This window comes from Triticum aestivum, chromosome 2A, assembly GCF_018294505.1.
Source record: "Triticum aestivum cultivar Chinese Spring chromosome 2A, IWGSC CS RefSeq v2.1, whole genome shotgun sequence".
In the NCBI taxonomy this organism is placed as follows: Eukaryota; Viridiplantae; Streptophyta; class Magnoliopsida; order Poales; family Poaceae; genus Triticum; species Triticum aestivum.
This window is the reverse complement of record NC_057797.1, coordinates 170,386,227-170,458,315: the sequence shown is the minus strand read 5'-3', so window position 1 is coordinate 170,458,315 and position 72,089 is coordinate 170,386,227. Positions and strand designations below refer to the sequence as shown.

At 46.8% G+C, this 72,089-nt stretch overlaps 1 protein-coding gene across 1 annotated transcript; it reads left to right on the top strand.

Annotated features, from left to right (window-relative positions):
• Window positions 1-67,942: 67,942 nt before the first annotated feature.
• LOC123188177 (probable serine/threonine-protein kinase WNK1) lies at window positions 67,943-71,239 on the top strand. The gene is made up of 7 exons (XM_044600217.1): window positions 67,943-68,269; window positions 68,389-68,426; window positions 68,540-68,767; window positions 68,934-69,154; window positions 69,268-69,425; window positions 69,534-69,957; window positions 70,057-71,239. Exons 1-7 carry the CDS (start codon window positions 68,183-68,185, stop codon window positions 71,004-71,006), a joined length of 2,106 nt encoding a protein of 701 aa, XP_044456152.1. The 5' UTR covers window positions 67,943-68,182; the 3' UTR covers window positions 71,007-71,239.
• Window positions 71,240-72,089: the final 850 nt, after the last annotated feature.

Sequence of the window (72,089 nt, the reverse complement as noted above, 5' to 3'; positions counted from 1 at the left end):
TAGGCCTCTGTTATATTCATTTGAAAAAAATATATTTTTTTGATAAGTGAACATTTTATTGAAAATTACAGAATGTTATTTGAAAATGTGAGCATTTTTTTGGAATATAGAATCTACGAGAAAAGGACAAAACTATCAGGTTGCGACAAGTGGTGCACATGTGCACCAGTTGTCACCACCAAAGAGGGTGCGAGTGACCTTTGTAAAGGGTACCGCTAACAAGTGATTTCAGTGAGCAATTTTACGCAAAGCGCATCATTATACGATCCTATTTGATGCTCTTCATTGCAAGATAGCTCTATTTCGCACAGGGGCGTCCCCGGTTGGGACGGCCCATTCGCGAGATACCATAGAGGTCCAATTTTTACCTAATATTTATTTTAGGCCTCTGTTATATTCATTTGAATTTATTTTTTTGATAAGTGAACATTTGTTTTGAAACTTACAGAATGTTATTTGAAAATGTGAGCATTTTTTTTGGAAAACCTGAAGATTGTTTTAGAAGTTTTACTAACATAAAAAATTTTGTGAACACTTTTTTAAACTTTTGAATAATTTTTGAAAAAAATTGAACATTTTTCTAAAAGCATAGTTAGTTTCCAAAAATCCTTTTTTAATGTTCAAACATTTTGTAAAAATATGAACCTATTTTTGAAATGGACATTATTTTAAAGAATTGAAAATAGGGAAAAAGTAAAGGCCTAGCAAGAGAAAAAACAGAAAAATGAATAGAAACCTTCTGAAAGGTTCCCAAAACAGGCAAACACCCGACAAGAAAAGTTTCGCAAAATCCTTATACTCACTACACTAGCTAAATGTGCCGGTCCACCCCGACCATTCTCTTCACTCCTCCGTGCAAAAGGTCATCTATTTGAGGCAGAATATATCAAATAGGCTTTGCCCCTTCTCACCCGCAAATGATATAATATTGCTTATAGCAATAAATATTCATTGTGATCACACAGTAGCGTAGGAACTTGGCCGATCCATTAGGAACTGAAGTGCTCATAAGCCTCAGCCATTTAAATTCATGAATATTTTCCTAATATATGATCATTTTTAACTTCAATGAATTCACAACATTTTTTTCCAATTTGTGAATATTTCCTGAATTGGTGAAAGATTTCACAAATTCAGATCGCGAATACTATTTCAATTTTGCTCACATTTTCAAGTCGGAAACATTTTCCAAATTCACAAACATCTTTTATATTAGAAAAATATAATAATTTCCAAATATTCTTAGAATTCGTGATCATTTTTCAATTTCTCGAAACTATTTTGAATCAAGAACATTTTTATTCAAATTCATGTTTATTTTTATCAAATTCACGAAATGTTTTTAATGTTGGACATTTTTGAATCCACCAACATTTTCTAAAAAAATTAGAAAACCGCAAGCAATATTTTGAATCCATGAAAGGTTTTCAAATCTAGGTTTTGTATGACTCAATGAAAAATTCAAATTGAGTTTCATTTTACAAATTTGACGATCTTACTTTGTTGATAGTTACTAAATCCGGAACAGGTTCTCGATTCATGATTTTTTTAATTGATGAATATATTTATAAAGTTCACAAACAATTCGAAAATTCATGAACTTGTTTGTATAATTAAATAAAATGTATATTGAAATATCAAAAAAAGAAAAACGACAAACCCACATATGTATATACTGTAGCGCTAGCTAGAGTGGTAGGTCTGCTCCTTGGGGCATTTCCAACAGGGTCACCAATTCTTTATATGCTCGGACAGGACGATCTGGACACTTGTGGACGACCAGGCTAGAAGGACGTGGTAGCGGTGTCCAGGCGTGTCCGGGCCTCTCCATAGTGGGGCGGATATGAGGAATGTTGATCAGTCCGAGCATCTGGGTTGGGTCTGGAGAGCCCGGTAGGATGGCCAAATTTTGTTCGGGCAGTTCTCCAAACGGTTTGGAGAGGCTTGGGGACTCCGTTTTGGCTGATCGTTTTCTTTTTGTGCCGATGATTCCCGGGGAATCCCTATACGACGCAGGTTGCGTTAAATTGCTGGGGAATCGCACAGGAGCGAGCAAAGTGGGCCGGCCCACTGAACGCTAGCACAGTTTTCATGTTTATAGGACCGTTCACTAAGATTTTTCTTCGGTTTTTTAATCCGACTTTTTCCTGTTCTGTTTCCTTACCACTTGTTCTGATTTTCTTACTGGTTTTGTTTCCATCTTCTTTTTCCGTTTTTCTGCTTATTTTATCATGTTCTTTTTCGTTTTTTCAGAAAATTTCACAGTTTCTAAAAATGTGCGTAGTTTCATAAAAAATTAAAAAAATTAAAAAGTTCTCATTTTAATATTTTTTCCGATTTTGAAAAAATAATCTCGTTTCAAGTATTGTTCATGGATTTAAAAAATATTCGCATTTCCAATTTTTTGTTCGGAGTTTCAAAAATGTTCCTTTATCAAAAAATTGTTCACATATTGAAAAATGTTCGTGGTTTACATAAAATGTTTCCTTTATCAAAAATTGTTCACATAGTTTTTTTTCTTCTCAAATTTGTAAAGTATTCGCTTTTAAAAAAATCAATTTCGAAATAATGTTCGCGTTTGGAAATTGATGAAATGTCTGGATCTAACATTACCTTTGGCTTTGTGCGCCATATTAAACCAACAAAGCTCATTTGTCCCGTTGGCTAGCCGCGCGCGTAAGTAATAAGAGGTTGCTGTTCGATCCCTCACTGGATCTCTCTTTTTTGGGATTTTTCACTGTGTTGCGCTAATGGAACGGCCCAGTTGGAGTCGCCTGTGCGTCCGCTCGGCAATTCGCCGCAGCGAGCGGCACATAAGAGTTCCCGATTCGCGGGGTGGCAGTGGCACGCTCGCGCGCTGGGCCTAGCACGGACCATACAACTAACAAGGTGACGACTGTAGTACGGGTTACATCTTGACAATTTCCATGTTGTTTAGTATCGACGTGCCACCCCATGTCCTCGTATTTTATTTTCTCAAAAAAAAAACATGTCCTCATGATCCTGGCGACTGATCTCAAGCATGTGTTTTTGTTGGTGAATCCGCTTAGCAGCGTATGTATCATTTCATTGATAGGTAAGAAAGAGAATACGTTGCTAAGTGTATTCATCAAAAATCCCATTTCCTACATGTGGCATCCTCACAAACGTACACGATCAGGCGTCTAGGAGGATGCAATAACGAGCAGGGGAAGGAGGATGCTCAGCCTCGTTACAAAAGATCATGTTACAGGTATGATGGTAGCTAAACCCTTGGCACCCGCCTTCGCCTAGAGGCGAGCATCTTCCTTGATGGTTAGAACCAAATCTTCGGTGGAAGGTTGGAAGCCGTTGAAGATGGCCGCGTTGCGATGCTTCCAGATGCCCCAGGCAGTCAATGCGATGATGGAGTTGAGTCCTTTATGCAGGAAACCCGGGGAGGTTCCGGCCGCTAGAGACCATCAGGCGAGGAAGGTTGTCGCGCCGTCCATGAGAGTGGCGGTGAGCCGGCACCATGAGAGAATCTCGTGACAGGTGATCTGGAAGAATACCCAACCGGAGAGTAGGTGGTCTATGGACTCTGTCTCTGGGAACAGGTGGGGTCTTGGGTGAGGCCATGGCGCGCGCGGCACTCCGCCGTCCAGCATCGGTTGAGGGACGCAAGCCAGAGGAAAATCTTGTTGTTGAGAGGGGCCCAACTCTTCCAGAGAAGCTTCTAGCATGGCGGAGTGGTAGACCCATGAAAAGAGCATGGTAGCAAGACTTGGCCGGGTAGGTGCCGTTTGCCGTCCACCTCCAGGTGATGCGATCAGGCGTGGAGGTGACGGTTACGCCATGGAGTTTGCGCCAAAGGCTGACGTACTCTAGGACCACGGAGTTTGCGCCAAAGGCTGACGTACTCTAGGACCTCCTGAGACCTTAGTGTGACGCCCGAGTCCGATACGCCAGGTGTCTTCCAGTTATTCGTCATCATTGCCATGCCATTTGCTTGCGTGTTGCATTTTTGCCATGTTATCATGTGCATTGCATCCTCATGTATTCAAAACTTGCATCCGTCTGGGTCCCCCAGTTCTCTTCGTTGTCCGTTCTGAGCCCAGACACACTTGCACGCGCCCGCGCACCTCCGAAATATTTAACTGGCCAGAAAATGTTCTCGAAATGGGACGAAAGTTTGTGTGCGGTCTTATTATAGTGTAGATAGACCGCCTGTCAAGTTTCGTCGCATTCAGAGCTCGTTTGATAGCCCAACCATTAAACATATAGCGGCATTATAGCCGGTCTATCGTTGGACGTTTCCGGTCTCCAGAAACGGTTGCCGGGTTGCATTCCTCCTCTCTCTTCTCAGCCCAACCCACTCTCTACCACCCACTAGGCCTAACCTACCCCTCCTCGCGTCCGGAGCCGTCCGATGGCGATCGCATGGTCCAAAAACCCTCCTAACCCTAATCCTAACCCCCCATTTCTATTTAAACCTCTCCCCTTGCCATTTTGGGCAGCAACCATCCTCCTCCTCATTTTTCACGCCGCCCAATCATCGGCGCCGCCGCCCACCTCCATTTCCGCGCTCGGCCAGCCGCCCGCTGCCACTTGGCGCTCAGCCATCCGGCGCGCCACAGTAGCCGACGCCGCCCCAGCCAACGGGGAAGCGCCACGTTGCCCCCAACCGGCTCCCACCGTCGCGGCCCACGAAGCCCACGGGAGGCTCACCCCAAGCCGCCCTGGGCCCGAACGCCCCACGCCTCTCGCTTCCTCGCTTCCGATTTAGTTCGAGGGGAGGAGCCCCTCGATCCAGAGCCCCGCCGCCTCGTGACCTCGGTCGCCGCCGTCTCGACTTGCCTCGCATCGCCAACCACCGAAGACGCCGCCGACGACTTCACAAGGCCGGACCCCACCCCGCACCCTGATCCTTCCTCCCTCCTCTCTTTCTCCCTGTCTCAGTCTTTCTGTTCCTTGTAGCGCCGCCACCCGTCGGAGTTCATCGCCGGAGCCCCGATCCGCTCTCCTTCGACCGAATCCGGGGAATCTACGCCCAGACCCATCCTCTGTTCCCTCCCCCGCATCCATTCCCGACCTCCACGTTTGCCGTCGTCGCCGGAGAGGCCACCCTGCTGCCACCGGTCTTCTTCCTCCCCATCCCCGGGATGCAGACGAGTGCAACGCCCGCTGGCGTTGATAGCGTCGCCGCCGCACGTGTCCCCATGAGGCCCGGCCCAGCTCCACTCCAGCCTGCAACCCAGCAGCTCCGTAGATCCAACGCCTAGCCGGCCCAGCTGCAGCGTTCCAAGCCCACCTCCACTTTTGGCCCGAAGGCCCAAAGTGAGCACTTCCATCTATCCCTCGCTTGGTGCTATAGTTTTGCTATTGTGCGCCCATGCTCTGTTCTAGATTCGGCCTGTGGCTTGTTTTTTTTTCGTGCTGCGTTTTTATCATTAAATCCTGGACATGCTTATTACAGAAATGCCCTTGTTTTAAACTACTAATAACTATTTAACCATGCATCCAAATAAAACATGTCATATATCAGAAATGCTTAGAATTTTGTCTAGTTTCATAATTTCCAACTTTCATCCATGTTTAAAATCTTGTTTTATTTTAATTTGCTAAATAGCATGTTAAAATGATTTATTTCATAACTAATTAACCGTAGCTCCAAATTAAATAAACTTTATATGTAAATGGGGTAGAAAAATGCATAGTTTAACATGGCGGCATTACTTTGCATGTTTAACAATGCTAAAATATGGTTTAGGGCAGAACAGAACCAAATTCATAATATGCATATGGGGATTTTTTCGGAATTGTTGTTTATTATTTCCAGCCTCATTTAAACTTTCCTAAATAGTTAGTTCACTTATGCCGTACCTTTTGCCATGTTAACCAACATTTAATATTGTTGAGTAACTAAATGGGAGAGAACTAAATAAATGAATGTGGTGATTTTTCAATATGCATCTCGTTGCATATTGAGCTCCACTTAACTTGTAGTTTTGTTTGTGCACTTTGCCATGCCATGAATCATTAAAGCGGACATGCGTCATACTTGTTTGTGCATCATGCCATGTTTATGTGATGGTTGTATACCATGTTGTTTGATTCTTTCCGGTTACGCTTCCCCTTGATAATTTCAGTAACGTTGCGTTTGTGAGGATCCGTTCGACTACGTCCGTTTGTCTTCTTCTTGGACTCGTTCTTCTTCCTTGCGGGATCTCAGGCAAGATGACCATTACCCTCGATATCACTTCTATCTTTGCTTGCTAGTTGTTCGTTCTATCGCTATGTCGCGCTTCCTACCACTTGTTTATCATGCCTCCCATATTGCCATGTCAAGCCTCTAACCCACCTTCCTAGCAAACCGTTGTTTGGCTATGTTACTGCTTTTGCTCAGCCCCTCTTATAGCGTTGTTAGTTGCATGTAAAGTTGAAGTTTGTTCCATGTTGGAACATGGATATGTTGGGATATCACAATATCTCTTATTTTAATTAATTCATCTATATACTTGGTTAAGGGTGGAAGACTCGGCCTTATGCCTGGTGTTTTGTTCCACTCTTGTCGCCCTAGTTTTCGTCATACCGGTGTTATATTCCTTGATTTTGCGTTCCTTACGCGGTTGGGGTTATGGGACCCCCTTGATAGTTCGCTTTGAATAAAACTCCTCCAGCCAGGCCCAACCTTGGTTTTACATTTGCTTAACAACCTAAGCCTTTTCCCTTGGGTTCCGTGGACCCGAGGGTCATCTTTATTTTAAAACCCCCGGGCCAGTGCTCCTTTGAGTGTTGGTCCAACCTGGGCGATGTCCGGTGCCCCCTGGGCAACCAGGGTTTATGCCAACCTGACGTCTGGCCCATCCGGTGTGCCCTGAGAACGAGATATGTGCAGTTTCTATCAGGATTTGTCGACACATTCGGGCGGTCTTGCTGTTCTTGTTTTACCGTTGTTGAAATGTCTTGTAACTGAGATTCCGAGACTGATCGGGCCTTTCCGGGAGAAGGAATATCCTTCGTTGATTGTGAGAGCTTGTGATGGGCTAAGTTAGGACACCCCTGTGGGGTATAAACTTTTGAGAGGTGTGCCCGCGGTTATGTGGCAGATGGGAATTTGTTAATATCCGCTTGTAGAGAACTTGACATTTGACTTAATTAAGTTGCATCAACCGTGTGCGTAGCCGTGATGGTCTCTTTTCGGCGGAGTCCGGGAAGTGAACACGGTTTTGGGTTTTGTTTGAACGTAAGTAGTTTCAGGATCACTTCTTGATCATTTCTAGCTTCACGACCGTTGCGTAGCTTCTCATCTTACTCTTATTTGCGTATGTTAGCCACCATATTTGCTTAGCGCTTGCTGCTACTCCACCTCATTACCTTGTCCTACCCATAAGCTTAAATAGTCTTGATCTCGTGGGTGTGAGATTGCTGAGTCCTCGTGACTCACAGATACTTTCAAAACAGTTGCAGGTGCCGATGCCACCAGTGCAGGTGATGCTATCGAACTCAAGTGGGAGTTCGACGAGGACCTTGGTCATTACTTTGTTTCGTTTCCTGATGATCAGTAGTGGAGCCCAGTTGGGACAATCGGGGATCTAGCATTTGGGGTTGTCTTATTTTATTTTGGTTCCGTAGTCGGACCTTGATTGTACTCTGGATGATGTATGTTTAACTTTTTATTTGTGTGAAGTGGCGATTGTAAGCCAACTCTTTATCCCTTTCTTATTCAGTACATGGGATTGTGTGAAGATTACCCCTCTTGCGACCAAACCACCATGCGGTTATGCCTCTAAGTCGTGCCTCGACACGTGGGAGATATATCCGCATCGTGGGTGTTACAAGTTGGTATCAGAGCCATCCCCGACTTAGGAGCCCCCTGCTTGATCGAATCGCTGATGTCGTCGAGTCTAGAACAAAATGTTTTGAGTCTTAGGATTATATATATCGGAGAGTAGGATTCTTTTTACTCCTCAGTCCCTTTGTCACTCTCGTGAGGCTTCCTGACGTAGAAGTTTTGACTTTCCTCTCCTCAAATTTCACGATTTTTTTAAGGATCACGCGGGTATCTTGGGATTGTTCCGATATTTTTCTGACGAGAACATTGTTCTTGGCGCCTCCTGACATTTAGGGTTTGTGGCAGTGTCCCGAGGAGTTTAGCTCCGAGGTGTTGTCGTCACAGTTTTATCGTTGCAGTTCTGGAATACCTGGGTTCGTCGACATCGAAAATATCTTTTATGTAGTTGTTGGTGTGATAACCTCAACGCCACCCAGTACTGGGGCGAGAGTTCAGGAGTATTGCCATAACTCGTATAACATATGCTTTTCAAAGGTTGAGGTACACAATTTCCGGAGTTCTCTTGGTTATGTGTTGACGGATGGATATAGTTGGAGCGTACGGCTTGTTAGTTGTGTGATATATATTACGCCTCCCTATATCCCCAACACCAAATTGCATAACCAGAAAGTTTCAAGAGTTAATAGGTGGGAATTCAAGTAGCTCCTAGAATATCTTCCCGATAGATGCATGATATGGGATTGGGTAAATCTCTATCATATGTATTTGTTCCGGCTTATTTCCCAATCCAATCCTTTGTTTTTGTTTTGGTTTGTGGTATTCGAGTTGCTTCAGTGTCAAATGTGGATTCCATACCTTTTCTAAACGGTGTTCTCATATCTCTATGGGAGTGTTAATCCTTCTTGATCGTTGAGATTGTCTTGTAAATCCTTTTCAACCGGTGTTTTCATCTTCAAGTTATTACATCCACTTCATCCTTGTAAGATCAACTCTCATGTTCTCAACGTTGTCGTTTTCCCATCCCCATTTATTTTTCTTTCCTGCCCGCCCGCCCTTTTGTTCACGGAGTCTGAAGTCGCTAATCGAGTATCCTTTTATTCATGCCTAATGGTCATGCCAGTTCTTTTCCATCCGAAGTGCTCCTCTTCAAGTGGATCCAATCATTTTCAACATCCGCAAGATCTACTCTAAGTTTTTCTCAACAGTGTTTGTTTCATCCGTCCCAAGTTGTCTTTGTTTTCCCCACCCTCCCACCCTTTTTCTTCAAGGACTCACATTTCTTAATCAAGTATCCTTTTATTGATGGGAAGTATCTCCATTTTTTTCCGTCAATGTTCTTATCCGGTGATTCTCAGGAAGATACTAAGGAAGCTTCAACTTCATCATTCTTCATTCTTTTTCTTCTCCGGTGGATTCAATTCAAGCTTCTGTCTTAATCGTATCCCTTTCTTTTGTTTCACATGTTTTATCATGTTGCAATATCTTAACCAAGTCTCTCTTATTTATTCACCTATATCTATTCATATCCGGAGTGCTGAAGATATCTCGGAAGATTCATGATTCAATTCTTAATCCGTTCAACCTATTTCGAGATTGTTATCTCATTCAAGCCATTTAATTCAACCGGTGCAATCTCTCTTTTAAATTGTTCAACGGTGTATCTTTGAGTGGGCCCTAACCCACAAGTCTTTTCCCGGGATCTTACCCAACTCTTCTAATTTATCTAGAGCAATTCCCAAATTCTTTTCAAAAGTGTGACGTAAGAATGAATTGTCATCAGTCAGATGCCTTCTCCAAGATTGCTTCAAATTCTTTTCATCTTTGGCTCGATATTTATATTCTTCATTGTTCCGGAGTGTCTCAATAATTTTGGTGGTGTTTCTCATTGTCATTCTCGGATTTTGAAGACCAAAGAAGAGTTTCTCTTAAATCCTTACCCGTTTTTCCAAAGATGTGTAGTTCATGCTTGATGCCATCCTCTCATAATTGTTTCGATTGTGAGGATTCTTTTCACCCATCTGGAGCAATTCAGGAGTCTTTTCAGTTTGATTTTCAGGAGCCATCATCTCAGAATTATTCATTCCAACTTTCAGCTCTCGTTCTCCAAATCTTACCGGGACATCATTCAAGAATTCTTAAATCAGCTTGGGATCTCTTCGTTCACTTGTATCTAAATTCTCTCAAGTATCTTCGTTCATTTTCTAATTCTTCCTGGTGTTTCTTTACCTTTTCTTTGTTCATTTTCAATTCTTATGGTGGTTTGTTCAAGAGTTCTCTTCCTTGGTTATCATATCAAATCATTCGTTGTTCCAATCCTACCGGTGGATCATTGAAGACTTTTCTCAAGTTTACGCTATATCTCTCTTAATCCTTTCTACGAGAATAAGTAGTATGCCAAATCCGTTGCTTGTCATCAACCTAAATTTGTGAAGGATACACATAACGTAATTCTTATTATTGTTTCATCCAAGTGATCTAGTTTCTTCTTTCCAGAGTTGTTCATCATGTCACATTTCTCGTTTTGCTATGCTTCATCATTTCTTTTTTGGAGTTCCAAGTTTTCCGCATGATCTCGTTGCGAAGCTCCACCTTAATCATCGCAAGGCTTCGCTTTGTGTTTTCAACTTCTCTTTCTTTTTTATCATCCCTTTGTTTACCGGAGTTCTTCATGGAGGCTCTACATGGTGGTTCGTCAATGATTCCTTTCATTCTCGATTTGCTCTTCAAGATTTCTCTCGAAGTTAAGATCTGCCAAGCTTTACTCTAAAATAAACATGGTGTTCGACACATGTCTTGTTTCGAGGAGTTCAAGTGTTCTTCATCTTGCATTGCGAAGTGCAATTCTTTCTCTCTTATCTTTTGAGGTGGTGTTATGTCACTCTTGACAATTTCCCTTCGTGTTTCATGATTCACAAGTTGTCCAGAATGACATATTTTAAACCCATCATTTTCAATTAGTTCATGGGATCCTTTGCAACCCATCAATCTCTTCATTGGAGTCATCTTGGGTTATATTTCACCTAAAGCTTTCCCTAAGGATTGTTTCTATTTATGGTGCTTATAAATGACCCAAGTTCTTCATTTATCCTCCTGGTGAAATAAGTTTCTCGTCTCCTTGTTGATATCAATCAATCATTGTTTTCGTTAGTGGCAGAATTTCACCTCAAGTTTTGAGATATTTTCATAAGCCCACAACAACCTTATTCTTTTGTTGTTTAATTTTCAACAACTCCATTCAATCCTTCTTTAAGGATGCCTTCAAATTCATTGGTGGTAGAAGTTATCATTTTCTTCTACTTTCTTTCTTCCTAACGATCTAGCTTCTATTCGTTCGTTCCGGAAGCATTGTGATGTTGCACTCTTCGACCCATCATCCCATTTTTGTCAAAGATCATGTTCTTTCCTTTGCTTATCCATTCGACCGGAGTGTCGTGTCCTCCATTCAAGTTCTCTCATCTTATCAAGTTTTGCCTCCCTTCTCAACCGGAGTGCTGTCTGAAACCTTTCTTACCCCTTGTGCCATTCTTTCAATAGTTCCAGAGGCAGTGTGTTGTTGATTTCATTAAGTATACTCTCATATTGTCAAGTTCATGTTCAATTCCTTCCATTTACAGTCGGAGTGCCGTCCAAATTATATCATTCTTATTCCTTCTCTATCGTGTTTTAGCCGAAGTGTTGTGTCTATCATTCCTCTTCTAACCGGAGTCTCATCCAAGTGCTTTCATTTTGACAAGTTCATATTATTGCCTTCCATTTCCAACCGGAGTGTTGTCATAATTGATCTTTATCGTTCCTTGTACACCTCGTTTCAACCGGAGTGCTTGCATGTACTTCTTGTCCATGGCAACCCTTTTCTTATGTCTTTCAACCTACAAGGTTCTACTAATGTTCCTTGTTCCTCTTTTCTAACGGAGTGTTTTCAACTTCGTTCATCTTCGTTGTATTCTTTCTTTCAATTTGTTCAACCTCGCAAGGTTCTTTGGTTTCACTTGTTTGTCAAAGAAGCAACTTAGTTTTACCTCTTCTCTTCCTCTTCCGTTTCTCTCCGGTGCCATCCCAGATCTCGGGGCGAGATCTCTTGTAAGTGGAGGAGTGTTGTGACGCCCTAAGTCCGATGCGCCAGGTGTCTTCCAGTTATTCGCCATCATTGCCATGTCATTTGCTTGCGTGTTGAATTTTTGCCATGTCATCATGTGCATTGCATCCTCATGTATTCAAAACTTGCATCCGTCTGGGTCCCCCAGTTCTCTCCGTTGTCCGTTCTAAGCCTAGACACACTTGCACGCGCCCGCGGCACCTCCAAAATATTATTTTATAAGTGGCCTGAAAATGTTCTTGGAATGGGATGAAAATTTGCGTGCGGTCTTATTATAGTGTAGATAGACCGCCTGTCAAGTTTCGTCGCATTCAGAGCTTGTTTGATAGCCCAACCGTTATACATATAGCGGCATTATAGTCAATCTATCGTCGGACGTTTCCGGTCTCCGAAAACGGTTGCCGGGTTGCATTCCTCCTCTCTCTTCTCAGCCCAACCCACTCTCTACCACCCACTAAGCCCAACCTACCCCTCCTCGCGTCCGGAGCCGTCCGATAGCGATCGCATGGTCCAAAAACCCCTCCTAACCCTAATCCTAACCCCCATTCCTATTTAAACCTATCCCCTTCCCATTTTGGGCAGCAGCCATCCTCCTCCTCATTTTTCGTGCCGCCCAATCATCAGCGCCGCCGCCCACCTCCATTTCTGCGCCCGGCCAGCCGCCCGCTGCCACTTGGCGCTCAGCCATCCAGCGCGCCACCGTAGCCGACGCTGCCCCAGCCAACGGGGAAGCGCCACGTCGCCCCCAACCGGCTCCCTCCGTCGCGGCCCGCGAAGCCCATAGGAGGCCCTCCCCAGGCCGCCCTAGGCCCGATCGCCCCACGCCTCCCGCTTCCTCGCTTCCGATCTAGTTTGAGGGGAGGACCCCTCGATCCAGAGCCCCGGTGCCTCGTGAGCTCGGTCGCCACCGTCTCGACATGCCTCGCATCGCCGGCCACCGGAGACACCGCCGATGACTTCACAAGGCCGGACCCCACCCCGCACCCTCCTCCTTCCTCCCTCGTCTCTTTCTCCCTGTCTCACTCTCTCTGTTCCTTGCAGCATCGCCACCCGCCGGAGCCCCGATCGGCTCTCCTCCGACCGGATCCGAGGAAGCTACGCCCATATCCGTCCTTTGTTCCCTCCCCCGCATCCATTCCTGACCTCCGCGTTCGCCGCCGTTGCCAGAGAGTCCACCATGCTACCACCGATCTTCTTCCTCCCCAGGATGCAGACGAGCGCAATGCCCGCTGGCGTTGACCGCGCCATCGCCGCACGCGTCCCCGTGAGGCCTGGCCCAGCTCCACTCCAGCCCGCAACCCAGCAGCTCCGCAGATCCAACGCCTAGTCGGCCCAGCTGCAGCGTTCCAAGCCCGCCTCCACTTTTGGCCTGAAGGCCCAAAGTGAGAACTTCCATCTATCCCTAGCATGGTGCTACAACTTTGCTATTGTGTGCCCATGCTCTGTTCCAGATTCGGCATGTGGCTTGTTTTTTTTTCTATGCTGCATTTTTGTCATTAAATCCTGGACATGCTTATTACAGAAATGCATCCAAGTAAAACATGTGATATATGAAAAATGCTTAGAATTTTGTCTAGTTTCAGAATTTCCAACTTTCATCCATGTTTAAAATGTTGTTTTCTTTTAATTTGCTAAATAGCATGTTAAAATGGTTTATTTCATAACTAATTAACCGTAGCTCCGAATTAAATAAACTTTATATGTAAATGGGATAGAAAAATGCATAGTTTCACATGGTGGCATTACTTTGCATGTTTAACAACGCTAAAATATGGTTTAGGGCAGAACAGAACCAAATTCATAATATGCATATGGGGATTTTTCCAAAATTGTTGTTTATTATTTCCGGCCTAATTTAAACTTGCCTAAATAGTTAGTTCACTTATGCCTCACCTTTTGACATGTTAACCAACATTTAATATTGTTGAGTACCTAAATGGGAGAGAACTAAATAAATGAATGTGATGCTTTGTCAATATGCATCTCGTTGCATATTGAGCTCCACTTAACTTGTAGTTTTGTTTGTGCACTTTGCCATGCCATGAATCATTAAACCGGGCATGCATCATACTTGTTTGTGCATCATGCCATGTTTATGTGATGGTTGTTTACCATGTTGTTTGCTTCTTTCCGGTTGCGCTTCCCCTTGATAGTTCCGGTAACGTTGCGTTTGTGAGGGTCCGTTCGACTATGTCTGTTTGTCTTCTTCTTGGACTCGTTCTTCTTCCTTGTGGGATCTCAGGCAAGATGACCATTACCCTCGATATCACTTCTATCTTTGCTTGCTAGTTGTTCATTCTATCGCTATGTCGCGCTTCCTACCACTTGTTTATCATGCCTCCCATATTGCTATGTCAAGCCTCTAACCCACCTTCCTAGCAAACCGTTGTTTGGCTATGTTACCGCTTTTGCTCAGCCTCTCTTATAGTGTTGTTAGTTGCAGGTGAAGTTGAAGTTTGTTCCATGTTGGAACATGGATATGTTGGGATATCACAATATCTCTTATTTTAATTAATTCATCTATATACTTGGTTAAGGGTGGAAAGCTCGACTTTATGCCTGGTGTTTTGTTCCACTCTTGCCGCCCTAGTGTCGGTGTCAAAACCGGTGGATCTCGGGTAGGAGCTCCCGAACTGTGCGTCTAAGGTCGATGGTAACAGGAGATAGGGGACACAATGTTTTACCCAGGTTCGGACCCTCTCTATGGAGGTAATACCCTATGTTCTGCTTGTTTGATCTTGATGAATATGAGTATTACAAGAGTTGATCTACCACGAGATTGTAATGGCTAAAACCTAGAAGTATAGCTTGTATGGTTATGATCATGTATGTCCTCGGGACTAAGTACTCCGGTTTATATAGACACCGGGAGGATTTAGGGTTACACAAGGTCGGTTACAAAGAAAGGAATCTACATATTTAGTCGCCAAGCTTCCCTTCCACGCCAAGGAGAGTCCCATCCAGACACGGGTGTAGTCTTCGGTCTTCGTATCTTCACAACCCATCAGTCCGGCCCATGGCTAACAGGCCGGACGCCCGAAGACCCCCTTAGTCCAGGACTCCCTCAGTAGCCCCTGAACCTGGCTTCAATGACAAGGTATCCGGCGTGTAGGCCTATCTTCGGCATTGCAAGGCGGGTTCCTCCTTCCGAACTCCAAAATAGTCTTCGGACGTCCGACGTGTCCGGACCTATAACACACACCACACACAGCCGTAGAGAGAATATAATTTTACACGAGTCTAATCTGGTGACAAATTTTCGTAACATGACATCACATCTGTCCGGTCATAATTTTGAACCATTTTTCATCCGCCGCTCCATGTTTTGAGACGCGGTTGCCATTGGCACATCTTGTCAAAGCAGAGATCGTGTCCCCTTATTACGGGATTCTCATCAATACGGGCGTGGGTAACCCAACCGTGCCGTTTACACAACCCTTGGGAGTAGGCAAATTTTAAGGCGAGTGCGGAGGCGTCCAATATTTACTGCCTTTAGAAGCATATAAGAATCCCTTTTCTGCACCCACGCCTTCTCTCTTCCTCTGCCCTTCCATTCTTGAGCTCCAGCGCCCAAGTTCTCATCTTCTCCGTCTCGAGCAAGCACTCAACCATGTCTGGATCCGGAGGTCAAGGCAAGTGGATGGCCTCCTCCGTCCAGGAGGAGGACATCACTGAGCTTCGGGCGGCCGGGTACCTGGCGAAGGGAATCACCCACCGCCTTCCAGCCCAGGGACAAATCGTTCCCACTCCGAAGCCCAACGAGAGGGTAGTATTCATCCCTCATTTCCTCCACGGTTTAAGGTTTCCACTCAACCCCTTCATCCGCGGGTTGATGTTCTACTACGGGATAGACTTCCATGATCTATCCCCAAACTCTCTCCTCAACATCTCGGCGTTCATCGTCGTGTGTGAGGCCTTCCTCCGCATCCAGCCCCACTTCGGGCTGTGGCTCAAGGTCTTCAATGTGAAGCCGAAGGTGGTGGATGGCTAGCACGCGGAGTGCGGAGGCGCCATGGTGACCAAGCTGGCCAATGTGTCCTGGCCGAAAGGCACTTTCGTGGAGACTGTAAAAGAATGGCAGAAACATTGGTTCTATATCACAGAACCCCGCAACACCACCTGGGCCGCAACTGTCGAATTCAACTCTGGCGCTCCCATGCGACTCACCTTCTGGGTCGAGAAGGGCCCTAACTGGTGTTCGCCAGACAAGCTGACAGCGCTGCAAACGCGCATTCAAAGCATGGTGGATAAAGATATCAAACTCGTCGATATAATGCAGGTGATGCTAGTTCGCCGGATTCTCCCATGCCAAAGCCGAAGCTGCCCTCTATGGGAGTTCAATCCGAATAAGCACCATACCCTGAAGAGGCTCTTCAAAACCACTCACGAAGATGTCTGGAGGTTGCTTTTTAAGGGCAACGAAACACCACCGGCCACAGATTCGGACCGCGGTCATGACATTAACCACCTCGCCAACGAGGTATGTTATTCTTACTACATCCCTTACTTGCCTGTTTCAAGGATGATGACTAATCTTTTATTGTCATTGTTTCTTCAGGACTGGATGGAGAGGGCGAAGCGGATCCAATGTCCGGCTTCGCTGCCTGAAGAACCAGTCATCCCGCGTTTAGCAAAGATGTTGGTGCTGGCGCCCTACAAGGCACCGGAGAAGAAGGCCAGAGGGAAGGCCAAGGGGGTCCGGAGTGGCCCCTGCCGCAAGGGTGCTTCGGACGCAACGTCCGAAGACAAGACTCAATCCTCCGCCGCCGAAGACGACGAGGAGGAGGAGGAAAACAACCCTCCTCTTGATGAGGGGAAGAAAAAGAGGGCGGCCTCCACCATTCTGGAGGCGGAGGCGCCAAGAAGGGGAAAGGCCCACTTGTGGGCAGCTCCGCATGCGATGTTGAAAGCAGTCCGGACGCCCCCGAACTAAGCCGCGGGCCGCATCGTAAGTGCTAAGACTTATATCCACCCATAAAGTTTCTCCTCCTCACTGCATTGACATGATTGGTTATGTTATTGTAGTCCAGCCCACAACAGCTCCCCGAGATCCTCGTTAGGAGGTTCGCTGGATTCCAAGGCGATGGCCAGCGAGTCACCGCCGGCCGCTCACTCCCCCAAGGCCAAGGACGATGCGGAGGTGCTGTCCCAAAGGACTGTTCCAGGCAGGGGAGAGGCTCAGGAGCCGCCAGAAGGTGAAACCCCCGTCACCGGACACCAGGGGGAACCAATCCCCAAGGAGACTGGTGGGGAGGGCCGTATTCAGTTCGTCCCTCAGCCGGACTCAATTCCGGAGACTGATGCGGCTCCGGAATCCAGCACGCAACCTCCTTCGAAAGAAGGGGGATGCCTATTCTGCCGGTGACCCCTATAAAACCAGGGGCATCGAATAATCTGCTGGAAGCGCTGCGAGGCGCTTCCATTGTGGATGAGCACCGTGTCCTTATGGGCACGGTAATTGAAAGGGTTCAGTCCACCAAGAGCGGGCTAACCGAAGCCTGCAGCAGCCTGCTGACAGTTTTTGAGGTAAGTGACGCAAAAAAGAGAAAATCCCAATACAGACAGTAGCCCCTGAGACACTGTCCGGTGTTCGGAGAGAAAAAGCCGGACAGAGGATCAATCTCCTATTGCAAGAAACTAACTAATTTTTTTCTCAAATGTAAACACACGCGTCGTTGTTGGCTGCAGCCTCACATACTGCCGAAGTTTCTGGACTGAAGCAGAAACTGGCGAAGGACGAGGAGGAGCTGGGCCAAGTGAAGAGGCGGCTCCAGGAAAATCAAGGTAAGTAATAACCTGTTATGTATTCGAAAAAAGGAAAATGATACGCAATGACCGAAATGCCATGATGTGTACAGAGGCGACAACCGAGGTCGAGGCCCTGAGAAAGGCCCTGGTCAAAGCCGAAAGGAAGGCTGTCAAGGAGCAGGCCGCTTGGAAGAAGCTCAAGGCCCGGGTCAACGAGGTCCAACAGGAGCTCGAGGACGCGGTGAAGAAGTGCGAGGCCTTGGAGCGTGATGCGTCGGTTCAAGAGACCGAACTCGCCAAGGCTCGTCAGAGTGCGGAGTCAGCCCAGAATGAGGCCCAGGACGCCCTCCAAGAGATCTGGGAGGCCAGGAAGATCGCGCCGGGTAAGGCATTGAATATGCAAAGCAACAATGTGAAGCTGAAATATCGTTTACTAACCCGGATTTGGAGTTCTCCAGGGGCTTTTACTGATCTGCCACGCAATGTGGCTGACGTCGCAGAGTTCTTCCGAGCCGAAGAAGGGAGCTCCGCAGAGAAGCTGTTCTGGTCACAATATCTTGCGCCAGAACATCCGATGTCCTTCAGCGCTCAGCTAAAATTGGTGGTCGAGCTGCATAGGGTGGCCGAACTGGCCATGAAGGATTTAATAATCCGGTTGTGGCCAGCCGAAGCTATACCCGGCAGTTACTTCGGCCTCGTGAAGCGACTAGTGGATGTCTGTCCTCGGCTGGACGTCGTCAAGCAGTCCATCTGCATCGAGGGGGCACGTCTGGCCTTCTCCTATTGCAAGGTCTGGTGGGTGAAGCTTGACGCTGTCAAATTAGTGACCGAGGGGCTGCCGGAGGGCAAGGAGCACCGCACCCCGAGCGATACTTCGGCGATGTCTTGGAGGGGCCCCGCATTGTTGCGGATCATTATGCGAAAGACACTATCTTTGAATGAATGTAATCGAGCTCCCTCTACCTTGTATGATAAAACAAAGTGATTGTGCAATATAATGCTTGTTATGTTTTTAAATTTTTACTTCCTGTGCGGCCGTGTTGTATGAAATCTAAGGGTTAACCAGTCGTCAGCTTCTGCCCCCACGTAGGTAGTACGGGGGTGTTCGGGATAGAATCTAAACAATCTTGATCCAATTAGATGGTCCTTGAAGGAGTTGTTTAGCGCAACGAACCAGGCAACCAGACTATGCGGCTGTAACGCCCTCACTTAGCCATAGGAGTCCGACAATAAAAACATGGGCGCAACCCCTAGTATCCGAACTAGAGTGCTATAAGCGTCTGATCGGGAAGTATCGATCCTTCGCGTAATGTGGAAGAAATCTCCAACGATTTGCAACCTCCGAACAGCTAACCAGCTCTCGTCGCATCATGACAGTCAGTTTTCGGCTTTCTCTACTGAGGATAAACCAAGGCATAATCGCAGTAGTTCTCCCTTTACTACCTTAGTCGATATATCGGAACGTAAGGTAGCAAGCACAGGAGCCGGGCAACCCAACTATTGACCAAAGACATGATTCAGAGTCAATGCATATAATGCTAAATTCAGGGTGTCGAACTATACTTATAAAAGTGTTTGGACTTTTGTTGCTGTAATGTGGGGTGCTATGAAGCCCCTGGCAAACATCAAACGTACCAAAGTGTACGGGTGCTACCTGATAGGGCTATCCACAGGGGAGCTGAAAAAGAGAAAGAAAACATAAAAGGTACAAAGGTAAAAAGCTGGGGTCCTAAAGCTCCAGCCACAAACTGTTATCACTGTAATTTAGTTGGTACGTCAAGTGTAGGATCTAGAAGTAGATGTGTCTAAAGGGGGGGTGATTAGACACTTAGTGCTAAAGTTGCAATTTTTAAGCTTTTTCGGTTTAAGTGGGGTTTAGGCACAATTTCAGCACACACAATACATATCAAGCAAGCATGCAAAGAGTATATGAGCAGCGGAATGTAAAGCATGCAACTTGCAAGAATGTAAAGGGAAGGGTTTGGAGAGATCAAACGCAATTGGAGACACGGATGTTTTTCCCGTGGTTCGGATAGGTGGTGCTATCCTGCATCCACGTTGATGGAGACTTCAACCCACGAAGGGTAACGGTTGCGCGAGTCCACACAGGGCTCCACCCAAGGGCAACGGTTACGTGAGTCCACACAGGGCTCCACCCACGAAGGGTCCACAAAGAAGCAACCACCCACAAAGGGTCCACGAAGAAGCAACCTTGTCTATCCCACCATGGCCATCGCCCACGAAGGACTTGCCTCACTAGCGGTAGATCTTCACGAAGTAGGCGATCTCCTTGCCCTTACAAACTCCTTGGTTCAACTACACAATCTTGTCGGAGGCTCCCAAGTGACACCTAGCCAATCTAGGAGACACCACTCTCCAAGAAGTAACAAATGGTGTGTAGGTAATGAACTCCTTGCTCTTGTGCTTCAAATGATAGTCTCCCCAACACTCAACTCTCTCTCATAGGATTTGGATTTGGTGGAAAGAAGATTTGAGTGGAAAGCAACTTGGGAAGGCTAGAGATCAAGATTCATATGGTAGGAATGGAATATCTTGGTCTCAACACATGAGTAGGTGGTTCTCTCTCAGAACATATGAGTTGGAATGGTGTGTGTGTTCTGATAGCTCTCTCTTCGAATGAGAAGGAGGTGGAGGGGTATATATAGCCTCCACACAAAATCCAACCGTTACACAGTTTTCCACTCTCTGTGGGACCGAATCAATAAACTCGGTCGGACCAAAAATGTAAACCTAGTGACCGTTAGTGATTTCGGTGGGACCGACATGCAACTCGGTAGGACCAATTCGGTTAGGGTTTGGGCATAACGTAATCTCGGTGAGACCGATTACACAAACTCGGTGAGACCGAATTTGGTAACTAGCTAACCAGAGAGTTGGTCAGGCAAACTCGATGGGACCGATTTGCTCTTTCGGTGAGACCGAGTGGAACTCGGTGAGACCGAAAAGTTACAAAGGGAAACACTGAGTTTACATTGCAATCTCGATGGGACCGATTCGCTCTTTCGGTGGGACCGAAAAGTTACGAAAGGGAAACAGAGAGTTTGCAACCCCATCTCGGTGAGACCGAGATCCCTATCGGTAGGACCGAATTGCTAGGGTTTGGCAGTGGCTAATGACAAGTGAAACTCGGTGGCGCCGAATAGGAAGAATCGGTAGGACCGAGTTTGGCTTAGGGTCTAGGTCATATGTGGATATGGGAAAGTAGTTGAGGATTTTGGAGCATATCATTAAGCACATGAAGCAAGAGGCTCATTAAGCAACACCTCATCCCTCCTTGATAGTATTGGCTTTTCCTATGGACTCAATGTGATCTTGGATCACCAAAATGTAAAAGTGAAGAGTCTTGAGCTTGAAGCTTTAGCCAATCCTTTGTCCTTAGCATCTTGAAGGAGTTCCCACAACCTTTAGTCCATGCCACTCCATTGTTGAACTTATCTGAAACATGCTAGATAGAAGTGTTAGTCCAACAAGAGATATGTTGTCATCAATTATCAAAACCACCTAGGGAGCACTTGCGCTTTCAATCTCCCCCTTTTTGGTAATTGATGGCAACATACATCAAAGCTTTAGATAAAGATATACAGAACAGCAAGTAAAGCTTTGGAAGAACATGTAGCAAGCATAGGCTCCCCCTACATGTATGCACTCATGTAAATATGAAATATAGAGGCATGTGAGAGCATAATCATGACCGAGTAGGCAATGTGTTACATGTATCTTGGCCATATGCATCAGAGCAAAAGATTATTAAGGAAAAATACCTTCATGCTCATGAGTCCTTCTTGCAAACAGTATGTACATAAGCAAGAACTCCTCATACTCATGATTTTGATGCATATACTTACCTTGTGGTCTCGAGTTGGCTTAGGATGGAATGAACCTGCACAAACAAGGTTAGATAACACAGGTACGTCCACTAGCCAGAGCAAACAAAGGAAACCACAAGAATGCCAAGACTGGGATGACATGTAGAGAGTGAGTACAAGGTACCACATTTGATTCAACATGTCCCCAAGAATAAAATCAGAGTTGAATAGAACTTAATTCAAATGAGTTCATATGAACATGTCTTTCCCCCAGAAGGACATGTGGCATCTCTCCTCTTGAACATTAAGCATCTGGGATCCTTCAGTATTTCTCTCCCCCTTGAGGTCTCTCTCTTCCCCTTAATACTTTCTCTCTTGTAGGTTTGGTCCTTGAGACTGTTTCTCTCCCTTGAGACTGTCCCAAAGGACTGTTCCAGGCAGGGGAGAGGCTCAGGAGCCGCCAGAAGGTGAAACCCCCGTCACCGGACACCAGGGGGAACCAATCCCCAAGGAGACTGGTGGGGAGGGCCGTATTCAGTTTGTCCCTCAGCCGGACTCAATTCCGGAGACCGATGCGGCTCCGGAATCCAGCACGCAACCTCCTTCGAAAGAAGGGGGATGCCTATTCTGCCGGTGACCCCTATCAAACCAGGGGCATCGAATAATCTGCTGGAAGCGCTGCGAGGTGCTTCCATTGTGGATGAGCACCGTGTCCTTATGGGCACGATAATTGAAAGGGTTCAGTCCATCAAGAGCGGACTAACCGAAGCCTGCAGCAGCCTGCTGACAGGTTTTGAGGTAAGCGACGCAAAAAAGAGAAAATCCCAATACAGACAGTAGCCCCTGAGACACTGTCCGGTGTTCGGAGAGAAAAAGCCGGACAGAGGATCAATCTCCTATTGCAAGAAACTAACTAATTTTTTTCTCAAATGTAAACACACGCGTCGTTGTTGGCTGCAGCCTCACATACTGCCGAAGTTTCTGGACTGAAGCAGAAACTGGCGAAGGACGAGGAGGAGCTGGGCCAAGTGAAGAGGCGGTTCCAGGAAAATCAAGGTAAGTAATAACCTGTTATGTATTCGAAAAAAGGAAAATGATACGCAATGACCGAAATGCCATGATGTGTACAGAGGCGACAACCGAGGTCGAGGCCCTGAGAAAGGCCCTGGTCAAAGCCGAAAGGAAGGCTGTCAAGGAGCAGGCCGCTTGGAAGAAGCTCAAGGCCCGGGTCAACGAGGTCCAACAGGAGCTCGAGGACGCGGTGAAGAAGTGCGAGGCCTTGGAGCGTGATGCGTCGGTTCAAGAGACCGAACTCGCCAAGGCTCGTCAGAGTGCGGAGTCAGCCCAGAATGAGGCCCAGGGCGCCCTCCAAGAGATCTGGGAGGCCAGGAAGATCGCGGCGGGTAAGGCATTGAATATGCAAAGCAACAATGTGAAGCTGAAATATCATTTACTAACCCGGATTCGGAGTTCTCCAGGGGCTTTTACTGATCTGCCACGCAATGTGGCTGACGCCGCAGAGTTCTTCCGAGCCGAAGAAGGGAGCTCCGCAGAGAAGCTGTTCTGGTCACAATATCTTACGCCAGAACATCCGATGTCCTTCGGCGCTCAGCTAAAATAGGTGGTCGAGCTGCATAGGGTGGCCGAACTGGCCATGAAGGATTTAATAATCCGGTTGTGGCCAGCCGAAGCTATACCCGGCAGTTACTTCGGCCTCGTGAAGCGACTAGTGGATGTCTGTCCTCGGCTGGACGTCGTCAAGCAGTCCGTCTGCATCGAGGGGGCACGTCTGGCCTTCTCCTATTGCAAGGTCTGGTGGGTGAAGCTTGACGCTGTCAAATTAGTGACCGAGGGGCTGCTGGAGGGCAAGGAGCACCGCACCCCGAGCGATACTTCGGCGATGTCTTGGAGGGGCCCCGCATTGTTGCGGATCATTATGTGAAAGACACTATCTTTGAATGAATGTAATCGAGCTCCCTCTACCTTGTATGATAAAACAAAGTGATTGTGCAATATAATGCTTGTTATGTTTTTAAATTTTTACTTCCTGTGCGGCCGTGTTGTATGAAATCTAAGGGTTAACCAGTCGTCAGCTTCTGCCCCCACGTAGGTAGTACGGGGGTGTTCGGGATAGAATCTAAACAATCTTGATCCAATTAGATGGTCCTTGAAGGAGTTGTTTAGCGCAACGAACCAGGCAACCAGACTATGCGGCTGTAACGCCCTCACTTAGCCATAGGAGTTCGACAATAAAAACATGGGCGCAACCCCTAGTATCCGAACTAGAGTGCTATAAGCATCTGATCGGGAAGTATCGATCCTTCGCGTAATGTGGAAGAAATCTCCAATGATTTGCAACCTCCGAACAGCTAACCAGCTCTCGTCGCATCATGACAGTCAGTTTTCGGCTTTCTCTACTGAGGTGCACCTTTGGATAAACCAAGGCATAATCACAGTAGTTCTCCCTTTACTACCTTAGTCGATATATCGGAACGTAAGGTAGCAAGCACAGGAGCCGGGCAACCCAACTATTGACCAAAGACATGATTCAGAGTCAATGCATATAATGCTAAATTCAGGGTGTCGAACTATACTTATAAAAGTGTTTGGACTTTTGTTGCCGTAATGTGGGGTGCTATGAAGCCCCTGGCAAACATCAAACGTACCAAAGTGTACGGGTGCTACCTGATAGGGCTATCCACAGGGGAGCTGAAAAAGAGAAAGAAAACATAAAAGGTACAAAGGTAAAAAGCTGGGGTCCTAAAGCTCCAGCCACAAACTGTTATCACTGTAATTTAGTTGGTACGTCAAGTGTAGGATCTAGAAGTAGATGTGTCTAAAGGGGGGGTGATTAGACACTTAGTGCTAAAGTTGCAATTTTTAAGCTTTTTCGGTTTAAGTGGGGTTTAGGCACAATTTCAGCACACACAATACATATCAAGCAAGCATGCAAAGAGTATATGAGCAGCGGAATGTAAAGCATGCAACTTGCAAGAATGTAAAGGGAAGGGTTTGGAGAGATCAAACGCAATTGGAGACACGGATGTTTTTCCCGTGGTTCGGATAGGTGGTGCTATCCTACATCCACGTTGATGGAGACTTCAACCCACGAAGGGTAACGGTTGCGCGAGTCCACACAGGGCTCCACCCAAGGGCAACGGTTACGCGAGTCCACACAGGGCTCCACCCACGAAGGGTCCACGAAGAAGCAACCACCCACAAAGGGTCCACGAAGAAGCAACCTTGTCTATCCCACCATGGCCATCGCCCACGAAGGACTTGCCTCACTAGCGGTAGATCTTCACGAAGTAGGCGATCTCCTTGCCCTTACAAACTCCTTGGTTCAACTACACAATCTTGTCGGAGGCTCCCAAGTGACACCTAGCCAATCTAGGAGACACCACTCTCCAAGAAGTAACAAATGGTGTGTAGGTAATGAACTCCTTGCTCTTGTGCTTCAAATGATAGTCTCCCCAACACTCAACTCTCTCTCATAGGATTTGGATTTGGTGGAAAGAAGATTTGAGTGGAAAGCAACTTGGGAAGGCTAGAGATCAAGATTCATATGGTAGGAATGGAATATCTTGGTCTCAACACATGAGTAGGTGGTTCTCTCTCAGAACATATGAGTTGGAATGGTGTGTGTGTTCTGATAGCTCTCTCTTCGAATGAGAAGGAGGTGGAGGGGTATATATAGCCTCCACACAAAATCCAACCGTTACACAGTTTTCCAATCTCGGTGGGACCGAATCAATAAACTCGGTCGGACCGAAAATGTAAACCTAGTGACCGTTAGTGATTTCGGTGGGACCGACATGCAACTCGGTAGGACCGATTCGGTTAGGGTTTGGGCATAACGTAATCTCGGTGAGACCGATTACACAAACTCGGTGAGACCGAATTTGGTAACTAGCTAACCAGAGAGTTGGTCAGGCAAACTCGGTGGGACCGATTTGCTCTTTCGGTGAGACCGAGTGGAACTCGGTGAGACCGAAAAGTTACAAAGGGGAAACACTGAGTTTACATTGCAATCTCGGTGGGACCGATTCGCTCTTTCGGTGGGACCGAAAAGTTACGAAAGGGAAACAGAGAGTTTGCAACCCCATCTCGGTGAGACCGAGATCCCTATCGGTAGGACCGAATTGCTAGGGTTTGGCAGTGGCTAATGACAAGTGAAACTCGGTGGCGCCGGATAGGAAGAATCGGTAGGACCGAGTTTGGCTTAGGGTCTAGGTCATATGTGGATATGGGAAAGTAGTTGAGGATTTTGGAGCATATCATTAAGCACATGAAGCAAGAGGATCATTAAGCAACACCTCATCCCTCCTTGATAGTATTGGCTTTTCCTATGGACTCAATGTGATCTTGGATCACCAAAATGTAAAAGTGAAGAGTCTTGAGCTTGAAGCTTTAGCCAATCCTTTGTCCTTAGCATCTTGAAGGAGTTCCCACAACCTTTAGTCCATGCCACTCCATTGTTGAACTTATCTGAAACATGCTAGATAGAAGTGTTAGTCCAACAAGAGATATGTTGTCATCAATTATCAAAACCACCTAGGGAGCACTTGCGCTTTCAATCTCCCCCTTTTTGGTAATTGATGGCAACATACATCAAAGCTTTAGATAAAGATATACAGAACAGCAAGTAAAGCTTTGGAAGAACATGTAGCAAGCATAGGCTCCCCCTACATGTATGCACTCATGTAAATATGAAATATAGAGGCATGTGAGAGCATAATCATGACAGAGTAGGCAATGTGTTACATGTATCTTGGCCATATGCATCAGAGCAAAAGATTATTAAGGAAAAATACCTTCATGCTCATGAGTCCTTCTTGCAAACAGTATGTACATAAGCAAGAACTCCTCATACTCATGATTTTGATGCATATACTTACCTTGTGGTCTCGAGTTGGCTTAGGATGGAATGAACCTGCACAAACAAGGTTAGATAACACAGGTACGTCCACTAGCCAGAGCAAACAAAGGAAACCACAAGAATGCCAAGACTGGGATGACATGCAGAGAGTGAGTACAAGGTACCACATTTGATTCAACATGTCCCCAAGAATAAAATCAGAGCTGAATAGAACTTAATTCAAATGAGTTCATATGAACATGTCTTTCCCCCAGAAGGACATGTGGCATCTCTCCTCTTGAACATTAAGCATCTGGGATCCTTGAGTATTTCTCTCCCCCTTGAGGTCTCTCTCTTCCCCTTAATACTTTCTCTCTTGTAGGTTTGGTCCTTGAGACTGTTTCTCTCCCTTGATGTGATCTCTCTCTCCTACAAGCTTTGATGTGAACTCTCTCTCCCCCTTTGACATCAATTTCCAAGAAGGTTTTGCCTGGAATCCGTCGAATAGGTTTGGTCCTTGAGATTTAGTACAAAGCAAAGGATAAAATTGTGATGCTTGTGGAGGACAAGATTCATTGAGTGGAACTGGATCAGAAGAAATGTAGAACAAGTGGCAAGGTGGTTTTCTGATTGCAAAGTCGGTGGCACCGAGTGGCATATTTCGTGGTACCGAAAAGATTCGGTTTGACCGAAATTTGCAAGTCGGTGAAACCGAGTTTACACAGAGAAAAACACTTGTCACATCAGCTCATTAGTCAAGTAAGATCTCACAAAGATTTGCAAAGAATTAGCTGAAGGATTTGCAAGGAATTTGATGCAGAAATATGCAGAACAAGAACAAAAAGGAAAAGAGTGAGAGTTTCTAGATGAAGTTTTTTTTGTTTGAGAGAGAAGGAAACAAATATGCTAGGAACAAATGCAATAACTCATAAAAGGACACAAGAGAACTTCATCTAGAATTGGGCGGTGACATAGCCACCTATGTTAGAGTATATTGACTTAGGAGTCAAGTGAGGACACTTGATCATAGGTCATACTCATCGTTTAAGCTCAAAATGGGGTTACCATTTTTCGTTTAAGCATCTTGATGTATTCACATCTTGTTGAGTTGCTTTGACTCATGTCTTGGAGTAAAGCTTCTCTAAGATGGAATGACATACCTTGGGTGGTGATGTGGTTCTTGCTCATGTAGTTGAACTTGTGTGGGTGCTCAGGGTTGATGTAGTTCATCAGGAGTTGGGAGCACCACTTGGAGTTTGAGTTCATCTACCTACATGGGTTAGTTCTTGCAAGGAAGAGCACTTGTGTATCCAAAAATGACAATCATGAAGCTTAACATAGAATTTGTCAAAGGATATGTTTGAATGGTTTTGTGCTTCCTTGTCTTCAACCACTATTGTGTAGAGTCTTGGTCTTGTAGAGATTGCTCAAGATGTGAGTGAGTCGCAATCTCATGGAATTAGATTCAACCAAGCACCTACATGGGTTAGACAACATGCAAGGTGCAAATATATCCAAGACATAAGATAGTTATCATAAGAGATACATCATGGATTAGTTATAAGCTCATGTCTTGCATGTATCCAATGGAGTTTCTACTCCAAGTTCGAAGCATCAATGATGTTCAATTCTCCTCTCAACCTGCAAAACACTTTCTCATCAAGCGGTTTAGTGAATATATCCGCTAATTGCTTATCGGTGCGAACATGCTTAAGGTTGATGTCACCCTTAGCAACATGATCTCGAATGAAATGATGACGAACTTCAATATGCTTAGTTCGAGAATGTTGTACAGGATTATGACCAATTTTGATAGCACTTTCATTGTCACAAAGCAGTGGAACATGTTTCACATAAATCCCATAATCTTTAAGAGTTTGGGTCATCCAAAGTAATTGAGCACAACATGAACCAGCGGCAATGTATTCCGCTTCGGCGGTGGATAAGGATACCGAGTTTTGTTTCTTGGAAGACCAAGACACAAGAGATCTACCAAGAAATTGACAAGTACCCGAAGTGGACTTTCTATCAACCTTGTCTCCGGCATAATCTGAGTCGGAATAGCCAACAAGATCAAAAGAAGACCTCTTAGGATACCAAATGCCAAAATTTGGTGTATGGATTAAATATCTCACTATCCTTTTCACAGCCTTAAGATGACAATCTTTAGGAGCAGCTTGATATCGTGCACACATGCACACACTTAGCATAATATCGGGACGTGAAGCACATAGGTATAACAATGAACCAATCATAGAGCGATAAACCTTTTGATCAACAGGTTCACCATCTTTGGTCAAATCATTATGTCCACTAGTAGGCATGGGTGTAGACATACCTTTGCATTCTTGCATATTGAACTTCTTGAATAAGTCCTTGGTGTACTTTGTTTGAGAGACAAATGTACCTTCCTTAGTTTGCTTGATTTGCAACCCGAGAAAGAATTTGAGTTCACTCATCATAGACATCTCAAACTTCTCTGACATTAGCTTTCCAAACTTTTCACTAAAGAGAGGGTTAGTTGAACCAAATATGATGTCATCAACATAAATTTGGCATACAAATAGTTCTCCATTAACCCTTTTAGTAAAAAGAGTAGAATCAATTTTACCAATTTCAAAACCACTTGTAGTAAGGAATTTGGTCAAGCATTTATACCATGCTCTAGGAGCTTGTTTAAGACCATAAAGAGCTTTGTGAAGTTTGTAAACATGATTTGGTTTCTTAGGATTGACAAAGCCGGGAGGTTGTTTGACATAAACTTCCTCCTCTATTTCTCCATTTAGAAAAGCACTTTTAATGTCCATTTGGTACAAGGTGATATTATGGTGATTAGCATAGGCAAGTAAGATGCGAATGGACTCAAGTCTAGCAACGGGAGCATACGTCTCACCATAGTCCATACCTTCGACTTGTGTGTATCCTTGGGCGACGAGACGTGCTTTGTTGCGGACCACTTGTCCATCTTCATCTTGCTTGTTGCGAAACACCCATTTGGTACCAATGATGTTGTGGTTGTTGTCGGGCTTCTCAACCAATGTCCAAACTTGGTTTCTCTCAAAATTATGTAGCTCTTCATGCATAGCGTTTATCCAATCCGGATCTTCCAATGCTTCTTCAACCTTCATTGGTTCAATGCTAGAGATGAATGAATAGTTTTCACAAAAGTTAGCTAAACGAGTTTTTGAGCGAGTGATTCTCCCGGTTTGTATATCATTGAGGATTTGCTCGACGGGATGATCTTTGGCAATTCTTGCTCGAACTCGTGAGAGCTTTTGCTTGGGTCTTCGTTGAACATCTTCTTCATCTTGTTCTTCTTCTTGGCCTTCTTCATTGTTGACGTCGTCGTTCTCTTGTCGTGGTGGAGAAGGAGGTTGTTGATGTTCATCTTGACGTACTTCCTCGTTTTCTTCATCTTGGTGTGTCCCACTTGTGGATGCTTCCGTGTCGATTCTTGGTTCACCTTGTTGTGAAGTAGAAGCTTCCACTTGGACGGATGAAGTACTCTCCTTCACCTCTGTTGGACGAATTTTGCCAATGGACAAATCTTGAATTGCTTCTGAAGGGTCTTTGTCTCCTACATCAATTGGCAATTGCTCTACTTGCGAGCCATTAGATTCATCAAACTTCACATCTACCGTCTCTTCAACCTTTCGGGTGAAATTGTTGTAGACACGGTAAGTGTGAGAGTTTGATCCATAACCAAGTAGAAAACCTTCATGAGATTTAGGAGCAAACTTTGAATGACGATGCTTATCAAGAATGTAGCACTTTGAGCCGAATACTCGAAAGTATCCAACTTGAGGCTTGTTACCGATGAGGAGCTCGTATGCTGTCTTGCCGAGTAGCTTGTGAAGATATAAGCGATTTGTTGCGTGACAAGCTGTCTCAACCGCTTCTGCCCAAAAGTGCTTTGGCGTCTTGTATTCATCAAGCATTGTTCTTGCCATTTCGATGAGCGTCCGGTTCTTTCTCTCAACAACTCCATTTTGTTGAGGTGTGTATGTAGCCGAGAACTCGTGTGAAATCCCTTCTTCGTCAAGAAAGGTGTCCACATTTGCGTTCTTGAACTCCGTTCCGTTGTCACTCCGAACCTTCTTGATCTTCACATCAAACTGATTTTGGGCTTTCCTAGCGAAGTTTCTGAAGATCTTCTGGACCTGCGACTTGTCATTAAGAAAGAACACCCACGTAAATCTTGAAAAATCATCAACTATAACTAGACCAAAAGAATTTCCACCGAGACTCTTGTAGGCATTGGGACCAAAAAGATCCATGTGAAGCAGCTCGAGTGGCCTCCTTGTGGTCATGATGTTCTTCACGGGATGTCTTCCTCCAACCTGTTTACCTGCTTGACAAGCACTGCAAAGTCTATCCTTATCAAATATGACATCGTTAACTCCAAGGATATGATTTCCTTTAATAAGCTTGTCAAGGTTTCTCATGCCAACGTGACCTAGTCGTCTATGCCACAACCAGCCTTTTGAGGATTTAGCAACAAAGCAAGTTTTAGGTTGTGCCTTTTTAGAGAAATCGACAATGTAAAGATCACCTCTACGCATACCCGTAAAGACCATTTTATGATTGTCTCGACGAAATACTTGGCAATCTACCTCAGTAAATAGGACATTCAAACCGAAATCAGCAAGTCTAGATACTGAAAGTAAGTTGTAGCCAAGAGATTCAACGAGCATGACATTTTGAATGGAACTATCATGTGAGATGGCCACCTTACCAAGGCCAACCACTTTACCCTTTGAATTATCACCAAAGGTGACATATTTTCGAGGGCCGTTGTTTTCAGCAAGTTCACGGAACATCTCTTCATCTCCGGTCATATGATCAGTGCATCCACTATCAAGAACCCATTCCTTTCCTCCTGATTCATATCCCCGAAGATTTGCCATAAGACCAAAATGTCTCATTGCATTATCAAGATCGGAGTCACTATCATCATCATCATAATATTCATGTTCATCATGATCTCGTGACTCATCATTTCCTAGAGAGGGTAATTCATTAGATAAATGATCAAAGTGGTTACTTTTATGAATTCTTATAGCTTTGAGTATGATATCATTAATGATTCCAACATCTCCTTTAGCATGCTTAAGATTGGCAAGTTCAAGAAGACATTTGCCAAAACTAGGATCACTAGAGTTCATCTTACTCAAGGCAATAGATTTATGGAGAATTTCATCCAAAGTTTTCAAGGAGTGATTGGGAAACCGTTCCTCAAGAAATTTCCATATAGTATAGGCGCAATTTTGAGTAGGCAAACTAGCAATCAAATCTTTGGGCAATCCTCTAATGATGAGCTCAATAGTTCTAAGATTGCGAATCATGTCAATATCTTCATCTAGGGTAGGATGCAAGGGATCAATATGGGGTGCACAAGGGCTAGCAATATACTTGTTCAAATGATATTGATTGAAGATTACAAGCATCTCATTTTTCCACTCATGAAAATACTTTCCATCAAGAATAGGCACTCTATGTCTAAGACTCCCTAGAGTAGACACATCCATCTTCCTCCAATGGTGATTAAACCAAGGCAATGGAAACCAAAGCTCTGATACCACTTGTAGGATCTAGAAGTAGATGTGTCTAAAGGGGGGGGTGATTAGACACTTAGTGCTAAAGTTGCAATTTTTAAGCTTTTTCGGTTTAAGTGGGGTTTAGGCACAATTTCAGCACACACAATACATATCAAGCAAGCATGCAAAGAGTATATGAGCAGCGGAATGTAAAGCATGCAACTTGCAAGAATGTAAAGGGAAGGGTTTGGAGAGATCAAACGCAATTGGAGACACGGATGTTTTTCCCGTGGTTCGGATAGGTGGTGCTATCCTACATCCACGTTGATGGAGACTTCAACCCACGAAGGGTAACGGTTGCGCGAGTCCACACAGGGCTCCACCCAAGGGCAACGGTTGCGCGAGTCCACACAGGGCTCCACCCACGAAGGGTCCACGAAGAAGCAACCACCCACAAAGGGTCCACGAAGAAGCAACCTTGTCTATCCCACCATGGCCATCGCCCACGAAGGACTTGCCTCACTAGCGGTAGATCTTCACGAAGTAGGCGATCTCCTTGCCCTTACAAACTCCTTGGTTCAACTCCACAATCTTGTCGGAGGCTCCCAAGTGACACCTAGCCAATCTAGGAGACACCACTCTCCAAGAAGTAACAAATGGTGTGTAGGTAATGAACTCCTTGCTCTTGTGCTTCAAATGATAGTCTCCCCAACACTCAACTCTCTCTCATAGGATTTGGATTTGGTGGAAAGAAGATTTGAGTGGAAAGCAACTTGGGAAGGCTAGAGATCAAGATTCATATGGTAGGAATGGAATATCTTGGTCTCAACACATGAGTAGGTGGTTCTCTCTCAGAACATATGAGTTGGAATGGTGTGTGTGTTCTGATAGCTCTCTCTTCGAATGAGAAGGAGGTGGAGGGGTATATATAGCCTCCACACAAAATCCAACCATTACACAGTTTTCCAATCTCGGTGGGACCGAATCAATAAACTCGGTCGGACCGAAAATGTAAACCTAGTGACCGTTAGTGATTTTGGTGGGACCGACATGCAACTCGGTAGGACCGATTCGGTTAGGGTTTGGGCATAACGTAATCTCGGTGAGACCGATTACACAAACTCGGTGAGACCGAATTTGGTAACTAGCTAACCAGAGAGTTGGTCAGGCAAACTCGGTGGGACCAATTTGCTCTTTCGGTGAGACCGAGTGGAACTCGGTGAGACCGAAAAGTTAAAAAGGGAAACACTGAGTTTACATTGCAATCTCGATGGGACCGAAAAGTTACGGAAGGGAAACAGAGAGTTTGCAACCCCATCTCGGTGAGACCGAGATCCCTATCGGTAGGACCGAATTGCTAGGGTTTGGCAGTGGCTAATGACAAGTGAAACTCAGTGGCGCCGGATAGGAAGAATCGGTAGGACCGAGTTTGGCTTAGGGTCTAGGTCATATGTGGATATGGGAAAGTAGTTGAGGATTTTGGAGCATATCATTAAGCACATGAAGCAAGAGGCTCATTAAGCAACACCTCATCCCTCCTTGATAGTATTGGCTTTTCCTATGGACTCAATGTGATCTTGGATCACCAAAATGTAAAAGTGAAGAGTCTTGAGCTTGAAGCTTTAGCCAATCCTTTGTCCTTAGCATCTTGAAGGAGTTCCCACAACCTTTAGTCCATGCCACTCCATTGTTGAACTTATCTGAAACATGCTAGATAGAAGTGTTAGTCCAACAAAAGATATGTTGTCATCAATTATCAAAACCACCTAGGGAGCACTTGCGCTTTCATCAAGGCGCATTGATACAGGTAGTGCGATAAGCAACAGGCTATTTGACTTGCCGAAACCAAGGGAGAGTTGCATGTGGGTCCTGAAAAACAGGTAGAGTTATCATTCACGGAATCACCTAAAAAGTCCCCATATGTCTGCGTTTCTTGCCGTCTTGGTGTGTATATCCTTCAAGAGGACCGATGACCAGACCACCAGATGGGGCCTGTGGGATTGAGAGCTGAAAAGGAAACAAGTAAAAGTGAAAATATGTGTGTATCCGATGTCGGTTGAGCCATACTATGGACCACAAGCTAGCTATGCCTCTGTCGATGCCCATGGGATTTTGAGTACGTAGTTATGTATGCATGGCACGAATGCCACCACTTTATCAGGACTGAGACGGAGGCCCGATTGCTAGTCGAGCTCCTAATGAGCCGAGCTCTCCTGCTGCAGAGTAGTTTGGACCCTCTTAACGGTGTCCGTGGGCTTGGCAGCCGAATTAAGGTTCTACTTGAGAAGGCTGCTCTGTACTTCTGCTACTAAGGCAGCTGTGCGCTCTTCTGTACGGAGGGAGCGTTCAGTATTTCCATTGACTGTTATGACGCCGCGTGGACCGGGCATCTTGATCTTGAGATAAGCATAGTGTGGTACTGCGTTGAATCAAGCAAACACAGTTCGTCCGAGCAGTGCATGATAGCCGCTGCGGAAGGGGATGATATCGAAGATTAACTCCTCGCTTCAGAAGTTGTCCAGAGACCCGAACACAACCTCTAGTGTGATTGAGCCCGTACAGCGGGCTTCTACACCTGGTATGACTCCTTTGAAGGTAGTCCTGGTGGGCTTGATCCATGATGGGTTAATGCAAATTTTTCATGATGTATCCTAATAGAGCAGATTGAGGCTGCTACCTCCGTCCATAAGGACGCGAGTCAGGTAGAACCCATCAATTATTGGGTCTAGACCAGTGCGGCTGACCCACCGTGACAGATACTGGTCGGATGATCCTGGTGATCAAAAGTGATCAGGCATGATGACCATGGATTAAATTTTGGGGCGACTGGCTCTATCGCGTAGACGTCCCTGAGCGCACGCTTGCGCTCCCTCTTGGGGATGTGGGTAGCGTATATCATGTTCACCATTTTGACCTGAGGGGGAAATTTCTTCTGCCCCCCTGTGTTCGGTTACCCGGGCTCTTCGTCATTGTCCTCACTTTGCGATCCCTTTTCCCTGTTCTCAGCGTTTAATTTGTCGGCCTGTTTAAAAACCCAGTAATCTCTATTTGTATGATTGGGTGGTGAGGGAGTCCTGGACTAAGGGGTCCTCGGGCGTCCGGCCTGTTAGCCGTGGGCCGGACTGATGGGCTGTGAAGAACACGAAGACCGAAGACTGCCCCGTGTCCGGATGGGACTCTCCTTGGCGTGGAGGGCAAGCTAGGCAATATGGATATGTATATCTCCTCCTTTGTAACCGACCTTGTGTAACCCTAGATCCTCCCGGTGTCTATATAAACCAGAGGACTTAGTCCAGAGGGGGGAGATATTCATTACCATAGCCATACAAGCTAGACCTCTAGGGTTTAGCCATTACGGTCTCGAGGTAGATCAACTCTTGTAATACTCGTATTCATCAATATCAATCAAGAAGGACGTAGGGTATTACCTCCATAGAGAGGGACCGAACCTGGGTAAACATAGTGTCCCCTGTCTCCTGTTACCATCGACCTTAGGCGCACAGTTCGGGACCCCCTACCCGAGATCCGCCAGTTTTGACACCGACATTGGCGCTTTCATTGAGAGTTCCACTGTGCCATCGACGAAAGGTTCGATGGCCCCTTCAATCGTCAACAATGACGCTAGCCAGGGAGAAACCTTTCTCCCCGGACAGATCTTCGTGTTCGGCGGCTTCGCACTGCGGGCCCACTCGTTTGGCCACCTGGAGCAGATCAAGAGCTAAGCCCCTAGCCATCAGATCAGGTTTGGGAGCTTGAATTACGTTGTGGACATCCGTGGAGAGTTGATCTTCGCCGGATTCAAGACCGTGGCGACCGCTCTTGGCCACCTTGACAAACATGACTTAAATCTGTCGTCATACTGCATGCAGTAGCTAGCTCCGGTGACCACTCTGGCCTTAGATCCAGAGCACACTGCGGCATCCAAGGATCGGAGGCTCGACCCCACCACGGATGCCACAAATTCCCCAGCGTTGGAGCCGCACATGGGCTTAACCCCACACCATATTTGTGTCAACAGAACTCCGGAATCGTCTCTGGTTATAAGTTCTGAACCATGTGAGCCTGCGGACGCTGAACTCGATCGCTTATCGATCTTCGAATTCAGCGCCGCAGACATCTTCCAGCACTCTCCTTTGGGCGATATTCTAAACTCAATAAAAATCCTGTCCTTGGCGGCGGACTCACAACCGAACTTTGTCTGGTCCGGACTGGGGGCTGATGATCAAGAATTTTGCTTCCCACCCGCGACCCACTTCATAGCCACTGTCGAGGACCTAACCGACAAGCTTGATTACGACTCCGAAGACATCGACGGTATGGACGACGATGCTGATGAGGAGCAAGACCAAAATCTGCCATTTACCGGACGCTAGACGACCACTTCTTCGTATGATGTGTACATGGTGGATACACCCAAAACAACCAACGACGACGACAAAGAAAATCCAGTCGAGAATAAACCTCCTGAGACATAGCAAAAATGTTGGCGTCCTTGGCGCCGCCCTAAGTCATGTCGTTCAAAAGACAACAATGCTGGCACCGGTGAAAATAATACTTCGGGCAATACCGAGAACAATGAAGACCTGGCTGAGGTAACATCCGAGTAGGAGGAGCAAGAAAATAGGCAAGCCAGTCCTGACGAACAGGCCAGGCCCAATGACTCGGAGGACGGTAGTTACCGTCCGCTCTCTGAGGATGATGAAAGCCTCGGCAACAAAGATTTCATCGTGCCTGAGGAACCTCTCGAGCAGGACCGCTTCAAGCGCCAGCTAATAGCAATGGCGAGGAGCCTGAAAAAGAAACAGCAACAACTTCAAGCTGACCAGATCTGCTCGTTGACAGATGGACTGATGTCCTGGCAGCCGAAGAATACGGCCTCAGACGCCCAGCCAAGAGTTACCCAAAGCGAAGATTACTACCTCAGTTCGACGAAGAGGCACCGGAGCCCATACTTCCCTCGCGTAATGCGGCCGACCGAACACTACGTGGTCTGGACAGTGCGGCGGACCGACCACCTCGTGGTCGGGACAGAGCGGCAACTCAAGCCGAACAGCAACCCGCCTCGCCGCCACGAAAAAACAGAGACAAAACAGTTCGGGGTCATACACACGACCTCCGGCAGACCCTGGATAGTAGAGCAGGATATACCCGATTGATTTACGGATCGCGAGGACGTTCCTCGACACGTGATGATGGCTACCTATTCGGACGTGACAAACCTAGTCACACCTGAGCCGACAACCGCAGACGAACTCCATTGGAGCTACGTCGCGACATGACCCGATATAGAGGCGCCGCACACCCTCTTTGCTTCACCAATGAAGTAATGGATCACGAATTCCCCGAAGGGTTCAAACCCATTAACATTGAATCATACGACGAAACAACCGACCCCGTGGTACGGATCAAGGATTTTATTCTCCATATACACATGGCCCGTAGAGATGACCTCCACGCTATCAAATACCTCCCACTAAATCTCAAAGGGCTAGCTCGGCACTGGTTAAACAGCCTGCCCGAAAACCCTATCGGCAGCTGGGAGGACTTGGAAGAAGCCTTCCTTGACAACTTCCAAGGTACATATGTCCGGCCACCAGACGCCGATAACTTAAGCCACATAGTCCAACAACCTGGAGAGTCAGCCAAGAAATTTTGGACTAGGTTCCTAACCAAAAAGAACCAGATCGTTGACTGTCCGGATGCCGAAGCTCTAGTGGCCTTTAAACAAAGCATCCGCGACGAATGGCTCGCCCGCCACCTCGGCCAAGAAAAGCCGAAATCTATGGCAGCCCTCACGGCACTTATGACCCACTTTTGTACAGGCGAGGACAGCTGGCTGGCCCGTACTAAAAATACGGCTAGTGACGCAGGCCCCTCTGAGGCCAAAAACAGCAACGACAAGCTCCGACGTAAGAGACACAAGCGCCGAAGCAATGGTAATAATACCGACGACACTACAGTCAACGCCAGATTCGGCGGCTCCAAGTCCAGCCAGCGGAAGAAACAGTACAAGAGAAACAATCAGGGACCATCCAGCCTGGACCGCATACTCGACCGTCCGTGCCAAATCAATGGCACCCCAGACAAACCAGCCAACAATACCAACAGAGATTGCTGGGTTTTTAAGCAAGCCGACAAGTTAAATGCCGAGAACAAGGAAAAGGGATCGCAGAGCAAGGACGATGACAAAGAGCCCCTGCAGCCAAACACAGGGGGACAGAAGAAGTTTCCCTCCTCAGGTCAAAACAGTGACCATGATATATGCTACACACATCCCCAAGAGGGAGCGCAAGCGCACACTCAGGGACGTCTACGCAATAGAGCCAGTCGCCCCAAAATTCAATCCATGGTCGTCATGCTCGATCACTTTTGATCACCGGGATCATCCGACCAGCATCCGTCACGGCGGTTCAGCCGCACTGGTCCTGGACCCAATAATTGATGGGTTCCACCTAACGCGAGTCCTGATGGACGGTGGCAGCAGCCTCAACTTGCTCTATCAGGATACAGTGCGCAAAATGGGCATTCATCCATCATGAATCAAACCCACAAAGACTACCTTCAAAGGAGTCATACCGGGCATAGAGGCCCGCTGCATGGGCTCAATCACACTAGAGGTTGTCTTCGGATCTCCGGACAACTTCCGAAGCGAGGAGTTAATCTTCAATATCGTCCCCTTTCGCAGCGGCTATCATGCGCTGCTCGGACGAACTGCATTCGCCCGATTTAATGCAGTGCCACACTATGCTTATCTCAAGCTCAAGATGCCCGACCCACGTGGCATCATAACAGTCAATGGAAATACGGAACGCTCCCTCCGTATAGAAGAGCACACAGCTGCCTTAACAGCAGAAGTACAGAGCGGCCTTCTCAAGCAAAACCTTCATTCGGTTGTCGAGCCCACGGACACCGTCAAGAGGATCCGAACTACCCTGCAGCAGGACAGCTCGGCTCGTCAGGAGCTTGACTAGCAATCCGGGCTCCATCTCAGTCCCGATCAAGTGGTGGCATTCACATCGTGCGTACATAACTACACACTCAAAATTCCATGGGCATCGACGGAGGCATGGCTGGCTTGTGGTCCATAGTACGGCTTAACCGACACCGGATACACACATACTTTCACTTTTATTCGTTTCCTTTTCAGGTTTCAATCCCACATGCCCCATCTGATAGCCTGATCGTCAGTACTCTTGATGGACAAACACACCAAGGCGGCAAGAAGCACAGGCATATGGGGGACTTCTCTAGGTGGTTTCGTTAACGATCACTCTACCTGTTTTTCAGGACCCACGTGTAGCTCTCCCTTGGTTAAGGCATAGTAACTAGCCTCCTGCTTATTGCATTACTTGTATAAACGCGCTTTAATGCAGCAATGAAATTATAATAAGAACAGTTTGCAGCTCAAATTTTACGGCCCTAGCTTATCACTTGTTCTTCTTTTTCTTCATGTTTTGTCTTTTCCGGTAACTTTATCAAGTAGCACCCGTACACTTCGGTACGTTTGATGTTTGCCAGGGGCTTCATAGCACCCCACACTATGGCAACAAAAGTCCGAACACTTTTTATAAGTATAGTTCGGCACCCCGAATTTAGCATTATATGCATTGGCTCTGAATCATGTCTTTGGTCAATAGTTGGGTTGCCCGGCTCCTGTGCTTGCTACCTTATGTTCTGCTATATCGACTAAGGTAGTAAAGGGAGAACTACTGCGATTGTGCCTTGGTTTATCCAAAGTAGCACCTCAATAGAGAAAGCCGAAAACTGAGTGTTATGATGCGGCGAGAGCCGGTCAGCTGTTCGTAGGTTGCAAATCGTTGGAGATTTCTTCCGGGTTACGCGAAGGATCCATACTTCCCGATCAGACGCTTATAGCACTCTAGTTCGGATACTAGGGGCCGCACCCATGTTTTTATTGTCGAACTCCTATGGCTAAGTGAGGACGTTAAAGCCGCATAGTCTCGTTGCCTAGTTCGTTGCGCTAAACAACTCCTTCAAGGACCATAAATTTGGTCAAGATTGTTTAGATTCCATCCCGAACACCTCCGTACTACCTACGTGGGGGTAGAAGCCGACGACTGGTTAACCCTCAGATTTCATACAACACGGCCGCACAGGAGGTAAAATTTAAAAACATAACAAGCATTATATTACAAACCCACTTTGTTCTATCATACAAGGCAGAAGGAACTTGAATATATTCATTCAAAGTTCGTGCCTTTCGCACATTGATCCGCAACAATGCGGGACCCCTCCAAGACATCGCCAAAGTATCGCTTGGGTGTGCGGTGCTCCTTGCCCTTAGGCGGCCCCTCGGTCGCCAACTTGACGGCATCCATCTTCGCCCACCAGACCTTGACATAGGAGAAGGCCAAACGTGCGCCTTCAATACAGACGGACCGCTTGATGACGTCCAGCCGAGGACAGGCATCAACCAGCCTCTTCACGAGGCCGAAGTAACTGCAGGGTATACCTTCGGCTGGCCTCAACTGGATTGTTAAATACTTCAGGGCCAGTTCGGCCACCCTGTGCAGCTCGACCAGTTGTTTTAGCTGATCGCCGAAGGGCACCGGATGTTCCGGCGCAAGATATTGTGACCAGAACAGCTTCTTTGTGGAGCCCCCTTCTTCGGCTTGAAAGAACTCCGTGGCGTCGGTCACACTGCGTGGCAGATCAACAAAAGCCCCTGGAGAACTCCGAATCCGGGTCAGTAAAAGATATTTCCTCTTCATGCTCTTGCTTTGCATATTGAATGCCTTACCCGCCGCGATCTTCCTGGCCTCCTGGATCTCCTGGAGGGCGCCCTGGGCTTCACTCCGGGCCGTCTCCGCACTCTTACGAGCCTTGGCGGGTTCGGCCTCTTGAGCTGATGCATTATGCTCAAAGGTCTCGCACTTCCTCACTGCGTCCTAGAGGTCCTGTTGGACTTCGTTGACCCGGGCCTTGAGCCTCTTACGGGCGGCCTGCTCGTTGACAGCCTTCCCCCCGGCTTCGACCAGGGCCTGTCTTAGGGCCTCAACCTCGGTCGTCGCTTCTGTACATATCATGGCACTTCGGTCAAATGCATGTCATTTTACTTTTTTCGAATACATAACGGTTTATCACATACCTTCATTTTCTTGGAGCTGCCTCCTCACCTGGCCGAGCTCCTACTCGGCCTGCTCCAGTCTTCGCTTCAGTTCAGAGACCTCGGCAGTTGATACGTCTCCAACATATCTATAATTTTTTATTGTTCCATGCTATTATATTATCAACCTTGGATGTTTTATATGTATTTATATGCTATTTTATATTATTTTTGGGACTAACCTATTAACCCAGAGCCCAGTGCCAGTTTTTGTTTTTACCTTGTTTTAGAGTATCGCAGAAAAGGAAAATCAAATGGAGTCCAATTGACCTGAAACTTCACGGAACTTATTTTTGAAAGGAAAGCCACCCGGGAGACTTGGAGTCCACGTAAGGGAAGCAACGAGGAAGCCATGAGGCAGGGGGCGCGCCCTCCACCCTCGTGGGCCCCTCGTGGCTCCCCTGACGTACTTATTCCGCCTATATATCTCCATATACCCTAAAACGATCGGGGAGCACAATAGATCGGGAGTTCCGCCGCCATAAGCCTCCGTAGCCACCGAAAGCCAATCTAGACCCGTTCCGGCACCCTGCCGAAGGGGGCAATCCCTCTCCGGTGGTCATCTTCATCATCCCGGTGCTCTCCATGATGAGGATGGAGTAGTTCTCCCTCGGGGCTGAGGGTATGTACCAGTAGCTATGTGTTTGATCTCTCTCTCTCGTGTTCTTGAGGTGATACGATCTTGATGTATCGCGAGCTTTGCTATTATATTTGGATCCTATGATATTTCTTCCCCCCTCTACTCTCTTGTAATGGATTGAGTTTCCCTTTTGAAGTTATCTTATCAGATTGAGTCTTTAAAGATTTGAGACCACTTGATGTATGTCTTGTCGTGCGTATCTGCGGTGACAATGGGATATCACGTGATTCACTTGATGTATGTTTCGGTGATCAACTTGCGGGTTCCGCCCATGAACCTATGCATAGGGATTGGCACACGTTTTCGTCGTGATTCTCCGGTAGAAACTTTGGGGCACTCTTTGAGGTTCTATGTGTTGGTTGAATAGACGAATCTGAGATTGTGTGATGCATATCGTATAATCATGCCCACGGATACTTGAGGTGACATTGGAGTATCTAAGTGACATTAGGGTTTTGATTGATTTGTGTCTTAAGGTGTTATTCTAGTACGAACTCTAGGGCTGTTTGTGACACCTATAGGAATAGCCCAACGGATTGATTGGAAAGAATAACTTTGAGGTGGTTTCGTACCCTACCATAATCTCTTCGTTTGTTCTCCGCTATTACTGACTTTGGAGTGACTCTTTGTTGCATGTTGAGGGATAGTTATATGATCCAATTATGTTATTATTGTTGAGAGGACTTGCACTAGTAAAAGTATGAACCCTAGGCCTTGTTTCAACGCATTGCAATATCGTTTACGCTCACTTTTATCATTAGTTACCTTGCTGTTTTTATATTTTCAGATTACAAAAACCTTTATCCACTATCCATATACCACTTGTATCACCATCTCTTCGCCGAACTAGTGCACCTATACAATTTACCATTGTATTGGGTGTGCTGGGGACACACGAGACTCTTTGTTATTTGGTTGCAGGGTTGCTTGAGAGAGACCATCTTCATCCTACGCCTCCTACGGACTGATAAACCTTAGGTCATCCACTTGAGGGAAATTTGCTACTGTCCTACAAACCTCTGCATTTGGAGGCCCAACAATGTCTACAAGAAGAAGGTTGTGTAGTAGATATCAGCAGTATGTGAGGATGCAGCCAACAGCGACGCCTGTGTATTCATTTCAGACAATTTAGTTAGTTTCCTGCAATAAATGATTGATCCTCTAGCCGGCTTTTCTTTCCGAACACCGGACAGTGTCTTAGGGGCTACTGTCTATATTGGAATTTTCTATTCTTGCGCCGCTTACCTCAAAACCTGTCAGTAGGCTGCTGCAGGCTTCGATTAGTCTGCTCTTGGCAGACTGAACCCTTTCAATTACCGTGCCCATAAGAACACGGTGCTCATCCACAATGAAAGCGCCTCGTAGCGCTTCCAGCAGATTATCCGGTGCCCCTGGTTGGACAGGGGTCACCGGCGGAATAGGCATACCCCCTTCTTTCGAAGGAGGTTGCGTGCCAGATTCTGGAGCCGTACTGGTCTTCGGAATGGAGTCTGGCTGAGGGCGAACTAAATACGGCCCTCCTCACCATCAGTCTCCATGGGGATCAGCTCCCCCTTGTGTCCGGCGATGGAGGCATCGCCTTCTGGTGCCTCCTGATCCTCTCCTCGGCCTGGGAAAGTCCTTTGGGACAGCACCTCCGTGTCGTCCTTGGCTTTGGGGGAGTGAGCGGCCGGTGGTGACTCGCTGGCCATCGCTTGTGAATCCAACGAACCTCCTGACGAGGATCAGTGGGGGCGGTCATGGGCCGGACTGTAATAACGTAACCAATCATGTCAATACAACGAGGATGAGAGACTTGGTTTATGGGCATATATGAGTCTTAGCACTTACGATGCAGCCCGAGGCTTAGTGCGGGGGCGTTGCTCCGGACTGCTTTCGACGTCCTATGCGGAGCTACCCATGAGTGTGCCTTTCGCCTTCTTGGGCACCTCCGCCTCCAAGATTATGGAGGCCGCCCTATTCTTCCTCCCCCCATCAAGGGGAGAATCGCTTTCCTCCTCCTCATCGTCGTCTTCGGTGGCGGAGGAGCGCGTCTTGTTTTCGAACGTCACGTCCGAAGCGCCCTTGCGGCGGGGGCTACTCCAGACCCCCTTGGCCTTCCCCTGGGCCTTCTTCTCCGGCGCCTTATAGGGCGCCGGTTCCAGCATCTTCACTAAACGCGGGATGACTGATTCTTCAGGCAGCGGGGCCGGACACCGGATCTGCTTCGCCCTTTTCATCCAGTTCTGAAGAAGCAAAGATAATAATTGCTTAGATATCATCCTCGAAACAAGCAAGTAGGGGATGTGTTAAAGATAACATACCTCGTTGGGGAGGTGATTAATGTCGTGCCCGCGGTCCGAATCTGTGGCCGGCGGTATCTCGTTGCCCTTGAAGAGCAACTTCCAGGCATCTTCGTGAGTTGTTTCGAAGAGCCTCTCCAGGGTATGGTGCTTCTTCGGATTGAACTCCCATAGAGGGCGGCTTCGGCTCTGGCAGGGGAGGATCCAGCGCACCAGCATCACTTGGATTATGTCGACGAGCTTGATGTCTTTGTCCACCATGCTTTGGATGCGCGTTTGCAACGCTATCAGCTCGTCTGACGAACACCAGTTCGGGCTCTTCTCAACCCAGGAGGTGAGTCGCATGGGAGCGCCGGAGTTGAATTCGGCAGCCGCGGTCCAGGTGGCATCACGGGGTTTTGTGATGTAGAACCATTGTTTCTGTCATTCCTTGACGGTCTCCACGAAAGTGCCTTTTGGCCAGGAGACATTGGTCAACTTTCTCACCATGGTGCCTTCGCACTCCGTGGTGGGGTCGATCATCTCGTCCTTGGATGGCGCAGTCTGCTCTGGATCTAAGGTCAGAGCGGTTATGGGAGCTGTCTCCTGGATGCAGTCCGATGACAGATTTAGGTCATGTCCCTCGGGGTGACCAGGAGTGGTAGCCACGATCTCGAATCCGGCGAAGATCAAGTCTCCACGGATGTCCGCAACATAGTTCAAGCTCCCAAATCTGACCTGATGGCCAGGGGCATAGCTTTCGATCTGCTCCAGATGGCCAAGCGAGTTGGCCCGCAGAGCGAAGCCGCCGAACACGAAGATCTGTCCGGGGAGGAAGACTCCCCCTTGGGCAGCATCGTTGTAGATGGTTGAAGGAGCCATCGAATCTCTTGATGACGGCACAGTGGAACTCTCAATGAAAGCACCAATGTCAGTGTCAAAACCGGCGGATCTCGGGTAGGGGGTCCCGAACTGTGCGTCTAAGGTCAATGGTAATAGGAGACAGGGAACGCAATATCTTACCCAGGTTCGGGCCCTCTCTATGGAGGTAATACCCTACTTCCTGTTTGATTGATCTTGATGAATATGAGTATTACAAGAGTTGATCTACCATGAGATCGTAATGGCTAAACCCTAGAGGTCTAGCTTGTATGACTATGATAATGTATGTCCTCCGGACTAAGTTCTCCGGTTTATATAGACACCGGGAGGATCTAGGGTTACACAAGGTCGGTTACAAAGAAAGGAATCTACATATTTAGTCGCCAAGCTTGCCTTCCACGCCAAGGAGAGTCCCATCCGGACACGGATGTAGTCTTCGGTCTTCGTATCTTCACAGCCCATCAGTCCGGCCCATGGCTAACATGCCAGACGCCCGAGGACCCCTTAGTCCAGGACTCCCTCACCTAGTTTCCGTCATACCGGTGTTATGTTCCTTGATTTTGCGTTCCTTACGTTGTTGGGGTTATGGGACCCCCTTGACAGTTCGCTTTGAATAAAACTCCTCCAACAAGGCCAACCTTGGTTTTACATTTGCCTAACAACTTAAGCCTTTTTCCTTGGGTTCCGTGGACCCGAGGGTCATCTTTATTTTAAACCCCCCGGGTCAGTGCTCCTTTGAGTGTTGGTCCAACCTGGGGGATGTCCGGCGCCCCCTAGGCAACCAGGGTTTATGCCAATCCGACGTCTGGCCCATCCGGTGTGCCTTAAGAACGAGATATGTGCAGCTCCTATCGGGATTTGTCAGCACATTCGGGCGGTCTTGCTGGTCTTGTTTTACCATTGTCGAAATGTCTTGTAACCAGGATTCCGAAACTGATCGGGCCTTTTCGGGAGAAGGAATATCTTTCATTGATCGTGAGAGCTTGTGATGGGCTAAGTTGGGACACCCCTGCAGGGTATAAACTTTCGAGAGCCGTGCCCGCGGTTATGTGGCAGATGGGAATTTGTTAATATCCGGTTGTAGAGAACTTGACACTTGACTTAATTAAAATGCATCAACCGCGTGCATAGCCGTGATGGTCTCTTTTCGGCAGAGTCCGGGAAGTGAACACGGTTTTGGGTTATGTTTGAACGTAAGTAGTTTCAGGATCACTTTTTTGATCACTTCTAGCTTCACGAACGTTACGTAGCTTCTCATCTTACTCTTATTTGCATATGTTAGCCACCATATTTGTTTAGCGCTTGCTGCTACTCCCCCTCATTACCTTGTCATACCCATAAGCTTAAATAGTCTTGATCGCGGGGGTGTGAGATTGCTGAGTCCTTGTGACTCACGGATACTTTCAAAACAGTTGCAGGTGCCGATGACACCAGTGTAGGTGATGCTATCGAACTCAAGTGGGAGTTCGACGAGGACCTTGGTCGTTACTTTGTTTCGTTTCCTGATAATCAGTAGTGGAGCCCAGTTGGGACGATCGGGGATCTAGCATTTGGGGTTGTCTTCTTTTATTTTGGTTCCATAGTCGGACCTTGATTGTACTCTAGATGATGTATGTTTAACTTGTTATTTGTGTGAAGTGACGATTGTAAGCCAACTTTTTATCTCAATCTTATTCAGTACATGAGATTGTGTGAAGGTTACTCCTCTTACGATAAAATCACCATGCGGTTATGTCTTTAAGTCGTGCCTCGACACGTGGGGATATAGCCGGATCGTGGGTGTTACACCAAGGGTGCCGTGGATGTCACTGATCCCAAGCATGTAGCTGCCACCGCCGTGCCACGCATCATTGAGTTTTTTTATTAGAAGAAAATAAACCTATTATACACGCAATGTCATATGGACCGGACCATTTCCTCGCGGTCTGTCTTCCGCCGGTTTCTCTGCTGTCTTTTTTTGTTTGTCCTTTATTTCAAAAGGTTTTTGACGGGTTTCCCATGTCTCATGGTTTTCAACTCGTTTTCTTTTCTGGTTCCACTTTTTATTTTCTTTTGGAAAGTTCGTGAAGATTTCTTAAAGTTGTGTACAGAAATTTAGTTGCGCGTCAACATTTTTTAAAGTGTATATATAAATTTAGTTGTGCATGCATATTTTCTTTCAAGTGTCTTAAAATTGTTTAAAAAACATTGGTTTGTAAGCATGGTTATTTTCATGTATTTTTTTAAATGTCCATGAATGTTTCATATGATGTTTTTCAAATATTTATATTTGAATTTCAGAATAAGAACAGTTTTCTAAATAAATATTACTCCCGTCCCAAATTAGTTATCTTGGTTTAGTACTGGGTACATCCGTATCTAGGTAAATTTAGGACGAGTAATTTGGGACCGAGGGAGTATATCTTACGAGAATTTAGAATAAATAATTTTACAACACTAATTGGACCGGCCATGTAACAAGCTTGGGCAGGTCCACGTAGTGGCTCAATGGGTTATAGCATCAATTTGAGCATGATTTTCTAAATAAAAAAATCAATTTGAGGATGAAACGTTGCATAGGAGCTCCCTAATTTAGCATGCAGAAGATCAATCACTCAAAAAACGAAACACGTTTCACTCAACAACAAAAAAACGCAGAGCATGATGCTAAAAAAAGAAAGAAAGAAAAATAAAGATGAGAGCATCAGGCAAGATGCACCGGAGGTCCAGTTCCCTTGCATACGAAACAACGTAGTAGTACAAGTTTCAGATGTTTTAGCTCTTGATTTTACCGAACTATCCAAGGAGAAGAAGCTAATTTTTGTGTGCGTCTTTGGCCACCAACTCTACTGCGCAGTGGAGATCGAGAGGGCGTCGTCGCATCGCAGGTGCCAGGCAGGCCTCTGCACGAGATTAGGGGGCAGTGCGGCTGCGTGGGACGCGTACACAGCGACAAATCGAGGGGTAAGAAACAAGGGACCGACTCCCTGTCGCAGCGAAATAGCCACACATAAAAAATGTCACACGCAGGGACACGTACCATTTCGTGCCCAATATGTTTTTCAAAGTTGTACCCAATATGTTAGTGTATGATTATTCAGCTGTGATTCGATCGGTCTTTCGGTAGAGCTGAACTGGAATGAAAGCCCAGATCGCCAAACTGTTGCGAAAAGTTCCAGAGGAAGCAACCTGTGTTGCAGTCAAGCACAAGCGAGCAGTGCGGTGTTGCAGGTGGCGTTATACTTTTCGAAGAGTAGGTACTCCTACTTAGTAGCACGTCGTCTCGTCGTGCGTCATTGCATACTGTTGACTTGACGGCAATGCGTGCAGCCGTCAACAAGACCAGCTAAATGGCCAACGCCGTACGTGGACCAGTCTGCAGGATAAGAGCATCTACAGTCTGTGCCTCAAACGGCCGCCCGGTCATGATTTTTTTGACTCAGATGGGATTTTTAAATAGGCATGGGATGTCCAAACTGATCGGCGCCCCTCATATCCAGCCTAAATATAAGACGGATATGAGGGCGTCCGGGCACATCTGTCACGTTGGACACGACAGCCCGACCCCACTGTAAATTGCATCAAATCCATCAAACTATTTCTCCTCCTTCCGCAGCCCTCCAACATTTCCCGCGCCCGGAGCCTCGCCGTCCTCCATCCTTGCTCCTAATCCTTACCATCGGTCCTGATCCACCGCCGGAGATGTCGTCTAGCCCGACCCAGACCGCCGCGACGGAGACGCGGTCCGCCTATGGGGTCCCTTCATCGGCTGCGACTTCCAAGGCGGAGAACATCATCCGGACCATGCGCCGAAGCCGCCAACGAGAGAGGGAGGCGGCGGCGGCGCAGGGAGGTTCGGACATAGTGGAGCAGTTGTCTCCTCAGTCGTGCCCGGATCCCTGCACCCCTTCCATCCGAGCGTCGACGCGGATTACGCCGTCCGACCCCGTTGGGACAGAGGAGCATTCGACAGCCGGCTAGGCCATTCCAAAGAGCTTTCCACCCACGCAGATGCCGTCGGTCGACGTATGTGACTCGCCGCAGCTCGTTCGAGCGCGGATGAGCACGGGCACCGGCAGTGCCCGGGCTTCAGCCAACATGTTCGACGGAATGACCGAACAAGAGTTGGTGCGTATTCTTTGGTCCTGTCCAATAAAATTTTTGCATAGACCACTAGCTCATTCCGCACATGATGAATTATTGCAAATCATAATCATGTAGGAGGCGTTCTTGTCAAACATGATCAATAACAATAAAGATCCGACCGAAATGAAGTATGAATTGGAGGCCATCACTACATTTGAAGTTGGGACAACATCTGATCCCAATCCGAGCAAGAAGAAGAAGACCAAGACAGCGAAGGCAAGATGTCCGACATTCTCAAGATTTAAGGACATCTTGCTGGTCAAAGCTTGGTTCCAATATGCGGCACCGAGCAAAAGGGGAACAAGTATTGGGAGAAAAATTGAAAGGAGTATCACGAACAAAAGGAGTATGTGGAGCCACACCCTATCGTGACCACCCGCAATGTGACATCTCTCCAACATCGTTGGGGGATCATCCAAGGGGAAGTGAACAAGTACGTCGGCTACTACTAACAAGTGGCCAAACACCCTCAAAGTGGGATGAGAGTGGCAACTCACGTAAGCTCAATTGCTTCATCTTGTCGTCATTTCCATATGCTTCTTGTGTTTGCATTCTCGTGCTCATACATATGTTGTTTGCTAGACGGTGGTGGTGGCCACTTCATATCATGAAGTGGAGAAGAAGCCCTTTGCTTTTAGCCATTATTGGATCATATTGAATGGCAAGCCGAAGTAGAACCAACTTCTGGCCGATCTCAAGTCTGGCAAGAAGAGGAATGACGGCTCAAGATCCAACCAATCAATTGGGTTGGACGATGAAGAGGACGATGTTGTCGTGACGAATGGAAAAGCCACCGTGCCAATGGATAACCGCCAAGTCATGAAAAACAAATGGGGGAAGGCACGTGCCTCCCGTGACGACGCGGCTACAAAAATGTCTTCCACATGGACGGGCATTTTTTCGACGAGGAAGAACAAGGAGGAGAGGTACAAGCTCGTGTTGGATGCGCAAAAGGAAATGATGGAATGGGACTGGAAGATGGCGGAGAAGAAGTTCGAAACTAAGAGGGAGAAGATCGAGTTGGAGAAGTAACAAGCGGCGATCAGATGGGAACTAGAGAAGGCCAAGACATTTGGCGACATAGAGCTCGAGAAGGAGAGGTTGTGTAGCGACCCGATCCCAAGGGATCGAAGTCTCTGTGCTTAAGTGTCATCCCTGGATCGGTATGCTGACACACACAGTACTCGAGGATTTATAACAGGGGTAAATCACATGTATAAAGTAACGTAAATACTATTACCTCAATCCGCATAGCGGAAGAAACAACAAAGTTGTGGAGTCCCAATAACACCAACGGCCCAGAGATACCTCTCCGATACACGGAGTGACAAATCCTAATCTTGATCTATGCCAACTCAACAAACACCATCGGAGACACCTGTAGAGCATCTTTATAATCACCTAGTTACGTTGTGACGTTTGATAGCACACAAGGTGTTCCTCCGGTATTCGGGAGTGCATAATCTCATAGTCAGAGGAATATGTATAAGTCATGAAAAAAGCAATAGCAATAAAACTTAACAATTATTATGCTAAGCTAATGGATGGGTCTTGTCCATCACATCATTCTCCTAATAATGTGACCCCGTTCATCAAATGACAACACATGTCTATGGTTAGGAAACTTAACCATCTTTGATTAACGAGCTAGTCTACTAGAGGCTTACTAGGGACATTGTGTTCTGTCTATGTATCCACACACATGTATCAAGTTTCCAGTTAATATAATTCTAGCATGAGTAATAAACATTTATCATGATATAAGGAAATATAACTAACGACTTTTTTATTGCCTCTAGGGCATATTTCCTTCAAAAAATCCCAAGAATTCGAATCTGGCATTATTTCTCTATTTTGAGCAAGTTCATTTACAAGTTTTTCCAACATAAAGTAGCATCTTGAAAATTCATGGAAAATCAACCGTGCATCATATGAACTAAAGTTATATATGTAAATTGCTCAGTTTTATGGCTACTTTCAGGATCTGTAATTTGTTGCCATGTTAAAAACCATTAACCTGTTGTCATGTTGCATTAAAGTGGGCATGTTGATGTTTGTGGCAGAGTTGGCATCAAACTTTGCATGAGCATATCTCGGGTTTTACAAAACCTCTTGGCACAAACTTTATATGTTTTTCAACTAGAACTCTTGTGTTCTACCCAATGGTGCACTTTGTTCTCAGGTTTGAGCAAACCAAATTATTGTTTGACTCAGATTTGCACAAAACACCCTTTTCCTTTCACCTAGCATATCTTTTGCACCCTAACTCCAAATCATATAATTTCTATATGAATTTGGGGCTACTCTTTCCAATCTATCCAGTGGCACTTATCAAAAACCATTGTATTGCCCACAACTTCATTTTCTTCCTAGTTACATTTGTGGCTATCCGAAGTTGTTGTGATCATATTGGTAGCTCCATAACTCCGATTGTGATGTTCTTTATATGCTTTTGCACTAGAATAATATGTAGATCATGATTTTGCCATGTTCATGCATCATAAATAATCCATGCTCACTGTTTTATCCAGAATGTGTAAATCCATCTAAATGCACATAGAGTTCCAATTGGTACACTTCACTTGTGAATCGAGGCTTCATTTAAAGTTGCTCGAAGTTGTTTACTTTTCAAGACCATTAAAATGACATGCATGCACAATTTGTTGGACCGACACAACTGTATTTTTCCAGTTTTGTGACTATTTTGAACATAACACGCAAGTTTATGCATCATTAGTGTTTTTTAGATGGAATAAAAACATCAACCAAACTCCATTTTCATTTCAGTAACAAAACAATGTGGAACACGGCTATATCAAACTAAGCACCATTCGATCCAGGATTAGATGGTCTCGTCATCTCTTGTGTGGGCATAACAGCTCCTGTTTTCCCCCAAAAGAGAATCGAATCTGCATGAATGGATCAACTGGTCCATCCAATCGATCGGGCGCGATCCCAACCAGGCTCTGCATGTGCAATCTCTCGGATCTTAGGTCCAAATCCAAGTACCTCTAACAGTTATGATTATGAATAAGTTACGGGTGTTTCTAAAAAGAAATGTGCGATCTCTCGTCCGCTTCCCTCGCATAGAACCCCACCGACCACATTAATTGACCACAGGTCCATCTCACAAGTGACCCCACTAGGCAGCCGCAGCACCAGCCACGCACATGTATATGCCACAAAAAGGGCAACGGGGGAGTATTACATGAGCCGGAATCAAGCTCGGGGCACGGAAAAAAAAATCTAAGGCGAAATCAGGATTGAGCAACAGGGATTAGTGACATTTTGATAAAGAGGTTGTCGGAGTTTACAACTGCTGCATGCTCACTAGTACTTCCTTTGTAAACTAATATAAGCACATTTAGATCATTAAAGTAGTGATCTAAACACATTTATATTAGCTTACGGACGAAGTAGATGAATTCATCTTGAAATGACTACACCAAGATTTCTTAGCACACTATCCCTCAAATAAGAACACGACTTTTCTTTCTACAATGGAAATAAGAATATGACTTAGGCTAAGTGCACCTATGCCAACCCTGGATATTCGGAGGTACCACATGTCTTTGTCCGAGGATGTATGAACGCTAATTTTCTTCCATTTGCCGGTCCAAAAGACGGAAAATGAGGCCACATTGTCCCTCTCGAACACTTTATTAACAGGGACTGGTTTTATTGAGTCCAACCAAGGGTCAAAGAATATTAAATAGAGCTCCAGCTTCTCACATAAAAATTGCAGTCATTCTAGGTTTGCTGATGCATGATTGCACGGTTTTAATCACTAAAATGAACCCGTGCGAACAGCTGAGAAAGTGTAGTGTAATCTACCAGCACCACCTCTAGAGGATCGCCATTCACCAGTCAAAAGATTAAAAATTTAAAACCAAGTCTCGCCATCAACGAACGCATATGCATACCTCACTTCAGCAGCCACGTGGAAATTTTTATAGCCGTCTCCGGCCGGCCGGATCGATGCCGGTAGCCGAGGAGGGAAGGAGGCAGCGCGGCGTGCAGGAGCCGCACGGATCCTGTTGGCTGCCCGGGGTGGGACTACCGTACAAAGGCTCCGGTTCCGTACGGGGTTGTGGGCTTGTGGCCGCGTGGGTACATGGCAGGAGTGTGGCTGTTGTCGATGGGGCCAGTGGGCAGCCTCTCACACACACCTCATGGAGCATCAACATTTCTGGGCGCCTCAACTCCTTATATGCATGTCCTTCAAGAAAAAACTCCTTATATGCAGGGATGACAGCCGGTCACTGAGCGATAAAAAAAATACAATTTAAAGGGGCTTTTCATACCAGTCCTATAGGTCGGGGCTGTCTGGCACCCTCATATCCAGCCTAAATCTAGAGCGAATATGGGAAGCCCAGATGTATTCACCACGTCAGACTAATTGTTAGGACACATGTTAGGGTCTTCTTCTATTCTTGATGGAGCAACATGATGCCGCTCCGGAGCGCCGCCCGAGGGCCCTAGTTCGGCTATTTAAACCGGATGCCAACACCCAAACTCTATTCCACCCCATTCCCTTCTTCTCCCTTTCATCACCGTCACATTCCAATCTGTCTACTGCCAGCCATGTCGAGGCACCAGATCACTACGTATGCCATGCTCACGCCGGAGCGGCGGCTCGATCTCCTTGAGAAAATTCAGGCTAGGCGTGAAGCCTAGATCGCCGAAGCCGAAGCCGAAGGAGGAGGATGAGCAGGACACGACCATGGCGGACGCGGAGGCGGAGACGACGTAGGTGAGGCAGATCTAACGTCTCCGGTTGCGGGCTTCGCCATGCCCGAGGCGCTGGCGTAGTTTGAGGTGGCTGAAGTAAAGGAGGAGGCGGAGCAGTAGGCCATCCTCGACTCCATCTAATCAGAGGGGAGGTGGAGGCCAACAGCCGCCTCCTTCGCTAGGCGGATGCGGAGCTCGACGAGGTCTTCATCGGGCTATCCGACAACGAGGAGCCGGAGGTGCGGGAGGCGGTCATCCACCCGGAGGCAGGGCCGTCCGGCATTGCCGCCACGGAGATCGTTGACATCACCGACAACAAGTAGTGTAAGCTAGCTTAGGTTATCTACGTAGCACGTAAATTTTATTTTGCATACTCTGTATGGATTTGAGGTATCAAATATGAGCTGGTTGGATGCAAGGGAGGAAAAAAATGAGGGATGACCGCTAACCTTCCGCGGACGCGACGTGTCCATGGACATATAGGGGGTCAGAATTTCCAAGTCCATTTGTAGATGCTCTAAGGGCATCTCCAACGCTCACAAAAAATTGGACATGGTATCCCTCCACTGACATGTCTGGATCAGTCCACGGACAGTGATACGGGAGTTGAGCTATCCAACTGTGCCCGCATACATTTGAAAGTGGATTTTAACGATCTAGACAAGTTTCAACAAACACGACGGAATTCAACAAAATTCAAACATAATTTACATAAGCGAATGATATTTCATCCGTTTAACTAAAAAAGCTAGTAGGCTAACTTGTAGCGGACGGTGACCTTGTACGCGTGGCCGACCAGCGCGGTCGCACTGCCATCATCGCCCGTGTCGTCTTCATCGTTGTCATTGTCAGAGTAGTCCTTACAAAAGCGGAATGGCATGGGACCGTGACAGTCTTGCCTGACCGTCATCTGGCGCTCGCGGAGGAGCTACTCCGCTTCCTCCTGCATCGTGTGGAGGGATGCCATGACCAATGCTGACCCCGGCCGTGGAGCCCTAGCGGCAGTCTTGCCCCTGTCGCCTGTCGGCATTGGCAGTGTGGTGTCGCTTTACGACCATTCCTCGCTATTCTTGGCGAGCTCCCCCGTCTAGGCGGCATCGTCGTATGGCCGTCTCTGCGATGGTGGCGGACATGTCGAGGGCCTAGGCTGCTGCCAGGTCATTGCAGACCCAGGGCGACGGCTCGTTCGACTTGGCGAACGCGGAGCGACGCGGCGCGTTGCGTCGCTCCTGCTGTGACGCCCTGTCCTCGGCCGACACGATGGATCGCGACGAATAGGAGCCACCACAGCCACTGATACAGCCGGAGTAGGTTTCTTGGTTGCCTAGTCTGCATCAAAGCGGCGGCCCCTGTTCGCTCGGTCGTGTCGCTCTGACTGGCATCAATGCCGGCCTGTCAAGTCTGCTCTGGAGCGACACTGAACGACATGAATGCACGACAATTGCTTTATGCGAGAGGTTTTTTTCAGGTAGGACTGTGTTGTCGGACGTGTGTGTGGCAGCGGGCCAGACACCTACATAGCCCTCCGTTTTGCTTTCTGTTTGCGGGGAAAAAACGTCAGGATGAACGTTTAGGGTACCGTGTTGGATGACAAAACATGTTCAAACAGTGCAGCTTGAGGGTCAGTGTTCGAGATGCTCTAACGTGCTTTACTAAAATAAATGTACTATTTATCCATGGATCGTTCCGGATTAGTATATACATGTTTGTGGACGTCTGCATCTGTAATATATTTCTAAAAAAACTAGACAATTGCCCATGCCTTGCAACGGGAGTATAAACATTCTAGTAGATTAGCCCCTGACTGCACATCTATTATTGTATTATTGTTTTTTAGAATCCACGTATATTATTATATTGATACGCTAAAATCTTACCAAATCTTTGTATGCAATCGCCGTGATTTATCTGTCATTTTATTGTTAAGCACTTATTTGATAAGAATTTAATGACTTGCCAACAAAATATGTGTTTATTTTGGTAAGATAATAAATATGAGACAATTGAATAGCTGGGAGAAAAATCAAATATGGGAGAAAAATCAAAGAGGATAAGGAAAGAGTGAGACGTATATATGAAAGGTTAGACGAAAGAGAGGTGAAATAGGAACCTTACGTTCTTTTTAAGTAGTAAGAGATAAGAGACTAGTATTTTTCAACAAAACCACAACCATTAATTATAGATAAATATGGCGAATTATATAACCCGACATCAACCGAAAATGCCGAATGGAGACCGAGCTCCATTAAGGCCTTAATTTGAAAACTTGAAAAATTCAAACTTTTTAGTTTTAAAAAATTCTGAAAAATACACGTATACTTAGATACACAATGTACATATGTGTAAATTTTCAAGTCGAAATACGAGTTAAAGTGAGAGCTACACAAGAAAAATAAATCTGGGGCTTTTTAGCGTACTAGTCAATGTGTACGTGTAATGCACGTTAATTTGAAAGTATATTAAGTGCATGCGGATATTATCTGCGTGTTATTATGTGATTAGCATTATATTTGGCATGAAATTAACTGCACGCTAAACGTGTTGAGCGCTCGACATTGAAGCAGTTTAGGTCGTTGGATTGACATGATTTGATGGCCGAGATTAATTAGATCTGCCTCTTTAGATCTTTTTATATTAGTATAAATGTACGTGCAATGCACGTTTATATTAGGTAGGATATTAGTTGTCCGTTATATTAGTAAGATATATCTGTTCCGCGTTGGTATTTTGTAAGATATCAATTACTTTTCCGCGGGAATGATATGATATTAATTAAATGGCAAATTTCAAGGGATAGTGTTGAGTCAAAACATGTTTATAACCAATGGCAGTGGTGAGTAATTAGAGCATTAAACGTGTTTGGTGCTCAACATTGGAGCGATTTGAACCGCTAGATAACATGATTTGATGGTCGAGATGGTTTGGATCTGCTCATTTGGGTCTTTTTATATTGGTATAGATATAGATGTATTATTCATCCTCAAAGTCCATAATTTTTTTTGTGCAACTCGCAATTCAAAGTGTTTCATCCTAAAATTTCACACACACACATTACATCCTTGTATACATGTGTATTTTTTCATAAGTTTTATAAAAAATATTTTTTTTGAATTTTGACATTTTCAAAATTAAGGCCTTGGTCTCCAAAATGCCCTTCCTATATGGTTAGCGGTGGACAAGGGCGAACGTCATGTATGAGTAATTTTGTCCAAATTATCTTGGTATTTTATCTGGTTTCTTTTGAACTGCTTAGAGCATCTCTAGTAGACCCCTTATAAGGCTAGCCCTTATAAGGGGTTTACAGTTCGCGGTTTCATTTGAATAAGGACCGAAAGTAGCTGCGGCAGAACAGAAACCTCAAAAGGACCTTTAAAATTTGACAAAAAAAATCACGCGAGCGAAGAACACAAGCAGTAAAACTAGGTGCATCCATACATACTTGATCATCCATACATAGTTGATTTACCCCTAACCCTAATGCCAAAATGCGGCTCACCGGAGCCCTCCGAGTGCGGCGGCGACACTGCGCCGGCGGAGATTATCAATCCTCGTTGGAGGAGGTGAGGTCGACGAAGATGGCATCCTACGCGGCGGCTTCGCGGCACCACGCGACTGTTGGGGAACGTTGCAGAAAACAAAAAATTTTCTACGGTTTCACCAAGATCCATCTATGAGTTCATCTAGCAACAAGTGATCAGATGCATCTACATACCTTTGTAGATCGCGAGCGAAGCGTTCAAAGAACGGGGATGAGGTAGTCGAACACGACGTGATCCAAATCACCGGAGATCCTAGCACCGAACGGACGACACCTCCGCGTTCAACACACGTACGATCAGCGTAACGTCTCCTTCTTCTTGATCCAGCAAGGGGGAAGGAGAGGTTGAGGAAGATGGCTCCAGCAGCAGCACGACGGCGTGGTGGTGATGGAGCTGCAGTACTCCGTCAGGGCTTCGCCAAGCGCTATGGAGAAGGAGGAGGAGTTGGAGAGCGAGAAAGAGGCAACCAAAGGCATGGATCAAAAAGCCCTCCTTCCCCCACTATATATAGGAGGGCCTAGGGGGGAGGCGCCGGCCCTAGGAGATCCAATCTCCTAGGGGGCGGCGGCCAAGGGAGGTTTCCCTCCCCCCAAGGCACCTAGGGGTGCCTTCCACTTGTGGGACTTTTCCCCTTTGGAAACCCTAGGTGCATGGGCCCCTTGGGGCTGGTGCCCTTGGCCCATGTAGGCCAAGGCGCACCCCCTTACAGCCCATGTGGCCCCCGGGGCAGGTGGACCCACCCGGTGGACCCCCGGGACCCTTCTGGTGGTCCCGGTACAATACCGGTGACCCCGAAACTTGTCCCGATGGCCGAAACAGCACTTCCTATATATAATTCTTTACCTCCGGACCATTCCGGAACTCCTCGTGACGTCCGGAATCTCATTCGGGACTCCGAACAACATTCGGGTTACTGCATATACATATCCCTACAACCCTAGCGTCACCGAACCTTAAGTGTGTAGACCCTACGGGTTCGGGAGATATGTAGACATGACCGAGACGACTCTCCGGTCAATAACCAACAGCGGGATCTGGATACTCATGTTGGCTCCCACATACTCCACGATGATCTCATCGGATGAACCACGATGTCGAGGATTCAAGCAACCCCGTATACAATTCCCTTTGTCAATTGATATGTTACTTGCCCGAGATTCGATCGTCGGTATCCCAATACCTCGTTCAATCTCGTTACCGGCAAGTCACTTTACTCGTACCGTAATGCATGATCCCGTGACCAGACACTTGGTCACTTTGAGCTCATTATGATGATGCATTACCGAGTGGGCCCAGTGATACCTCTCCGTCATACGGAGTGACAAATCCCAGTCTTGATCCGTGTCAACCCAACAGACACTTTCAGAGATACTCGTAGTCTACCTTTATAGTCACCCAGTTACGTTGTGACGTTTGGTATACCCAAAGCACTCCTACGGTATCCGGGAGTTACACGATCTCATGGTCTAAGGAAAAGATACTTTGACATTGGAAAAACTCTAGCAAACGAACTATACGATCTTTAAGCTATGTTTAGGATTGGGTCTTGTCCATCACATCATTCTCCTAATGATGTGATCTCGTTATCAATGACATCCAATGTCCATAGTCAGGAAACCATGACTATCTGTTGATCAACGAGCTAGTCAACTAGAGGCTTACTAGGGACATGTTGGTGTCTGTTATTCACACATGTATTACGATTTCTGGATAACACAATTATAGCATGAATAAAGACAATTATCATGAACAAGGAAATATAATAATAATGCTTTTATTATTGCCTCTAGGGCATATTTCCAACAGTCTCCCACTTGCACTAGAGTCAATAATCTAGTTACATTGTGATGAATCGAACACCCATGGAATTCTGGTGTTGATCATGTTTTTCCTTAGGGAGAGGTTTAGTCAACGGATCTGCTACATTCAGGTCCGTATGCACTTTACAAATATCTATGTCTCCATCTTGAACATTTTCACGAATGGAGTTGAAGCGACGCTTGATGTGCCTTGTCTTCTTGTGAAACCTGGGCTCCTTGGCAAGTGCAATAGCTCCAGTGTTGTCATAGAAGAGTTTGATTGGCCCCGACGCATTGGGTATGACTCCTAGGTCGGTGATGAACTCCTTCACCCATATTGCTTCATGTGCTGCCTCCGAGGCTGCCATGTACTCCACTTCACATGTAGATCCCGCCACGACGCTCTGCTTGCAACTGCACCAGCTTACTACCCCACCATTCAAAATATACACGTATCCGGTCTGTGACCATCCAGATCTGTGTCGAAACTAGCGTCGATGTAACCCTTTACGACGAGCTCTTCGTCACCTCCATAAACGAGAAACATTTCCTTAGTCCTTTTCAGGTACTTCAGGATATTCTTGACCGTTGTCCAGTGTTCCTTGCCGGGATTACTTTGGTACCTTCCTACCAAACTTACGGCAAGGTTTACATCAGGTCTGGTACACAGCATGGCATACATAATAGAACCTATGGCTGAGGCATAGGGGATGACACTCATCTCTTCTATATCTTCTGCCGTGGTCGGACATTGAGCTGAGCTCAATTTCATACCTTGTAACACAGGCAAGAACCCCTTCTTAGATTGATCCATATTGAACTTCTTCAATATCTTATTAAGGTATGTGCTTTGTGAAAGACCTATGAGGCGTCTTGATCTATCTCTATAGATCTTGATACCTAATATATAAGCAGCTTCACCAAGGTCCTTCATTGAAAAACTCTTATTCAAGTAGGCCTTGATGCTGTCCAAGAGTTCTATATCATTTCCCATCAAAAGTATGTCATCTACATATAATATGAGAAATGCTACAGAGCTCCCACTCACTTTCTTGTAAACGCAGGCTTCTCCATAAGTCTGCGTAAACCCAAACGCTTTGATCATCTCATCAAAGCGAATGTTCCAACTCCGAGATGCTTGCACCAGCCCATAAATCGAGCGTTGGAGCTTGCACACCTTGTCAGCATTCTTAGGATCGACAAAACCTTCTGGCTGCATCATATACAATTCTTCCTTAAGGAAACCATTAAGGAATGTCGTTTTGACGTCCATTTGACATATCTCATAATCGTAGAATGCGGCAATTGCTAACATGATTCGGACGGACTTTAGCTTCGCTACCGGTGAAAAGTCTCATCGTAGTCAACCCCTTGAACTTGTCGAGAACCCTTAGCGACAAGCCGAGCTTTATAGATGGTCACATTACCATCTGCGTCTGTCTTCTTCTTAAAGATCCATTTATTTTCTATGGCTCGCCGTTCAACGGGCAAGTCAGTCAAAGTCCATACTTCATTTTCATACATGGATCCTATCTCGGATTTCATGGCTTCTAGCCATTTGTCGGAATCCGGGCCAGCCATCGCTTCTTCATAGTTCGAAAGTTCACCGTTGTCTAACAACATGATTTCCAAGACAGGGTTACCGTACCACTCTGGTGCGGAACGTGTCCTTGTGGACCTTCGAATTTCAATAGGAGCTTGATCAGAAGTATCTTGATCATTATCATTAACTTCCTCTCTAGTCGGTGCAGGCACCTCAGGAACATTTTCTTGAGTTGCGCCATTTTCTGGTTCAAGAGGTAATACCTCATCAAGTTCTACTTTCCTCCCACTTACTTCTTTTGAGAGAAACTCCTTCTCTAGAAAGGATCCATTCTTGGCAACAAAGATCTTGCCTTCGGATCTGAGGTAGAAGGTATACCCAACAGTTTCTTTAGGATATCCTATGAAGACGCATTTTTCCGACTTGGGTTCGAGCTTTTCAGGTTGAAGTTTCTTGACATAAGCATCACATCCCCAAACTTTTAAAAACGACAACTTAGGTTTCTTACCAAACCATAATTCAAACGGTGTCGTCTCAACGGATTTCGACGGAGCCCTATTTAAAGTGAATGCGGTAGTCTCTAAAGCATAGCCCCAAAAAGATAGCGGTAAATCGGTAAGAGACATCATAGATCGCACCATATCTAATAGAGTGCGATTACGACGTTCGGACACACCATTACGCTGAGGTGTTCCATGCGGCGTGAGTTGTGAAACTATTCCAGATTTTCTTAAGTGTGTGCCAAACTCGTGACTCAAGTATTCTCCTCCACGATCTGATCGTAGGAACTTGATTTTCCTGTCACGTTGATTCTCAACCTCACTCTGAAATTCCTTGAAATTTTCAAAGGTCTCAGACTTGTGTTTCATTAAGTAGACATACCCATATCTACTCAAGTCATCAGTGAGGGTGAGAACATAACGATAGCCACCGCGAGCCTCAACGCTCATTGGACCGCACACATCAGTATGTATGATTTCCAATAAGTTGGTTGCTCGCTCCATTGTTCCTGAGAATGGAGTCTTGGTCATTTTACCCATGAGGCATCCTTCGCACGTGTCAAATGATTCGTAATCAAGAGACTCTAAAAGTCCATCTGCATGGAGCTTCTTCATGCGTTTGACACCTATGTGACCAAGGCGGCAGTGCCACAAGTATGTGGGACTATCATTATCAATCTTACATCTTTTGGTATTCACACTATGAATATGTGTAGCATTACGCTCGAGATTCATTAAGAATAAACCATTCATCATCGGAGCATGACCATAAAACATATCTCTCATATAAATAGAACAACCATTATTCTCGGATTTAAATGAGTAGCCATCTCATATTAAACGAGATCCTGATACAATGTTCATGCTCAAACTTGGCACTAAATAACAATTATTGAGGTTCAAAACTAATCCCGTAGGTAAATGTAGAGGTAGCGTGCCGACGGCGATCACATCGACCTTGGAACCATTCCCGATGCGCATCGTCACCTCGTCCTTCGCCAGTCTCCGCTTATTCCGCAGCTCCTGCTTTTGAGTTACAAATGTGAGCAACTGCACCGGTATCAAATACCCAGGAGCTACTACGAGTACTAGTAAGGTACACATCAATTACATGTATATCACATATACCTTTTGTTTTGCCGGCCTTCTTGTTCGCTAAGTATTTGGGGCAATTCCGCTTCCAGTGACCACTTTCCTTGCAATAAAAGCACTCAGTCTCGGGCTTGGGTCCATTCTTTGGCTTCTTCCCGGCAGCTTTCTTGCCAGGCGCGGCAACTTCCTTGCCGTCCTTCTTGGAGTTCTTTTTACCCTTGCCCTTCTTGAACTTAGTGGTTTTATTTACCATCAACACTTGATGTTCCTTCTTGACTTCTACCTCTGCTGATTTCAGCATTGCAAATACCTCAGCAATGGTCTTTTGCATCCCCTGCATATTGAAGTTCATCACAAAGCTCTTGTAGCTTGGTGGAAGCGACTGGAGGATTCTGTCAATGACCGCGTCATCCGGGAGATTAACTCCCAGCTGAGTCAAGCGGTTATGTAACCCAGACATAGTGAGTATGTGCTCACTGACAGAACTATTTTCCTCCATCTTACAGCTGAAGAACTTGTCGGAGACCTCATATCTCTCGATTCGGGCATGAGCTTGAAAAACCATTTTCAGCTCTTCGAACATCTCATATGCTTCATGTCTCTCAAAACGCTTTTGAAGCCCCGGCTCTAAGCTGTAAAGCATGCCGCACTGAACGAGGGAGTAGTCATCAGCACGTGTCTGCCAAGCGTTCATAACGTCTTGGTTCTGTGGGACGGGTGGATCACCTAGCGGTGCTTGTAGGACATAATCTTTCTTGACAGCTATGAGGATGATCCTCAGGTTCCGGACCCAGTCCGTATAGTTGCTGCCATCGTCTTTCAGCTTGGTTTTCTCTAGGGACACGTTGAAGTTGAGGACAACGTTGGCCATTTGATCTATAAGACATATTGTAAAGATTTTAGACTAAGTTCATGATAATTAAGTTCATCTAATCAAATTATTCAATGAACTCCCACTTAGATAGACATCCCTCTTCTAGTCATCTAAGTATAACATGATCCGAGTCAACTAGGCCGTGTACGATCATCACGTGAGATGGACTAGTCAACGTTGGTGAACATCTTCATGTTGATCGTATCTTCTATACGACTCATGCTCGACCTTTCGGTCTTCTGTGTTCCGAGGCCATGTCTATACACATGCTAGGCTCGTCAAGTCAACCTAAGTGTTTGCATGTGTAAATCTGTCTTACACCCGTTGTATGTGAACGTTAGAATCTATCACACCCGATCATCACGTGGTGCTTCGAAACAACGAACCGTCGCAACGGTGCACAGTTAGGGGGAACACTTTCTTGAAATTATTATGAGGGATCATCTTATTTACTACCGTCGTTCTAAGTAAACAAGATGCTAAACATGATAAACATCACATGCAATCAAATAATAATAGTGACATGATATGGCCAATATCACATAGCTCCTTTGATCTCCATCTTGGGGCTCCATGATCATCTTGTCACCGGCTTGACACCATGATCTTCATTATCATGATCTCCATCATCGTGTCTCCATGAAGTTGCTCGCCAACTATTACTTCTACTACTCTTGGCTAACGCGTTTAGCAATAAAGTAAAGTAATTTATATGGCGTTTCTCAATGACACGCAGGTCATACAAAAATAAAGACAACTCCTATGGCTCCTGCCGGTTGTCATACTCATCGACATGCAAGTCGTGATTCCTATTACAATAGCATGAACATCTCATACATCACATATATGTCATTCATCATTCATCACAACTTTGGCCATATCATATCACAAAGCACTTGCTGCAAAAACAAGTTAGACATCCTCTAATTGTTGTTTCAAGTTTTACGTGGTTGCAATAGGGTTCTAGCAAGAACGTTTTCTTACCTACGTGAAAGCCACAACGTGATTTGTCAACTTCTATTTACCCATCATAAGGACCCTTTTCATCGAATCCGCTCCAACTAAAGTAGGAGAGACAGACACCCACCAGCCACCTTATGCAACTAGTGCATGTTAGTCGGTGGAACCGGTCTCACGTAAGCGTACGTGTAAGGTTAGTCCGGGCCGCTTCATCCCACAATACCGTTGAAGCAAGATAAGACTAGTAACGGCAAGAAAGTTGACAACATCTACACCCACAACAAATTGTGTTCTACTCGCGCAAGAAGAACTACGCATAGACCTAGCTCATGATGCCACTGTTGGGGAACGTTGCAGAAAACAAAAATTTTCCTGCGGTTTCACCAAGATCCATCTATGAGTTCATCTAGCAACGAGTGATCGGATGCATCTACATACCTTTGTAGATCGCGAGCGGAAGCGTTCAAAGAACGGGGATGAGGTAGTCGAACACGACGTGATCCAAATCACCGGAGATCCTAGCACCGAACGGACGACACCTCCACGTTCAACACACGTACGGTCAGCGTAACGTCTCCTTCTTCTTGATCCAGCAAGGGGGAAGGAGAGGTTGAGGAAGATGGCTCTAGCAGCAACACGACGGCGTGGTGGTGATGGAGCTGCAGTACTCCGTCAGGGCTTCGCCAAGCGCTATGGAGGAGGAGGAGGAGTTAGAGAGGGAGAAAGAGGCAACCAAAGGCATGGATGAAAAAGCCCTCCTTCCCCCACTATATATAGGAGGGCCTAGGGGGGGCGCCGGCCCTAGGAGATCCAATCTCCTAGGGGGCGGCGGCCAAGGGAGGTTTCCCTCCCCCCCAAGGCACCTAGGGGTGCCTTCCACTTGTGGGACTCTTCCCGTTTGGAAACCCTAGGCGCATGGGCCCCTTGGGGCTGGTGCCCTTGGCCCATGTAGGCCAAGGCGCACCCCCTTACAGCCCATGTGGCCCCCGGGGCAGGTGGACCCACCCGGTGGACCCCCGGGACCCTTCCGGTGGTCCCGGTACAATACCGGTGACCCCGAAACTTGTCCCGATGGCCGAAACAGCACTTCCTATATATAATTCTTTACCTCCGAACCATTTCGGAACTCCTCGTGACGTCCGCGATCTCATCCGGGACTCCGAACAACATTCGGGTTACTGCATATACATATCCCTACAACCCTAGCGTCACCGAACCTTAAGTGTGTAGATCCTACGGGTTCGGGAGATATGTAGACATGACCGAGACGACTCTCCGGTCAATAACCAACAGCGGGATCTGGATACTCATGTTGGCTCCCACATACTCCACGATGATCTCATCGGATGAACCACGATGTCGAGGATTCAAGCAACCCCGTATACAATTCCCTTTGTCAATCGATATGTTACTTGCCCGAGATTCGATCGTCGGTATCCCAATACCTCGTTCAATCTCGTTACCGGCAAGTCACTTTACTCGTACCGTAATGCATGATCCCGTGACCAGACACTTGGTCACTTTGAGCTCATTATGATGATGCATTACCGAGTGGGCCCAGTGATACCTCTCCGTCATACGGAGTGACAAATCCCAGTCTTGATCCGTGTCAACCCAACAGACACTTTCGGAGATACCCGTAGTCTACCTTTATAGTCACCCAGTTACGTTGTGACGTTTGGTATACCCAAAGCACTCCTACGGTATCCGGGAGTTACACGATCTCATGGTCTAAGGAAAAGATACTTTGACATTGGAAAAACTCTAGCAAACGAACTATACGATCTTTAAGCTATGTTTAGGATTGGGTCTTGTCCATCACATCATTCTTCTAATGATGTGATCTCGTTATCAATGACATCCAATGTCCATAGTCAGGAAACCATGACTATCTGTTGATCAACGAGCTAGTCAACTAGAGGCTTACTAGGGACATGTTGGTGTCTGTTATTCACACATGTATTACGATTTCCGGATAACACAATTATAGCATGAATAAAGACAATTATCATGAACAAGGAAATATAATAATAATGCTTTTATTATTGCCTCTAGGGCATATTTCCAACAGCGACCATGTTGTTGTCGAAATCTCGCGCCTTCGCGAGCCCCTGCTCGTATATGACAACGTTGAGTTCCGCATCCCGGCGGCGACACTGCACCTCCTCCTCCTCCACCCGCGCACTGCGCGCGAGGATGGCTGCCTCGATGGCATCCGCATCGGAAAAGGGGAGGAAATCCTCCGCCTCGACGACGCTGATGCTCCGCCGCTCCGCTTCCGGCTCCCCCTTCACCGGCGGAGCGGCATACGCGAGCTAGCCGACGTGGCGGATATGCCCGCGCCAAAGGATATGCCCACGCGGCGGATATACGTACTCCTCCGTCTCGCGACGGAGGAAGGACGACGGCGGCTCAAGGCCCCGGTTCGTATACCACCGGGCGGACCGCTTCCTCGCCGGATCGGCGGCGACGCAGCGCTTCCGCTCGGGGTCCTCGCCACCGCCGGCGCCGCGACCGGAGCTCCACATCTCGCGCCACATGGTGGCAGATTGTTGGTGGTAGCGGAGTGGGGCGACGTATTTGGGTTGCCGGCGACGAGAAATCGGAGGGGAAAGGGAGGTTTGCAGCGGCGGGAGGAATAGGGTTTCGCCCCGCATAGCGACCGCGGACCCATAGATATACTGCACAGGGAGGGTAAGGGGGGTCCGGGCCACTATAAATGTTTTACGGGCCGAGGCGACTATACGGTATCTGGTCTGGCCCATAAAACGGGACAAATCCGCATAGTCACCGGAATTATACGAGGCGGGCGCTTTTAGAAATGCTCGTACAAACCTCCACCGTGTTGGGAAATGGAGATGAACCTGGTGTTTCCATCGTCTTTTTTTAGAACACGGTACAAATGCAGACGTTGATATATTCATACATACATTCATCTCTATAAAAACACATACACACACAACTAGACTGTACCTCTATGAGCACCTTTAAAAAAATGAGCCGGCATATTATCTTGAGATTGACGAAGTCACCAAAGGCATCTCGTAGTCGATGAAAACATTTCCTTCCACTAAACGCATATCATCGAAAATCCAAAAAATAAATCCAAAAATATTACAAGCACCAGGATTTAAACCCTGTTGGGTTGAGAATACCACTGTTGTGCTCGCGGCGCTCCCATCGTCTGGCTCGAGTAATTTTGCATGGACAAGAACGGACCACCACGCACCACCATGGCCCAAGTGTGTTTGCCGGGGGAGCATAGCATTTAGCAGGGCTTCATCATCAACGGGCAGGCAAAACAAAGGGGCCGCTCTCCAACCATTTCCTTTTCTTCTCCGAAGTCAAGAGTCAGATTTGCCATGTCAAGGACAAGAAAACAAAACCCCATTAAATTTACCACTGCCATGTTCTTGTTCGGTCTGCGCCAAGATCGCCCATTCGTCCCTTTTAATCAGCCGTCCCCTCTCCGGTAGAAGACAAGATAAAAAAGAAAGAAAAAAACACCCCGTTCTCGACATAGTTTCTCCCCCCCTGAGCCTCTCCATCCATACTTTTTCCGCGAGCCGTCGTTTTCGGCCATGGGATTGAACAACATTTGGGTCCAAACCAAACGTGCTTTCTTGGAAAATCGGGCTGCCTTTTCTGAAAGGAATAAAAAAGCAGGGACCGGCCTGCGCATTTTCTAATGCAATTCCAGTTCCTTTTAGAGAAGAAGAAGAAGAGGCGCCACGCATGATGATCCCGGCCTGGTTTATCTACACCGAATAATTGCGGATTAGAGTAGTATATTGGCATCGGGTGAGGCTGATTTGACCGTGTCATGATGGAATTGTAGCCTCGCCCGAGTAGCCAGCGACAGTATCTAGGATCCTGTCACCCCTGGTGCGTACGTAGCCTTAGTAAATCTCATCTCGTGTGGGGTTAAAAACAGCGAGGTTATCTCTGGCTTTCCGTTGATCTAATTCTAATCTACTCCAATCTATCTTAACTAAACCCGAGCTTAGCTTTGGGGTAGCCTCATCATCCTCACCCCCCTCCTGCCTCCCTCCTTGGCTGCTTCCCATCTCTCTCTCGCTGCCCACACACACCATGTGTGCCCACATTTCCCTAAATAGGCCGCTCGCTCCCGCGCCGATCCTCTCCTCCTCCCCCGCCCCCTGCCCCTCCTCACTCCCTATCCACTCCTCCTAGCAGCGCCAGCGCCAGCGCGCCAGCAGCTGCCTCCCGGGCGGCGCGGAGCGGGAGCTTGCCGCACTGGTTACGGGGCCGGAGCGAGCCGGAGCTAGGATGATGGGCGCCAGGGCCAACGCCAGCGCCAACGCGGCCGACTGCGGGGAGTACGCGGAGCTCGACCCCACCGGCCGGTACGGAAGGGTACGGCGCCACCACCCCCCCCACCACCAACAACCTCCCCTCCTCCTCCTGCGGCCGTTTCTCGATTCGTTTCCCTGCCATGCCAGATCGCTGATCCGTTTGCTCCATGCTTCTTGCAGTACAACGACGTCCTCGGCAAGGGCGCGTCCAAGACCGTGTAAGATCCGCCGTCCTCTGCTCGCTCGCTCGCTGCTTGCTGTCGGTTCTTTCTTGCCCGCCGTCGCGCCGCCTGAGCTGACTGCTGACGGCGAGCGGCTGGTTTGGTTTCAGGTACCGGGCGTTCGACGAGTACCAGGGGATGGAGGTGGCGTGGAACCAGGTGAAGCTGTACGACTTCCTGCAGTGCCCCGACGACCTGGAGCGCCTCTACTGCGAGATCCACCTCCTCAAGACGCTCAAGCACAAGAACATCATGAAGTTCTACACCTCCTGGGTCGACGTCTCTGCCCGCCACATCAACTTCATCACCGAGATGTTCACCTCCGGCACCCTCCGCCAGTAAGCCGCACCAATCTCATCTTCTAGCCCTCTTTAATGCTCAATAAAGGTGTATCCTTGTACGCTCAATCTAAAGAAAATCTCCTTTCTTTCTGCCCAATTCTAGAAAAGAAGTATCTTCTCTTCTGTATGCCTAATTGATTGCTTGTGATTCGCTGGTGATTAGGTACAGGCAGAAGCACAGAAAGGTGAACATATGGGCGGTCAAGGACTGGTGCCGGCAGATCCTCAGCGGCCTGCTGTACCTACACAGCCACAATCCACCCATCATCCACCGGGACCTCAAGTGCGACAACATCTTCGTCAATGGTAACCAGGGCGAGGTCAAGATCGGCGACCTCGGCCTCGCCGCCATCCTCCGCAAGTCCCACGCTGTTCACTGCGTAGGTAAGCTTCGGCCGATTAGCTACCTGGCATGTAAAAGTGTTTTACGGTCCATCCGAAATGGCGATGGTTCTGTGGAAACTTGACGAGGTGGACGTGTCGGATTGTTTGGGTAGGTACGCCTGAGTTCATGGCGCCGGAGGTGTACGCCGAGGAATACAACGAGCTGGTGGACATATACTCCTTCGGGATGTGCGTGCTTGAGATGGTCACCTTTGAGTACCCTTATAGCGAATGCTCGTACCCGGTGCAGATCTACAAGAGAGTGATCTCTGTAAGAAGTGCCTCTTGGATCTCTTTAGCCATTTGCAGCTCTTGTGATTGTGATGTGTGGCTAGTTGGAAATTGTTTTACTGATGTCATCTAGTGGTTTGGTTGGTAGGGTACTAAGCCTGAAGCTTTGTACAAGGTGAAAGATCCAATGGTGAGGCAATTTGTCGAGAAATGCCTGACCACTGCTTCCGAGAGGCTCACGGCAAGAGAGCTGCTCAATGACCCTTTCCTGCGCATTGATGGCATGGCTCTGTGTCCCGGGGATGGGGATTACACCCTGTTGAACAATTACCTTCGGCAGCCCTACCTAAGGCATGCTTATAGTAATGGGTCCGTGATGAGCAATGGGTTCTCAGAAAGCATTGACGAAGGTGCACCAACGGAGTTTGAAGATGACGACACTAAAGCCGATGGCATTGATCTGTTCAACGGCCACGAAGATGAGCCTCTTGGCACTGTGGACATCGCAATCAAAGGGAGAAAAAGTGAGGATGGAGGAATCTTCCTCAGACTACGAATCACTGATGATGATGGTAACACGCAATTTATGATGCCTAAACTCTTTGGTTGAATTCAGTGTGTGGAAATGTTAATTCAGATATTTTGTGAAAACTAATTTCTGATATTTGCAGGCCGGGTACGCAACATCTATTTTCCATTTGATGTTGAGGCTGATACTGCATTAAGTGTGGCAACTGAGATGATAGGCGAGCTGGACATAACTGACCATGAGGTTACTCGTATCGCTGAGATGATCGATGGCGAGCTTAGTGCATTGGTGCCAGACTGGATGGCCGGTCCAGGCATAGAGGAAGCTCCAGACGCTGCATACTGCCATAACTGTGGGTCCAATGTGTCGTCATGTGGTTCGCTTTTTGACTACATGTCGTCGACTTCTCGTGGTTGCCGATGCGCGGAACTGCATGGAAGGTTTGAAGAGATCACATTCCAAGCTGCCGATGAAGAGGAATCTGGTTTGCATGACTCAGGGGGCAGCTCTGATGATGGAGGCGCTCAAAAAGAGCAACATGTCAAAGACAAGGAACCCATACGCCTGAATGGGTTCCCAAAGATGGGTAGAAGAGGTCTTTCTGATCGGCTTTGCTTCAGTTCTTTCCAGGAGCGGTCGTGCCCAACCGAGAATTATGAAAGCGATCATCAGTCAAAGGGGTTCGACATAAAGCATGAAGTGAAGATGGCCAAGTACAAAGCACGGAAAATGGCACACCTGAAGAGAGCTATTCATCCATCTCTGGACTTCGACAACAACACCAATGGAGCAAGTAGAACGAAGCCTACACTGAGCAAGTTGGAGTCTTTCCATGTTGGTAAGCACCACAATTTCCGTGTACCGACTTGCCAGCGAAGCCCTGGCACAGCAATCAGCCCTGGCACAGCAAGCACCGATCAGCATCCAGGCATGAGTAACCAAGTGTGTCCGAGCCCAGGAGCCCAAAGGGCCCTGTGCACCGAGAGCAGCCCGGACTGTATGTTCACAGCCAGAAACTATTATAGTGGAGCTCAATTGCCACCAAACCTCCCAAGAACAAAATCTGTGCCCCTAAGCGCCATCGACGCCTGAGATGTTTTTCGCCGTGTAAATTCTGCAGGGAACTGTACATTCGTTTCGTTCTTTATGTATGCGATATGAAAGATAGTCGGTAGGCATGAGGCTGTAATGTGGCTGTGGATTATGCCTGAGCTGTAAACTGTCTTCTGCCTTGCGGTAGGCTTGGGACTGAAATGTGGCTGCGGATTATGCCTGAGCTGTAAACTCTCCTCTGCCTTGTGAATCCAGAGGATACCATTCTAGGCTGTTGAGTGTATGCCGCTTCCCTGATTGGCTGTGTGCAACGTACGATGCAGAGGCCGGGGTTATCCCCTTCTCGAAAAAAAATGCTGCTTCCCTGATAAAGTCTGAGTTTGGTAGCAGGGTCGCTTTGATGCTTGATCTCATTGATATTGCCTTTGAAAGAGCCATGATCTGTCGCTGTACGATGGATTTTTCTCCCCATATCTTGATAATAGATGCCGATGTCCCTGCTGTTAGTTAATTATGCAGAAAGCAAAGTGCCCAAGCTATGAATCAGATCACCGAGATTAGGAGCTGGAAGAGAAGAGCTCAGTCCTATACTAATACAGCCTAGTCCCACATTGACACCTATGCAATGGATACTCCACGGCCCATCTTGCCCTAGTTGCAGTAGAATAAACAGTGTAATCAATCAGAGCTGTATCAAAGGTGCCGACATGGTGCCTGATAATCCAGATGGGCAAGGCGGAGCAGGACAAGGGTAGGTCCATCTCCATCACTCCACCGGTGCAGAGACTTATGGAGAAGACCTGTGCAGATCTCATTTGGGGGCTCCAGGACCAGGGGATCTCCCTTTCATGTGGGCTCCGTCCGAGTTAGACAATTTTATGGTCTTGAAAAGCGGTGGTTAAAACACGGGCCCTGCTAAAGTGGCTCACAACAACACTGTAAAGCCAGGATGATGCTTGAATCCTAGTAGTATATTTATTCAGACAGGCATCTCTTTTCCAGAAGAAAATTCAGATAGGCATTATCATGCACGCACCGAGGTTGGAGATGAAAAGCAGTAGCCTTTGATTCCCGTTTAATAATCGAGCTAAGGGTCCCAAAACCCATTGATTAGGAGAGAAT

What these genes read in the sequence shown, in the direction of transcription:
- LOC123188177 (XM_044600217.1), top strand. Translation starts at nt 68,183, where the DNA reads ATGATGGGCGCCAGGGCCAACGCCAGCGCCAACGCGGCCGACTGCGGG. An exon ending in AAGGGCGCGTCCAAGACCGT is followed by an intron (nt 68,427 to 68,539) that starts GTAAGATCCGCC and finishes GTTTGGTTTCAG; the next exon opens with GTACCGGGCGTTCGACGAGT. An exon ending in ACGAATCACTGATGATGATG is followed by an intron (nt 69,958 to 70,056) that starts GTAACACGCAAT and finishes TGATATTTGCAG; the next exon opens with GCCGGGTACGCAACATCTAT.